The sequence below is a fragment of the Leptodactylus fuscus genome, chromosome 8, assembly GCF_031893055.1.
Source record: "Leptodactylus fuscus isolate aLepFus1 chromosome 8, aLepFus1.hap2, whole genome shotgun sequence".
NCBI classification, from domain to species: Eukaryota; Metazoa; Chordata; class Amphibia; order Anura; family Leptodactylidae; genus Leptodactylus; species Leptodactylus fuscus.
In genome coordinates this window covers 72,287,426-72,359,514 of record NC_134272.1, presented here as the reverse complement: position 1 = coordinate 72,359,514, position 72,089 = coordinate 72,287,426, and the positions used below count along the sequence as shown (strand labels likewise).

General features: G+C 44.6%; 5 protein-coding genes across 9 annotated transcripts in view; 3 read left to right on the top strand and 2 right to left on the bottom strand.

Moving 5' to 3' along the window:
- The window catches only part of CFAP210 (cilia and flagella associated protein 210), a 10,990-nt gene extending 9,483 nt beyond the window's left edge, over positions 1–1,507 (bottom strand). The window contains exon 1 of the mRNA XM_075285482.1: positions 1,438–1,507. Within this exon, the coding sequence (XP_075141583.1) occupies positions 1,438–1,507 (70 nt within the window). The remainder of the gene's footprint in view (positions 1–1,437) is intronic.
- Positions 1,508–1,831: 324 nt separating this feature from the next.
- PHOSPHO2 (phosphatase, orphan 2) lies at positions 1,832–8,211 on the top strand. The gene is made up of 2 exons (XM_075284170.1): positions 1,832–1,928; positions 3,806–8,211. The coding sequence occupies exon 2, from the start codon at positions 3,829–3,831 to the stop codon at positions 4,543–4,545; it is 717 nt and encodes a 238-aa protein (XP_075140271.1). The 5' UTR covers positions 1,832–1,928; positions 3,806–3,828; the 3' UTR covers positions 4,546–8,211.
- Positions 8,212–21,721: 13,510 nt separating this feature from the next.
- KLHL23 (kelch like family member 23) lies at positions 21,722–35,145 on the top strand. 5 transcript variants are annotated; one of them, XM_075284164.1, is made up of 4 exons: positions 21,722–21,863; positions 22,834–24,048; positions 27,478–27,630; positions 29,631–35,145. In XM_075284164.1, the coding sequence occupies exons 2-4, from the start codon at positions 22,836–22,838 to the stop codon at positions 29,939–29,941; spliced, it is 1,677 nt and encodes a 558-aa protein (XP_075140265.1). In that variant the 5' UTR covers positions 21,722–21,863; positions 22,834–22,835; the 3' UTR covers positions 29,942–35,145. The 5 variants fall into 5 exon arrangements, with proteins under 5 accessions (XP_075140265.1, XP_075140264.1, XP_075140266.1 ...); XM_075284163.1 differs by having other exon boundaries at positions 21,860–21,918; XM_075284165.1 differs by lacking the exon at positions 21,722–21,863 and adding an exon at positions 21,941–22,282.
- Positions 35,146–40,245: 5,100 nt separating this feature from the next.
- Positions 40,246–48,465, top strand: SSB (small RNA binding exonuclease protection factor La). The gene is made up of 12 exons (XM_075284168.1): positions 40,246–40,348; positions 42,457–42,530; positions 42,642–42,745; positions 42,833–43,007; positions 43,571–43,678; positions 43,785–43,885; positions 44,594–44,665; positions 44,932–44,974; positions 45,685–45,825; positions 46,154–46,340; positions 46,782–46,901; positions 48,007–48,465. The coding sequence occupies exons 2-12, from the start codon at positions 42,465–42,467 to the stop codon at positions 48,126–48,128; spliced, it is 1,239 nt and encodes a 412-aa protein (XP_075140269.1). The 5' UTR covers positions 40,246–40,348; positions 42,457–42,464; the 3' UTR covers positions 48,129–48,465.
- Positions 48,170–57,838, bottom strand: METTL5 (methyltransferase 5, N6-adenosine). Its single transcript, XM_075284169.1, has 7 exons — positions 57,614–57,838; positions 54,487–54,601; positions 53,966–54,150; positions 51,706–51,788; positions 51,535–51,586; positions 50,517–50,566; positions 48,170–48,285 (listed from the first exon to the last, which is right to left on the bottom strand). Exons 1-7 carry the CDS (start codon positions 57,711–57,713, stop codon positions 48,244–48,246), a joined length of 627 nt encoding a protein of 208 aa, XP_075140270.1. The 5' UTR covers positions 57,714–57,838; the 3' UTR covers positions 48,170–48,243.
- Positions 57,839–72,089: the final 14,251 nt, after the last annotated feature.

The window sequence follows — 72,089 nt, the reverse complement described above, 5'->3', positions numbered from 1 at the left end:
TGGGGATCTGAGCCCTAGAAGACAGACTGGTTTAGTAATCGCTGTAATAAGCAATGTACAGGTATGTCCACCATATGTGAAACGTATCACCTACAGCCTGACTACCTCTAAAGCACGTAAGGGGGACTTCAGGATAAATACGATGTAGACTGGTCAGGACCAGGTATGCTGTATGGAGTATTATTAAAGAGGACCTTTCATCAGATCGGGCACAGGCAGTTCTATATACTACTGGAAAGCCGATAGTTCACTGAATTCAGTGAACTATCAGCTTTCCCGATCTGTGCCCTGGGTAAAGCGCTATCGGTCCCGGTACCGTAGCTCTTTACAGTCAGAAGGGCGTTCCTGACAATCTGTCAGGAACGTCCTTCTCCACAGCAGTGCCTATCGGGGAGAAATGCCCCCTCTCCTCCTGATAATACTGATAGCACTGTGAGCAGAGGGGGAGGGGGCGTTCCTCCCCGCTCACACAGTACAGTGCTATAGTCGCTGCTGTGAAGAAGAATGTTCCTGACTGACTCTCAGAAACGCCCTTCTGACTGTAAAGTGCTACGGTACCGGGACCGATAGCGTTTTACCCGGGACACAGATGGGGAAAGGTGACAGTGCTTTGAATTCAGCGCACTGTCAGCTTTCCAGCAGTATATAACACTGCCTGTGCCCAATCTGATGAAAGGTCCTCTTTAAGGAAGACTCCACCAAGCTGATGCCCCACGTTGCAGAAAAGCAGCTTTTTTTTGTTGCAGATTTCGCACAACTACTAAGGGTGACTTGTCAGCTGCCTTACTGATCATGGTCCAGCAGATGCGCCTTGTTCAGAGGTTGGGGTGGTCCCCTTGCGAATGTCATTAAGGCTAATGCCCCATGTAGTGAGTCGCAGCCGAAAAATGCTGCGGAAAAGACATTTTTTTCCTGCAACGTTTTTCACAGAAAGTCCGCAGAGTTTTTCTCTGCGGACTTTCTGCTTCTATCTATTATACTTATACAGAAAGCACCGGCACTTCCATAGGTATCATTGACATGCAGTGATTTTCTACAATGTCTGGCTGGGATTAGCCATCCTCTTTGCAGCTACAGTAAACTGTGATGGTTTTTGCCGCCGTGTTTCCAGAACGTGGTTCCCTTGGCTGAGGGGGTGATCCGGCTTCTAAAAACGGACGTCCTGAATGTCGCAGCAGTTTAGGGGTCACAATGTGGTCACTTTAACGAATGAATGGCAGGGTGACATAGCCATCTTATATCTGTATCGCTACAAATGTTCGGTTTTTCGGAACCAGTCGTGTCGTTGTCACATGTTGCAATGCGCAGCTTTCTGCTACACCAAATGTCCCGCCATCTTGTCCTAACCTTACTTACTGTGACGTCATCCTGTCGCCTAAGATTTTTGCTGCTGCTTCCAGTTGCCCCTGTCTACACCTGCCGTCTGTTTCAGTTTACCTGTCCGCGATTTGCTGGAGCCCTTCCTCCGGCCATACTGCACCACAGGCCCGGATACCGCAGCCATCATCCTGCTCAGAAAACGCAGCCGCGTCCTTGTGTTACCTGGCAGCCAGCAGGGGCGTATGATACTGTGTTGCCTAGAAACGAAACCGGAAGTTCAGCCGCCTTTTCACTTCAACAAGAGGCGTGGCCTCCGTTTAGAAGCCGCCCAGTGCGCATGCGCAGCTGTTGTCACCGCTTAAATAATGAATCTTTGACATTATTCGCACAGGTTATTCGAAATACATCCATAACGGCTGCCCGAACAGAGTGTGGTGACCGAATGCTGCTGCCGGCATTGGTAGCGCTTGTCTCGGTATATAAGTGAGCTGGTGCTGACTGTTGCCCTCATCAAAGATGGCTACCGAATAGCCTTGACGTCATTGCAACCTTTTGACTGGGGACATCGCAGAAGTGAGCGGGTTTGTGGTGTCTTCTGCAAGTCTGGGGTAAGAGGAATCCTAGTAAATGCTATGTGCTGGCAGGGATGACTGCACTGCAGTAGGTATTGGGTAGGGGGCGCTATCAGTGCCATAGGTGATCAGTGGGCAGGGGGATTAATCCCTACTAATCCATATGTCTGCAGCCTGGGGCTTTCTAGTTCTTGTGAGACTACAACTCTCAACATGCGCGGCATCTGCACACGATTAGGGCGTGCCGGGGACTTGTAGTCTACCTAAGAGGTGGAGAGCCACAGGTGGCAGGCATGTTATATTATATTATACCCCCTCGGGCTAGGTCATCAATTCAAGATCCGTGGGGGTCGGACCCCTATGGATCATCTGGTTGAATCATAAGCATTGCTTCCATGTCATTGGTCATATGGCCTTAACCCATGAGTACTATAATGGTGACTATCATAATGATATGTATATGATAGACACCATGCCGCTCGTCCCAGCGATACTGAGCACAACTACTGCACAAATGGATGGCGCTGTGCTTGGTAAGTACTAAAGACGCCACTGTACTCTTGTGAACGCTGCAGTCTCTTCAAACAGCTGGTTGGGTGTGGACCCTCGGTTAATAATTCCTGGAAAACCCACATAGGCTCAGGCCCCACCTAGCGAGCCTCAACCAAAAAGCGCTGCGGGGGAAACACATCTGGGTTTTTTTTTTACAGTGCTTTTCACATAAACGGAATACGCCAGCGTTCCTGTAGTTATAATTGACATGATGCAATTTACAAAAATTGGAAATCATAGCATTTCCGCTGCAGGTATTTTTCTGCAATGTAGTGATTCTAAAACACTGTGGTTTTTCCCGTGCCGTTTCTCCCATATGGGGCCCTGGTGTTAAAGAGTGTTCCTTTCTCGCCACACCTGATTTATATTGGATGTGAGACTATGCCTGCACAAGCCCTTTAAAGGGATTCTATCATTAGAATCCCTTTTTCTACAAAGACCACGTTGGAATAGCCGTTAGAAAGATTATTCTTCTCCTATCTTTGTTATTCTGATCCGCGTCGCCATTCCTGAGAAATTTCTATTTTTTTCTGTGTGCAAATCAGTCTTCACAAAGCACTAGGGGCGTCCCATGTGCTCCCCGAATACTCTCCAGCAACGCCTCTGTCTTATTCTCCTGATGCCTCTCTGCTGCGTCATCAGCCGGCATAGCCAATTGTGCATGTCTGTTCAGCCATTTTCCTGTGGTCTCCGTTCAGCCACAGGAAAATGGCCAAACTGACATGCGGAGTCGGCTCTGCTGGCTGATGACACAGCAGAGAGCAGTTGGCAAAAGAACACAGAGGCGTCACTGGAGAGTCTTCAGGGAGCATGGGGACGGCCCTGTGCTTTCTGAGCGCAGGGGGAATGCCCCCCTGTGCTTTCTGAAGACTCCTTTGCATAAGGAAGAAATTGGAAATTTCTCAGGAATAGGTGTGGATCTGAATAACAAAGGTAGGAGAAGAATAGCCTTTCTATTCCAATGTGGTCTTTGTAGGAAAAAAAGAGATTCTAATGATAGAATCCCTTTAAGGCTTGCTTCACATTCACTTATTTGATCCATGAGTTATGGACCAGATGTCAGCCTTTTTCCTATACCGAACATAGAGTCAGGACCCAAGCTGGTCATCTATGATGCTAATAGTACCTACCTCCCCACGAGTCTACTGTTCTATACAGAAAACATGATTACAATACAGGACAGTAGAGCTTATGGGGTGGCAGGGACTATAATACTGGGAGTCTGGATTCCCAACTCAGTGTTCGGTCTGGGAAATATGGCCGTTTTCTCACAGACTGAAGTCGTGCTAATTTTTTTTTCCAGTCTACTCTGCCCCATGGATGAAACATATGACCAAATATCGAACCTTTTTAATCCCTAGGTGAAGACCACCATTCTACAAAGATGAAGATTCTCCTGGTATTTGACTTTGACCACACGATTGTCAATGATAACAGCGACACATGGATTGTGCAGTGTGCACCCGATAAAAAGCTCCCAAATGTGTTGGAAAACTCATATGAAAAAGGGAAATGGACAGAGTACATGGGTAGGATTTTCACCTATCTAGGAGAACAGGGAATTCGTGAGGATGACATGAAGAGAATCATGATCGCTATACCTTATACTCCCGGGATGACGGAGCTCCTTCATTTCATTGGCCAAAACAAAGATCGTTTCGACTGCATCATCATCTCCGATTCCAATACGATCTTCATTGACTGGATTCTCACCCATGCCAACGTGAGCAATGTATTTGATCAGGTGTTCACCAATCCTGCAGCCTTCGACCGCTTTGGGAACCTCACAGTGCAGAATTTCCACGTCCACCACTGTGCAACCTGCCCGAAGAACCTGTGCAAGAAAAAGGTGTTGGAAGAGTTTGTGGCCAAGCAGACATCAAATAGCGTGCGATACTCTAAAATAGTTTATGTTGGCGATGGAAGCAACGACCTCTGCCCCGTGACCTTCCTGAAGAAGGGCGATATCGCTATGCCCAGGGAAGGCTATACTTTGCAGAAGAGAATTGCCAAGGATATCGAGCTCATTGATTCTTCTATAAGCGTGTGGTCTACTGGAGCCGAGATATTGTCTCACCTGAAGCATCTGCTGGAAGAATAAGCATCTGCTAAAACATAGTTATCGGAACAGATCTCATCTACCATATAGTCTACAGCGAACATTAATATGGTAAACCGTCACCGGTGATCACAATCCTAAACGCACAATCAATATATCTACCATACATGTCATTAAATGTTTTCTAATGCTAATTTGCACTATAGTTGGGGTTTATCAGTATTGTGGATCTGATCCAGGGATTCTTCAGTTATTATGGACTGCATATGTTGTCATCAGGGTTCCTTAAGCTACCTGGCCAATGGACATTAACGTCACTCAACTTTTGCGCTGTTTTAAAGCTGCCCATGAATCTATTCCTTCTGACACCCCCCCCCCCCCCCCCTCCTAAGCATGCTCAGCATTTGTCAGGGTACGGTGGGCACATCCAGTACATATAACTTATTTGGAGGGTTCGGCTGACTTTTGCTCCTATGTATTAGGGCATCTTAACCCCAACAGCAGGTCATGTTTTCAGGATATCCCTGGTGTGCTGATTTATTTAAGGGATATCCTCAAATCATGACTAATTCTTGAAGATAGGTTTTAAAACAAAACCTTTTACCACAGCCAACAAGTCCTGTGTTTTATATAACTTAATATAACTTCTGGCACAGTTGGAATTTTTTCTCTAGCCCCCACCATTCCAGAGCAATTAATGCTGTTAGTTTTGGTGCCTGATATACTATACTGTCAGGAGGGTGGTGTCAGACTGGAGCAGACAAGTGGTGTGATTCTGAGCTCTGACACTGGCTGCCTCTAATTGTAGCTCTAAATCACACACCCCCTATCTGACACCACCCACCTGACATTGACAGAGCTTAAATAGCACATCAGGCACCAAAACTACCTGCAATTGTTGCTCAGTGGAGGCTAAAGAGAAAATTCTAACTGTGCTGGAATTAGTGGAGCAGCACCTGTTAACAGACGCTAAGAACTTGAATTGGTGGAGGTGGTGAAGGTCCTCATTGTATAGCTTATCCAAATTTCTAAGAGTTATGGCCTATTCTTAAGCCAGATCATCGATTTCAGACCTGTGAGAGTCGAACAGTCCTGAGCTCCTGCTGATCTCCTGTTCTTCTCAGTAATTTACATGCTGGTAGCCACGCTGCTCACTCGTTGTCCAAAGTGTAGCTGCTGGTTTAGGTACTGCAGCTGAGTTACTTTGTAGTCTACGGGATAGCACTGCAGTACCTAAACCCACCACTACACATAGTATAGCAAGTGAGCAGCGTGGATCTCTAAATGTGAATATTACTGAGAGCTGTGCCGTCCAGGGGCAGCTGATCTGCGGGGGTCATGGCTGTCAGACCCCTTCAAATGTAAAATTGATGACCTAGTCTAATATTACAAAGTTGGATAACTTCTATAAGAAAGAATATCATGGGTCGGACCAAGCCTGAAGAAGACATGACCATTTTTCCATGCGATTCGCTTTCTTATCTGACTTGACTTGAAGATGGGGATTTCTATAAAACTATTACAATATTGTAGCAGTGCACAGGATGAGTTGTGTTGCTTTGGCAGACAATGATCTCTTCCCTTACTCCATTATTAGACCATTGTTAATAATCACCAGCAGAATTGTGATTGCAGCTCCCGATTATCCTATAGGCTGTGCAGAATTAGTAATGCGTGTACTTGAAGGTTACTCAACCTTAGGTGCGGCTTGTATCTATATATGAGATGTAAAATGGCGGTCAGAGGTTGTCGTACACTGTAACCTTGTATTTCTGTGTTAATTGGATTTCTTTGCAGTTGACTATTCGATCCATTTGCTTCAGTTTGTTTTATCCTTTGACTTGTCGTATTCATTTTCATTGTGATTTGCATGTCCAGGAGATTTCTGAACCAAACTGATTTGGATATAACTTGAATACATGTAACCTAAGTCCAGTATCAGACTTCTGCCAAGAAAAATCATCATTTAAAAATTATTTGAGTTTTCGTCAGACGCTGAAATATGTGCAGGGTCTTGCTGGACAGTCTGTTCTCTGGCTGTATAAGCCTTTGTATATGGGGTCCTGTCAGTTTCTCTCCTGTTGCTACCACCAGTATGGCGGCAGCACATTTTCTGTTTAGTCTGAGGCAAGGGGCATGTACAATACAGGGTCGTCTTCCTCCTCCTGTCCATCATTACTAGTACTGGTAATTATCAGGTGTAACAGTAGATATAGTATAGGATATCCAGGAACATTGGACTGAAAATCCAGGCTATGGTGCAGATAAAAATATCCCTGCAGCATTGAAAAGAGAAATATAAAAACGATCAGGAAAGCTGCTCACGGTCTGTGACTAATATTCTGTTACCAGTAATATAAGCAGCTATTCAAGAGTATATAGACTCTTCTTGTACTCTCTGTGAGCTGTGTGAAGCTGCAGACTCATCGCTGTGCAGTGTACAGGCAGGGAAAGTTGTGTGCAGACATGGACGGGCTTTGAAGAGAGACCTGTCACAACAACTAAAATGTTTTATTATTGAGCCTGCTTATTTCTAAAGACAGAACTTCCCTAGTAACAAGGAGTGAACAGCAAATGAACAAGAATGGAGACACCTAGTGGCTGGAACTTTAGAAAGGTATTTGGCAGGAAGCACAAATTTGCTTTTAATGCCAAAAGCGTGCCATCAGTGTGCCTTTGCCAATAATTTGTAAGTTACTGTATGCTTGAGAATAAAGTTAACCAAGCTGTTCAATTTTGGCGGGGTTGGCTGAAGGCAAATGCTGGGTGAAAGAAACATCTGGTGCTTTAAATTTTAGCATTCCAGTATTCCCATAACAGATAAGCCACTGCCACAGGGCCTGGTAGCGGATATTACCCTGTCCCCGCTGTAAACATGTGCATGCTTGGAGTCGGGAGCCTGTTGACCAAGTGTCCAACTATTGTGTTGTGTGTTGTGCGGGCAGCTTAAAATATCTTGTCTTATCTGTAGTCCTGATATTAAACTGAATACTCAAAGCTGGGGCTACACCCTGGGGAAAATGTTACAGACGTCTAGAGGCCGGCAATAACCGATTATCGGGCTGGGCTCATTATTATAGATATTCTTTGTAGCCCTGGCCGTAACATAGATAGATGTAGAAAATCTGAACAAGATGCAAGCAGAAAAGTTTTGGTTTGCTAGGGATAAGTGACATGTAAGGTCGTACAGTGGGTCGAAATGCGTGTTTAGCATCGTAGAGCAGTTACGTGGAAGTTATAAGTCCTGCTGGGTGTGCTAGTCTGCCTCCCAGCTGTGATCTGTCCAAGCTCAGGTGTATATTGCATTCGGGAGAAGGATATGGAATAAAGTAGCATAGGAGGCTATATACAGTATTAGTTAAGGATAGCTATGACATTGAGGCATATAGTATGAAAATCTAAACCACAATGGTATTATGAATGTTTTATGATGTGTTATACAAGCCACTAGCAAGCTGTGCTTATAAAATACATTTACCCTATGGCTGATGGAGAAAGAGCATTCCACAGAACAGGGGCAGCACAAGAGGATGTCAGAGACAAGTCCATCAACTCCAGGGATCTCGGACACCTAGACTGTATTGCTGTTTCAGCAGCCTCCGGGTGCCGGAAGCCACTAGTATACATGTTAGGGAACATTCACACGGAGTAAAGTGGCGCTGATTCTGCCACGATAGGTCGCAGCAGAATCAGTGCAAGTAAAAAGACTCCAATTGACTTCAATAGGAGTCTTTTTATCCGCGGTGATTCTGCCGCGAGTGATCGTGGCAGAATCAGTGCCACTTTATTCCATGTGAATGCCCCCTAATAGGACCAGTGCTGCAATTCCTCAGAACCACCACTATCCAGTGGCTGGCGCTGCTGCACTCCATCCATAAGCAGATTCTGGCACCTGGACACTGCAAGAGCTCATCTGTGCGGGGTCCAGGAGTCAGACCCCAACCGATCACCTACTGATGACCTATCCTGTGACTGTCCTGGGAAGTGAGAGCTTTCTATACTTCTCTTCATCTGCATAAGGCCTGGTTCAGACATTGTAGCGTATGTATTGCCAAGGCGCCCTGATCGCCATAGGTTTTTGCACTTGAGATGCTTACCTTGTATTTCCGCCGTAATAGTGTTTGCACTGTTTTGTGTGGTGATAAATAATATATTTTTTTAATAATATATATATATATATATATATATATATATATATATATATTTATTTGTCTTACGGAATTCAGCTTGTCTTCTTACCTGTAATATCCTGCATAGAAATGTTAATTTAACCAGTATTAACTAATGAATCCTAACGGGTCTCTACCCATCAGATACCGCCATTGTGTGGGCAGAACCAATATTCAGGAGGCTGCAGCGCGCAGGTTGTCGTCTTTTATGACTGGATTTGGTTTCCTTCAATCTCGCAGCGACATAATGACTGTGTATGTAATAACTATACCGTAATAATTATATTTGGAAAAGATTCTATAAAATCTGATGTGGATTAATAACCATGCTATAATAAAGGGGTTTGTGGTGAAGCAATTACCATAGGTCTATGTGTGTGTTATTATAATATACAGCAATATACAATAATTCTCCTATTATATTGGTATAATCTAAGGATACAGTCACACTAGCATTCGGTGACCATTCAGGAACTCCATCTCCCATTCTGCTTATACTATGCGGAATGTAAGTGGAACTTTTCAGGTTGGAAACTCTCCGGACCCTATTATAGTCTATGGGGTTCTGAGTTTCCACGGGTAACTGCCTTTTAAGCAGATTGGTATCCGTTTTTTGGGTCCCCAAATGGATTCAATGAACGGAAACCGAATGCTGTTGTGAACCTAGCGTAAACCTGGTAGTCCAGAATTTCTGCTATTTGTTTCTAGCATAGACTCTTATTAGATGAAAAACCGAGAGGGCCGCCATATTCCATTCTGGATTTTTATTTTGGGCCGACTCGTCACTGTACATGGATAACTTTTGGCAGACCTTTAGAGGCTAAATTCACACGACCAAATTTCACCTGTGAAATACAATACAGTGATGTCACAGTACAGGGATAATACACCCAGTGATGTCACAGTACAGAGATAATGCACACAGTGATGTCACAGTACAGGGATAATACAGTGATGTCACAGTACAGGGATAATGCACACACTGATGTCACAGTACAGGGATAATGCACACAGTGATGTCACAGTACAGGGATAATACGCACAGTGATGTCACAGTACAGGGATAATACGCACAGTGATGTCACAGTATAGGGATAATATACACAGTGATGTCACAGTACAGGAATAATACAGTGATGTTGTAAGGGGCTTATGGAGTAACTGTGTCATTTGTCTGATCTTCTGCTGCCATCTACTGCCGAAAGGCTAAATTGCAGGGCAAAGCTTTTCACAAATGAACCCCCCTACAGCTCAGAGAAAAATGGTATGTTCCAGGGAGGAAAAGCGTGTGACTACAGGAAGCTGCAGGCAGAAGGAGACACATGTCTTGCTAGGAGGATCTGCTGCAGGCTGCTGTGCCCATTAAGGACTTTCCTTTGATAAACAAGGGCCCAGAGAGACTTCACTATTCCTGCCTTGTGTCCGCTTGTAATCAGAGGTACGTGTGAGTAGAGTGAGGGGCCATACAGCTCGGTCAAGCTTTAAAGCAGCTTTGTGTGCTAGAAGACAAAGCAGGCCCTTCCTGGAAGATTGATACGGTACACTGTGTTACTGACTTACGTTGAGAGGCCTTTCCTAGTCAATGCATGCAGGTTCAACTAAGGACACTAAAGGGGTAACTACCACAATTTGTTGTGTGCACTGTCATATTGAAGTTATACGTTTTGCTTAGCTACTGTATACTTTATTTCTTACCTTCTCTCCCGTTCTCATTCCCTTCCCCCCGCTTTCTTTATTAAACTGTTTTATATTGTTGCTCCATGCAGTTACTGCATATATCATCACCTGCTTCCCATTACAATGTATCCGTACAGAGATAATACTCAGTGATGTCACAGTACAGGGATAATACGCACAGCGATGTCACAGTACAGGGATAATACGCACAGCGATGTCACAGTACAGGGATAATACACGCACAGCGACGTCACAGTGCAGGGATAACACGCACAGCGACGTCACAGTGCAGGGATAACACGCACAGCGACGTCACAGTGCAGGGATAACACGCACAGCGACGTCACAGTGCAGGGATAACACGCACAGCGACGTCACAGTGCAGGGATAACACGCACAGCGACGTCACAGTGCAGGGATAACACGCACAGCGACGTCACAGTGCAGGGATAACACGCACAGCGACGTCACAGTGCAGGGATAACACGCACAGCGACGTCACAGTGCAGGGATAACACGCACAGCGACGTCACAGTGCAGGGATAACACGCACAGCGACGTCACAGTGCAGGGATAACACGCACAGCGACGTCACAGTGCAGGGATAACACGCACAGCGACGTCACAGTGCAGGGATAACACGCACAGCGACGTCACAGTGCAGGGATAACACGCACAGCGACGTCACAGTGCAGAGATAATACACGAGATAGTACACACAGTGATGTCACAGTACAGGGATAATACACACAGCGACGTCACAGTACAGAAATAATACACGAGATAATACACACAGCGATGTCACAGTACAGGGATAATACACAGAGTGATGTCACAGTACAGGGATAATACACACAGCGATGTCACAGTACAGGGATAATACACACAGCGATGTCACAATACAGAGATAATACACGAGATAATACACACAGTGATGTCACAGTACAGGGATAATACACACACAGTGATGTCACAGTACAGGGATAACACACACACAGTGATGTCACAGTACAGGGATAACACACACACAGTGATGTCACAGTACAGGGATAACACACACACAGTGATGTCACAGTACAGGGATAACACACACACAGTGATGTCACAGTACAGGGATAACACACACACAGTGATGTCACAGTACAGGGATAACACACACACAGTGATGTCACAGTACAGGGATAACACACACACAGTGATGTCACAGTACAGGGATAACACACACAGTGATGTCACAGTACAGGGATAACACACACAGTGATGTCACAGTACAGGGATAACACACACAGTGATGTCACAGTACAGGGATAACACACACAGTGATGTCACAGTACAGGGATAACACACACAGTGATGTCACAGTACAGGGATAACACACACAGTGATGTCACAGTACAGGGATAACACACACAGTGATGTCACAGTACAGGGATAACACACACAGTGATGTCACAGTACAGGGATAACACACACAGTGATGTCACAGTACAGGGATAACACACACAGTGATGTCACAGTACAGGGATAACACACACAGTGATGTCACAGTACAGGGATAACACACACAGTGATGTCACAGTACAGGGATAACACACACAGTGATGTCACAGTACAGGGATAACACACACAGTGATGTCACAGTACAGGGATAACACACACAGTGATGTCACAGTACAGGGATAACACACAGAGTGATGTCACAGTACAGGGATAACACACAGTGATGTCACAGTACAGAGATAATACACTCAGCGATGTCACAGTTCAAGGATAACACACACAGCGATGTCACAGTACAGGGATAACACACACAGCGATGTCACAGTACAGGGATAACACACACAGCGATGTCACAGTACAGGGATAACACACACAGCGATGTCACAGTACAGGATAATACACACAGCGATGTCACAGTACAGGGATAACACACACAGCGATGTCACAGTACAGGGATAACACACACAGCGATGTCACAGTACAGGGATAACACACACAGCGATGTCACAGTACAGAGATAATACACACAGCGATGTCACAGTACAGGATAATACACACAGCGATGTCACAGTACAGGGATAATACACACAGCGATGTCACAGTACAGAAATAATACACGAGATAATACACAGTGATGTCACAGTACAGGGATAATACACACAGTGATGTCACAGTACAGAGATAATACACGAGATAATACACAGCGATGTCACAGTACAGGGATAATACACACAGCGATGTCACAGTACAGAGATAATACACACAGCGATGTCACAGTACAGGGATAATACACACAGCGATGTCACAGTACAGGATAATACACACAGTGATGTCACATTACAGAGATAATACACACAGTGATGTTACAGTACAGGATAATACACACAGTGATGTCACAGTACAGGGATAATACACACAGTGATGTCACAGTACAGAGATAATACACACAGTGATGTCACAGTACAGGATAATACACACAGTGATGTCACAGTACAGGATAATACACAGTGATGTCACAGTACAGGATAATACACACAGTGATGTCACAGTACAGGGAAAATACACACAGTGATGTCACAGTACAGGGATAATACACACAGTGATGTCACAGTACAGAAATAATACACGAGATAATACACACAGTGATGTCACAGTACAGGGATAATACACACAGTGATGTCACAGTACAGAGATAATACACTCAGTGATGTCACAGTTCAAGGATAATACACACAGTGATGTCACAGTACAGGGATAATACACACAGTGATGTCACAGTACAGGGATAATACACACAGTGATGTCACAGTACAGGGATAACACACACAGTGATGTCACAGTACAGGGATAATACACACAGTGATGTCACAGTACAGGGATAATACACACAGCGACGTCACAGTACAGGGATAATACACACAGCGACGTCACAGTACAGGGATAATACACACAGCGACGTCACAGTACAGGGATAATATACACAGCGACGTCACAGTACAGGGATAATACACACAGTGATGTCACAGTACAGGGATAATACACACAGCGACGTCACAGTACAGGGATAATATACACAGCGACGTCACAGTACAAGGATAATACACACAGCGATGTCACAGTACAGGGATTATACACACAGCGATGTCACAGTACAGAGATAATACACACAGCGATGTCACAGTACAGGGATAATACACACAGCGATGTCACAGTACAGGGATAATACACACAGCGATGTCACAGTACAGGGATAATACACACAGCGATGTCACAGTACAGGGATAATACACACAGCGATGTCACAGTACAGGGATAATACACACAGCGATGTCACAGTACAGGATAATACACACAGTGATGTCACAGTACAGGATAATACACACAGTGATGTCACAGTACAGGGATAATACACACAGTGATGTCACAGTACAGAGATAATACACACAGTGATGTTACAGTACAGGATAATACACACAGTGATGTCACAGTACAGGGATAATACACACAGTGATGTCACAGTACAGAGATAATACACACAGTGATGTTACAGTACAGGATAATACACACAGTGATGTCACAGTACAGGATAATACACACAGTGATGTCACAGTACAGGGAAAATACACACAGTGATGTCACAGTACAGGGATAATACACACAGTGATGTCACAGTACAGAGATAATACACACAGTGATGTCACAGTACAGAAATAATACACGAGATAATACACACAGTGATGTCACAGTACAGGGATAATACACACAGTGATGTCACAGTACAGAGATAATACACGAGATAATACACACAGTGATGTCACAGTACAGGGATAATACACACAGTGATGTCACAGTACAGGGATAATACACATAGTGATGTCACAATACAGAGATAATACACGAGATAATACACACAGTGATGTCACAGTACAGGGATAATACACACAGTGATGTCACAGTACAGGGATAATACACACAGTGATGTCACAGTACAGGGATAACACACACAGTGATGTCACAGTACAGGGATAATACACACAGTGATGTCACAGTACAGGGATAATACACACAGTGATGTTACAGTACAGAGATAATACACACAGTGATGTCACAGTACAGAGATAATACACACAGTGATGTCACAGTACAGGGATAATACACAGAGTGATGTCACACAACAGAGATAATACACACAGTGATGTCACAGTACAGGGATAATACACACAGTGATGTCACAGTACAGGGATAATACACACAGTGATGTCACAGTACAGGGATAATACACACAGTGATGTCACAGTACAGGGATAATACACACAGTGATGTCACAGTACAGAGATAATACACAGAGTGATGTCACAGTACAGGGATAATACACACAGTGATGTTACAGTACAGGGATAATACACATAGTGATGTCACAATACAGAGATAATACACGAGATAATACACACAGTGATGTCACAGTACAGGGATAATACACACAGTGATGTCACAGTACAGGGATAACACACATAGTGATGTCACAGTACAGGATAATACACACAGTGATGTCACAGTACAGGGATAATACACACAGTGATGTCACAGTACAGGGATAATACACACAGTGATATCACAGTACAGAGATAATACACAGAGTGATGTCACAGTACAGGGATAATACACACAGTGATGTTACAGTACAGGGATAATACACATAGTGATGTCACAATACAGAGATAATACACACAGTGATGTCACAGTACAGGGATAATACACACAGTGATGTCACAGTACAGGGATAACACACACAGTGATGTCACAGTACAGGATAATACACACAGTGATGTCACAGTACAGGGATAATACACACAGTGATGTCACAGTACAGGGATAATACACATAGTGATATCACAGTACAGGGATAATACACACAGTGATGTCACAGTACAGAGATAATACACACAGTGATGTCACAGTACAGAGATAATACACACAGTGATGTCACAGTACAGAGATTATACACACAGTGATGTCACAGTACAGGGATAATACACACAGCGATGTTACAGTACAGAGATAATACACTCAGTGATGTCACAGTACAGAGATAATACACACAGTGATGTCACAATACAGAGATAATACACGAGATAATCCACACAGTGATGTCACAGTACAGAGATAATACACAGTGATGTCACAGTACAGAGATAATACACAGAGTGATGTCACAGTACAGGGATAATACACACAGTGATGTCACAGTACAGAGATAATACACTCAGTGATGTCACAGTTCAAGGATAATACACACAGTGATGTCACAGTACAGGGATAATACACACAGTGATGTCACAGTACAGGGATTATACACACAGTGATGTCACAGTACAGGGATAACACACACAGTGATGTCACAGTACAGGGATAATACACACAGTGACGTCACAGTACAGGGATAATACACACAGCGACGTCACAGTACAGGGATAATACACACAGCGACGTCACAGTACAGGGATAATACACACAGCGACGTCACAGTACAGGGATAATACACACAGCGACGTCACAGTACAGGGATAATACACACAGCGACGTCACAGTACAGGGATAATATACACAGCGACGTCACAGTACAGGGATAATACACACAGCGACGTCACAGTACAGGGATAATACACACAGCGACGTCACAGTACAGGGATAATACACACAGCGATGTCACAGTACAGGGATAATACACACAGCGATGTCACAGTACAGAGATAATACACACAGCGATGTCACAGTACAGGGATAATACACACAGTGATGTCACAGTACAGGATAATACACACAGTGATGTCACAGTACAGGGATAATACACACAGTGATGTTACAGTACAGGATAATACACACAGTGATGTCACAGTACAGGGATAATACACACAGTGATGTCACAGTACAGAGATAATACACACAGTGATGTTACAGTACAGGGATAATACACACAGTGATGTCACAGTACAGGGATAATACACACAGTGATTTCACAGTACAGGATAATACACAGTGATGTCACAGTACAGGATAATACACACAGTGAGGTCACAGTACAGGGAAAATACACACAGTGATGTCACAGTACAGGGATAATACACACAGTGATGTCACAGTACAGAAATAATACACGAGATAATACACACAGTGATGTCACAGTACAGGGATAATACACACAGTGATGTCACAGTACAGAGATAATACACTCAGTGATGTCACAGTTCAAGGATAATACACACAGTGATGTCACAGTACAGGGATAATACACACAGTGATGTCACAGTACAGGGATAATACACACAGTGATGTCACAGTACAGGGATAATACACACAGTGATGTCACAGTACAGGGATAATACACACAGTGATGTCACAGTACAGGGATAATACACACAGCGACGTCACAGTACAGGGATAATACACACAGCGACGTCACAGTACAGGGATAATACACACAGCGACGTCACAGTACAGGGATAATATACACAGCGACGTCACAGTACAGGGATAATACACACAGCGACGTCACAGTACAAGGATAATACACACAGCGATGTCACAGTACAGGGATTATACACACAGCGATGTCACAGTACAGAGATAATACACACAGCGATGTCACAGTACAGGGATAATACACACAGCGATGTCACAGTACAGGGATAATACACACAGCGATGTCACAGTACAGGATAATACACACAGTGATGTTACAGTACAGGATAATACACACAGTGATGTCACAGTACAGGGATAATACACACAGTGATGTCACAGTACAGAGATAATACACACAGTGATGTTACAGTACAGGATAATACACACAGTGATGTCACAGTACAGGATAATACACAGTGATGTCACAGTACAGGATAATACACACAGTGATGTCACAGTACAGGGAAAATACACACAGTGATGTCACAGTACAGGGATAATACACACAGTGATGTCACAGTACAGAAATAATACACGAGATAATACACACAGTGATGTCACAGTACAGGGATAATACACACAGTGATGTCACAGTACAGGGATAATACACACAGTGATGTCACAGTACAGAGATAATACACGAGATAATACACACAGTGATGTCACAGTACAGGGATAATACACACAGTGATGTCACAGTACAGGGATAATACACATAGTGATGTCACAATACAGAGATAATACACGAGATAATACACACAGTGATGTCACAGTACAGGGATAATACACACAGTGATGTCACAGTACAGGGATAACACACACAGTGATGTCACAGTACAGGGATAATACACACAGTGATGTCACAGTACAGGGATAATACACACAGTGATGTTACAGTACAGAGATAATACACACAGTGATGCCACAGTACAGAGATAATACACACAGTGATGTCACAGTACAGGGATAATACACAGAGTGATGTCACACAACAGAGATAATACACACAGTGATGTCACAGTACAGGGATAATACACACAGTGATGTCACAGTACAGGGATAATACACACAGTGATGTCACAGTACAGGGATAATACACACAGTGATGTCACAGTACAGAGATAATACACAGAGTGATGTCACAGTACAGGGATAATACACACAGTGATGTTACAGTACAGGGATAATACACATAGTGATGTCACAATACAGAGATAATACACGAGATAATACACACAGTGATGTCACAGTACAGGGATAATACACACAGTGATGTCACAGTACAGGGATAACACACACAGTGATGTCACAGTACAGGATAATACACACAGTGATGTCACAGTACAGGGATAATACACACAGTGATGTCACAGTACAGGGATAATACACACAGTGATGTCACAGTACAGGGATAATACACACAGTGATATCACAGTACAGGGATAATACACACAGTGATGTCACAGTACAGAGATAGTACACACAGTAATGTCACAGTACAGAGATAATACACACAGTGATGTCACAGTACAGAGATAATACACACAGTGATGTCACAGTACAGGGATAATACACACAGCGATGTTACAGTACAGAGATAATACACTCAGTGATGTCACAGTACAGAGATAATACACACAGTGATGTCACAATACAGAGATAATACACGAGATAATACACACAGTGATGTCACAGTACAGAGATAATACACAGTGATGTCACAGTACAGAGATAATACACAGAGTGATGTCACAGTACAGGGATAATACACACAGTGATGTCACAGTACAGAGATAATACACTCAGTGATGTCACAGTACAAGGATAATACACACAGTGATGTCACAGTACAGGGATAATACACACAGTGATGTCACAGTACAGGGATAATACACACAGTGATGTCACAGTACAGGGATAACACACACAGTGATGTCACAGTACAGGGATAATACACACAGTGATGTCACAGTACAAGGATAATACACACAGTGATGTCACAGTACAGGGATAATACACACGGTGATATCACAGTACAGGGATAATACACACAGTGATGTCACAGTACAGGGATAATACACACAGTGATGTCACAGTACAGGGATAATACACACAGTGATGTCACAGTACAGGGATAATACACACAGTGATGTCACAGTACAAGGATAATACACACAGTGATGTCACAGTACAGGGATAATACACACAGTGATGTCACAGTACAGGGATAATACACACAGTGATGTCACAGTACAGGGATAACACACACAGTGATGTCACAGTACAGGGATAATACACACAGTGATGTCACAGTACAAGGATAATACACACAGTGATGTCACAGTACAGGGATAATACACACGGTGATATCACAGTACAGGGATAATACACATAGTGATGTCACAGTACAGGGATAATACACGCAGTGATGTCACGGTACAAAGATAATACACACAGTGATGTCACAGTACAGGATAATACACACAGTGATGTCACAGTACAGAGATAATACACACAGTGATGTCACAATACAGAGATATTACACACAGTGATGTGATGTCACAGTACAGGGATAATACACACAGTGATGTCACAGTACAGGGATAATACACACAGTGATGTCACAGTACAGGATAATAACCCAGTGATGTCACAGTACAGGGATAATACGCACAGTGATGTCACAGTACAGAGATAATGCACACAATGATGTCACAGTACAGGGATAATACACAGAGTGATGTCACACAACAGAGATAATACACACAGTGATGTCACAGTACAGGGATAATACACACAGTGATGTCACAGTACAGAGATAATACACAGAGTGATGTCACAGTACAGGGATAATACACATAGTGATGTCACAGTACAGGATAATACACACAGTGATGTCACAGTACAGGGATAATACACACAGTGATGTCACAGTACAGAGATAATACACACAGTGATGTCACAGTACAGGGATAATACACACAGCGATGTTACAGTACAGAGATAATACACTCAGTGATGTCACAGTACAGAGATAATACACACAGTGATGTCACAATACAGAGATAATACACGAGATAATACACACAGTGATGTCACAGTACAGGAATAATACACACAGTGATGTCACAGTACTGGGATAACACACACAGTGATGTCACAGTACAGGATAATACACACAGTGATGTCACAGTACAGGGATAATACACACAGTGATGTCACAGTACAGAGATAATACACACAGTGATGTCACAGTACAGAGATAATACACACAGTGATGTCACAGTACAGAGATAATACACAGAGTGATGTCACAGTACAGAGATAATACACACAGTGATGTCACAGTACAGGGATAATACACACAGTGATGTCACAGTACAGAGATAATACACACAGTGATGTCACAGTACAGAGATAATACACTCAGTGATGTCACAGTACAAGGATAATACACACAGTGATGTCACAGTACAGGGATAATACACACGGTGATATCACAGTACAGGGATAATACACACAGTGATGTCACAGTACAGGGATAATACACACAGTGATGTCACAGTACAGAGATAATACACACAGTGATGTCACAGTACAGGATAATACACACAGTGATGTCACAGTACAGGGATAATACACACAGCGATGTCACAGTACAGGATAATACACACAGTGATGTCACAGTATAGGGATAATACACATAGTGATGTCACAATACAGAGATAATACACGAGATAATACACACAGTGATGTCACAGTACAGGGATAATACACACAGTGATGTCACAGTACAGGATAATACACACAGTGATGTCACAGTACAGGATAATACACACAGTGATGTCACAGTACAGGGATAATACACACAGTGATGTCACAGTACAGGGATAATACACACAGTGATGTTACAGTACAGAGATAATACACACAGTGATGTCACAGTACAGGATAATACACACAGTGATGTCACAGTACAGGGATAATACACACAGTGATGTCAAAGTACAGGGATAATACACACAGTGATGTCACAGTACAGGGATAATGCACACAGAGATGTCACAGTACAGGGATAATACACACAGTGATGTCACAGTACAGGATAATACACACAGTGATGTCACAGTACAGGGATAATACACACAGTGATGTCAAAGTACAGGGATAATACACACAGTGATGTCACAGTATAGGGATAATACACATAGTGATGTCACAATACAGAGATAATACACACAGTGATGTCACAGTACAGGGATAATACACACAGTGATGTCACAGTACAGGATAATACATACAGTGATGTCACAGTACAGGGATAATACACACAGTGATGTCACAGTACAGGGATAATACACACAGTGATGTTACAGTACAGAGATAATACACACAGTGATGTCACAGTACAGGATAATACACACAGTGATGTCACAGTACAGGATAATACACACAGTGATGTTACAGTACAGGGATAATACACACAGTGATGTTACAGTACAGGATAATACACACAGTGATGTTACAGTGCATGTACAATGAACACTATGATATCCTAGCAGAATTAGCCAGTTTCCCCCATGCAGCCCAACCCCCCCCCCCCCTGGCAGCGCACAATTCTGCAGGTAATGGACACACAATACACACGTAATATACATAGCATTAATAATATTGTATTGGTATATATGTTTGTGCACTATAACTCCCAATATATAAAGGTGCATGTTATTATTCCTGACATAGTAATAGGATAAGAAAATCAATATGTCATCATATGATGTGTAAGAGAGTCCCAGTGACCTTTGGGGGTGGGAAGAGGGATCCTGTGTATTATTGCAGGGGATGGGGAGCAGCTGGCATACCAAAATAGGATGTGACATTCCCTCCCCTTTGCAAAGCAACGTTACAATTCCAAATCCCTGTGTGCTGCTCATGCCAAAGATGGTCAACAAGGAGGCGCTGTATCCAATGGCATCAGCCTGGGAAACACTGCAACAGCCAAGCAGCTGAGAAGACATTAACACTTCGTAGCCCAGGCTGAGACCTCCGCAGGTAAACAAAGATCAGGCATGAAATACTACAATGACATATGATGAAGCACAGGCAGGTTGTGCGTTGCGTGCACGCAAATACATGTACCAATGCTTGTACTGCAGGGTGATCAGAGCTAAATCCATACATTCAAGAGACAATGGAAAGACAAAGGGTTACAAAATGCACAGAAGGGAATGGGATTTCACACTAGGATGTACACGGAGCAGGTCTGACATCTCCGCAGCGGTATCTAGTATCACTTGGCACATATGCTCTGTAGATAGGAAGTTATAGAGCGGATATATTATTTCTGGGATTTGCATGCTCGTGTAGCCAGTGGCTCCGTGCCATAATGTTATTGTATGAGGGAGGTGACTTTATCCCGAGGCTGACAGATCGCAGCTAATCCCGCTAGTGGATAAGAGGAGGCATTGATGGTAAGAGCTTTGCAGTCATGTCTTACAACCCTGGCTTTATTTACAGCAACATAACCGCAGAAGCCTGCACCTACGGCCGTGGCGTCCCACACAATAGCATTTCATTGTGGTCTTTATTATTATTATGACGTGCGGTAATCTGCGGGAGGGGGGGGAGAGATTATTTTGGGATATAGTTGGGTAAATACACGACGCTATTGACTGATGTTTTATACTGATTGCAGATTTCACCGGTGAAAACTATTAGGAAGCAAATAGGTAAAACCCCATGAGGCTGAATCCGAATATTCTGTAGACTAGAAAAACAAGTGATCAAGTAACGTGCGGTAATGTATCCAGAATACATTGTATCATATGTACTCTAAAATAGTGCCATGCTACTGTGTAACCTTGTAATGTATACAGCAACGCACAATGGGGCTTCTTCCCTGGGCTTTCAGTAATGTATCCTGGTATAAGGTATCATAGGGTCACGTTTTGGGCGTATTGGTATTCATTGTCCAGTCCATGTATGATAAGCGTTAATATATTTCTATCTTGTTATATTACAGCCATGTCACAGAAGGAGCTTGAAGATTACTGCCTTTTATACAATGACACTACGTACCAGGTAGGCTTCCTCGAATCCTTTAGGACATTTTATAAAGAAGGACTATTCACCGACGTCGCCATGGTGAGCTCCTCCGGTAAGATTTTTCGGTGCCATAAAGTTGCCCTGGCGGCCTGTAGCCATTACTTCAAGGTGATGTTCACAGCGGATATGAAGGAAAAGTCCAACAATCAGATCGAGCTGCTAGGTATTGATGACGCCATCTTAGATGAGCTGCTGAACTATACGTACAGTGCACAGATCAAGATCACCGCTAAGAATGTCCAATGTCTTCTCCAAGCCGCGGACCAGATGCACTTCGTGTCAGTCAAAGAGGCATGTGAACAGTTCCTGGTCAGACATCTGGATGTTGACAACTGTTTGGGAATGCATTCGTTTGCTGAATTTCACGCGTGTCCATCTTTGGAGAAGGAATCTAGAAGAATCATGGTTTCTAGGTTTCAAGAAGTTTGGACTGAAGATGAGTTTGTGGATCTCAGTTTGGAGAAGTTGATGTATGTCTTGACTCAGAAGAACCTCAATGTGTGGACAGTGGACGATCTTCTCCAAGCTCTGGTTAGATGGGTCACACATGATTCCAGTAATCGCATAGAACATATTTATGAACTATTGGAATGTATTAAAGTTGATATAAATGACGAATATCTCAGGACCTCGGTGGAGTTGCACAAGAAGCACTTACTCAACGAAAATAAGATACAATCTTTGCTCTACTATTCTTTACGGACTCAAACGGAAGAAATTCCCAAAAGATCGACAGCCAACATGTTTGTAGTTGGGGGCTACTACTGGCACCCCTTGGCTGAAGTGCATATTTGGGATCCTGAAAGCAACAACTGGATTCAGGGAGCGGACATGCCTGACCACACCAGAGAGAGCTACAGTGCTACCAGTTTAGGACCTAACATCTATATCACTGGTGGCTACAGGACCGATAATATAGAGGCACTGAGCACTGTGTGGATTTATAACACAGAGAAGGATGAATGGACAGAAGGATGTCCTATGCTTAATGCAAGGTACTATCACTGCTCCGTCACCCTGGGCGGCTGCGTCTATGCCTTAGGTGGTTACAGGAAAGGAGCTCCTGCCGATGAAGCAGAATTGTATGATCCATTAAAGAAGGCCTGGTTTCCCATTGCAAACATGATTAAAGGTATGTAGATGCGGAAAAAGTATATTATGTTATCCAGAGCATTTATACACCATAACTCACAATTATGCATGTACCAATATTAAGTTAAAGGGATTCTACCATTAAAACACTTTTTTCTCGTTGACACGTAGGAATAGCCTTAAGAAAGGCTATTCTTCTCCTACCTTTAGAAGTCTTCTCCGCGCTACCGTTCCGTAGAAATTCCGGGTTTTGTCAGTATGCAAATGAGTTCTCTCGCAGCACTGGGGGCGGGCCCCAGTGCTCAAACAGCACTGGGGGCATCCCCAGTGCTGCGAGAGAACTCTCCAGTGACGCCTCTATCTTCTTCAGGAACGTCCTCTTCACGTGTGTTCTTCCAGCGCAGGCGGTCAAACTTGTAGGCCTCAGCAGAGCCCGAGTAAATAAGTAAGTAATCGCCCATTTTCTTGTGACCTGTGGGCATGTGCGGGATTTAAACCAAACGGCGGCGCGGAGAAAACATCTAAAGTTAGGAGACTAGCCTTTCTAAAGGCTATTCCTACGTGCCAACGAGAAATAAATGTGTTTTAATGGTAGAATCCCTTTAAAGAGGAACTTCCACCAACTCCAACTCTTTGTATCCTGCAATAGAGGCCGCTCCACTGATTCTGGCGCAGTTAGAATTTCTTTCTCTATCCTTGACCGTTCCCAAACTATTATTTCTGTTGTTCTGTTTTCGGCACAATTATAATCTCTGCTGTCAGGCGAGACCTTCCACCTTCTCCACCAATTCCAGCTTTTTGCATTGTTCAATAAGCTCTGTTCAACTGATTCAGGTGCAGTTGGAATTTTTTCTCTAGCTGTTACTTTTCCTGAGCAACCAGTGCACCTGATATGCTAATTAGGCTCTCTGCTGTCAGGTGGGCAGTCCTAAAATGGAGCAGATAATCTGGGACTGCCCACCTGACGGTAGAGAGCTCATTAGCATATCAGGTGGTGAAAGTAACTGCACTGGTTGCTCAGGAATGGTAACGGCTAGAGGAAAAAAATCAGTGGAGCGGAGCAGGTCCTATTGAAGGATGCAAAGAATTGGGGATGGTGGAGGTGTTAAAGGGGATCTTTCATGTCCTCATCGATGCGCAGTATTATATGCCGCTATAAAGCTGACAGTGTGCTGAATTCAGTGCACTGTCTGCTTTCCCGGTATGTGCCTTGGTATACTGATATCTCCCCACTGTCAGATGGGTGGGCCTTACAGCATAGCGTCATCGCTGAGCAGTGAGGAACGCCACCCCTGACAGTACAAGTCTATGGAATAATACTGTCATGGGTGGTGGTGTTCCTCACAGACCAGAAATGACACTAGGCTGTTAGGCCTGCCCATCTGACAGTGGGGAGATAACAGTGTATAGGGGCCCATACCAGGAAAGCCCTTGAGTTCAGATGCAGTCGTCTTTCTAGTAGTATATAAGGACGTGAAAGGTCCTCATTACTACCGCAATGATTTAAAGCATATATAGCTAACATATCCATAGACTTCTAAGAGTGTCCAATGGGAGCATATATATTTTTTACTGTGTTGTTCAGACTATGCTTTCCAATAAAAAAAAAAAAAAGTATTCTGCAAAAAAACCAAAGTATGCGGTATTCTATGGGTTTTTTTTTTCTTTTCAAAGGTAATGTGTCCATATATCTGGTGCATAGGTCAGTATATACACCCAGTATATACACCTTATGGTGTTAACATCACCTAATATCTCTCAATTTTCAATACAACATATTACAAAAGGCAAAACAAAGCAGGGAATGGCACTGGAATATATTGTGTGAAACCCCCTCCCCCCATTTTTGCCTACTCTACCCTGCAAAGCTGCTCTTATATTATCCAGGGAAACATCGCGTCACTATAACATTTCCTCCATGTTACAGCTAAAGCAGCACCACAGTGGAAGGACTCATCAAACATCTTCCTATAGCTCATCTTCCTAAATGAGAATGGGATACTGGGATTATTTTATATCCTCTTTGAATTTTTAGGCATTACAAGGAGTAAAGCCGACCATACACATTAGGTTTTAGACTTCTGAAGTGGCAGGTTATGATCGCTTGGTCATATCTAAACCTACAAATGAATGTCCCATACAGTCAACCCTCAACTTAGGCTGGTCTCAACCAGCCAAAATCGCACTATATCCTCTGCTGCAAATGCCTTCATGTGATCCTATAGTCTATGGCAGGGGTAGGGAACCTTCGGCTCTCCAGCTGCTGTGAAACTACAACTCCCATCATGCTCCATTCACTTCTATTGGAGTTCCAAAAACAGCAGAGCAAGTATGAATGCTGGGAGTTGTAGTTTTGCAACAGCTGGAGAGCCGTATGTTCCCTACCCCAGGACTAACGCCTCTGAATAGGGGAGTGGGTTTGGTTTGAATATAAATGAAATTTAAGCCCCCTTTTCCACTTTCCAATATTCCTGCCAGACTGCTCTGTCCGCCGGTTCCTGAGCTGGTGTGACAGCGATGACGTGCGATTTTATTAGGTTACCAGGAACTCTCCGCTGCCTCCTTTCGACCAACTTCAATTCTGTCCAGACCCCCCCACGAATTCTGCACGGACCCCACACACACAATTCTGTCCAGACCCCCACTCCCCCGTAAGTTTTACCCTAATGTTTCAGGGCGGTATGGATCACAGAGAGGGACCCTTCTGCGAATCTGGTGGGAATTTGACACGATTAAACCCTTTTGGGACACTGGGTTCTACTGTGAATACGGATCACCTACGGCACTTTCTTATGACTGCCCGATCGATCATCCCTAGGCATCGGGTGCACTAGAGGTACTCCCACTTTTGTGGAGTTGCTCCAGGATCTCTCCCAGGAAGCTTCCCCAGCTCCTCCAGGAGGTAGACACTCTTGCAGCCTTGGATATTGTTCAGGGAATCTAACGAATTTGCTCTTCTCTTGATGACCTCTCTGTGGAGCCCCTTGTTGGGGTACCATTAGTCCTTAGGCCTTCTTTCTGTCTTCCCTTATCCCCCTCTAGTGTTTCTTCCTCTCGTGTCCTGTCATGGTTTGTTACCCCCTTGTCCAGTGTCTGCTCATGACTCCTGATAACATGTAGGTTGGCCGGTTCTGGCCCTTATGCACATTATCCCTCTCTGGTGCAATGGCTATTGGCGCCTATCACCGATCCAGCCTAACGCTCACATCACATCTTTATAGGACCAAACATCCTCTCTATACCATGTCTCACTGTTATCCTATATGTTGTATTGTTTGTTATTGTCTTCAAGAAAATAGATTTCAATTAGTTTTGATTCAATATAAGAAAATGTAATATAATTTCTATGTAAAGAATTGTGTCATTTGCGGTTTATCCATTTTTGTACATTATTGTGTCATTCATCAGCTTTTTATCACTTGTGTATTGGTCGGAGGGAATTATAGATTTGACTCTATTCTTTTGATAGGTGTTGGGAACGCAACTGCGTGTGTGCTGCGGGATGTCATCTATGTCAGCGGAGGACACTTTGGATATAGAGGGAGCTGCACTTATGATAAAATCCAGAGCTTTCGCTCTGAATTAAATGAATGGAGCATCTTATCCGTGTGTCCACATCCAGGTATGTGCAACGCTTAAAGGGATTCTACCATTAAAAACTTTTTTTTTTTCTCTTTGACATGTCGGAATAGCCTTAAAGGGGTATTCCCACGTCGCATACTCGCCAGTCTTCGCTGCTGTAATTTCTTCTTTCTTCCAGCTTTGTTGCGTCATTGGTGGGCGGGGTTACATATGCAAAGCCAGTGGCTAGAAGTCGTCGCTTCTATGCCGCTGGCCCTGCGTGTGCTCTCCTGATGCAGCTAGGCATCGGACATATAGCCTTCACAATGCAATACAAACCCGGCATCCGCTGTAATAGAGAGGCGGATGCCGGGGAGTGTAGATGGCGGCACAGGTGCCTGCAACATCGCTACGCTCCTGCCCTGCATGAAGCCAGCAGCGGCAGGAGCGATGCTGCTGTTCCGCTCCTCCGGAACCCCCCCCCTCTCCGGAATAGCAGCATCGCTCCTGCCGCTGGCTTCATGCAGGGCAGGAGCGTAGCGATGTTGAAGGCACCTGTGCTGGCGTCTACACTACCCGGCATCCGCCTCTCTATTACAGCGGATACCGGGTCTGTATTGGTGGCCCCTCCCCCCCCAAGTGTAAACTAACCCCCCCACCCTCCAGGCTCCCTCCCGTGCACTTAGCCCCTCCTCCCTCCCCCTTGAGTGTAGGAAGATAAATCACTTGACTTTTGACCAGATAAGTCAAGGGATGTGCCAACAGAGAAATGAATAAAGTAAGATAGTGGACAAACAAAGCAGTTTTGCTGAAGCATTGTATTTAGGAAAAGTCTTACATCCACATTAACAAGCAGTATAGATAGGATCCTTGTGATGGGACAACCCCTTTAAGAAAGGCTATTCTTCTCCTACCTTTAGTTGTCTTCTTTGCCCTGCCGTTCGGTTAAAAATCAATTTTTTGTCATTATGCAAATAAGTTCTCTCGCAGCACTGGGGGTGTCCCCAATGCTGGGAGAGAACTCTCCAGCGCTGCCTCCATCTTCTTCTGGAACGTCCTGTTCATGCGTCTTCTTCCGGCGCTGGGGTCACACTTGTGCGCCTGCGCAGTCGGCTCTGCCATCGGGCCGCAGGCAGAGCCGAATGCACATGCCAGCGGCCATTTTTTGTGTGGCCGCTTATGCGAGCATGCGCAGTATGCTCTGTACACCATAGAACTACAGGAGCGTACTGCGCATGCTCGCACAAGCGGCCACAAAAAAATGGCCGCCAGCATGTGCATTCGGCTTTGCCTGCGGCCCGATGGCGGAGCCAACTGCATACAAATGTGACCCCAGCGCCGGAAGAAGACGCATGAAGAGGACGTCCTAGAAGAAGATGGAAGCGGCGCTGTGGAGAGTTCTCTCGCAGCATTGGGGACACCCCCAGTGCTGTTTGAGAGCTGGGGCCCGCCCCCAGTGCTGCAAGAGAACTCATTTGCATACCGACGAAAAATGAATTTTTAACCGAACGGCGGCGTGAAGAAGACATGTAAAGATAGTAGAAGAATAGCCTTTCTTAAGGCTATTCTAACGTGTCAACTAGAAAAAAAAGATTTTAATGTTTTTTTTTAATCCCTTTAAATGCTGGAATTGCGACATTGCAAAATACACCGAGGAGTTCTATGTATAATCCATGGACAAAATATGTCCGATAATCCAGATTTTATGGGTACAGGACACAAATTGGCATCTATGTGCGGTCCATGTTTTTCACGGACCTACATTTGGATGTATGAACCAAGCTGCAAAAACGGAGAGGAATGGAACCTGCGCAATATTTTGTGGCTTATTTCTACAGCCCAGACACTGATCTTTGATGACTACAGACATATGTATGGGACCATTGGAATGAATAGACCTATATGCTATCCTGTTGTCACAGATTCGTAAAAATGGATAGCATATAGCTCAAAACTAGGGTCGTGTGCATTAAGCCTTACTTGATTATAGTAAATGGGTTTGATAGGTTATCAATACAAATGTCTTGGGTAACAGTCACGTCTGTCTTTCTCCTTCCTCAGAGTATGGTCTATGTTCCGTTGCACTACACAATAAGCTGTATCTGGTCGGAGGACAGACTACAATTACTGACTGCTTTGATTTTGAAACCAGCAAATGGGTAGAGCTGGCGCCAACTATGGAGCGGAGGATGGAGTGTGGGGCGATTGTCATGAACGGATTTCTATACATCACTGGCGGCTACTCCTGGTCTAAAGGAACCTACCTGAAGAGCGTAGAGAAGTACAATCCTGATTCTAACAGATGGGAGCTGGTGGCAAATCTTCCCAGTCCTATGCGATCACATGGATGCGTCTGTGTATATACTGTATAGAATCATGTAATGTGTGCTATATATAGTAAATTATTCAATGTGAAGTCTAAGACATCAGCTCAGGTCCATGGGATTATACCGGTCCCAATTTATTAGTCAATTGGCATTGGTCAAATACACAAACTGGCCTTATGTGATGTTGGTGCCAGTCTGGCCTGCTGCTAAATGCAACCTAGATCTACTCAAGGAATATTTTTGGCCATACTTAAAAGGGTTTTCCATAATTCACTCCATCTTAGCTTGGTGACATACATGAAATCATGTGTGAAACCAATCCGATAGCTAACCTGCTGGGAATGACAGTAGCAGTAAAGTGGATAGAATTGAATGCAGATTCTGCGATAGTTTTCTATACAATGGATGAAAATCACTGTAGCCTCAGGGGTTAAACTCATGGTGAAAAACACCATGGGCATGTCTGTTGCAGGATATCTGGATGTAGATATCCCACAAGTGAATGTAGTCTCATAAAGTGATGGAATATTGCTAAAACAGGGGGGTAACTACCGTGGTAGCCGCAGTAGTGACTACTACAGGGCCCGGGACATTAGGGGGCCTGGCAAGCCCCTGATGTTTTGTTTTTGTTTTTTTAATAGGCCATTACCTGCTGGAGTAACTCCACCAGGTAACGGGCCCTATTTATTTACCAATCCTCGCTCCTGCTCATGGCTGCCAGCACTTCTCCTTCTGCGAGGGCGGCTGCGAGCAGGAAGAGATCGGTAAGTAAGGCAAACCCTACAAACACCTCTATCATTATATTCAGGGGTCTTTGCAGATCCCCGAGTATAATGATTAGAGGCCCAGGGGAGGTGAGGAAACACAAAAAGCACTGTTACTTACCTCTCCTGGGCTCAGGAAGTCTTCGGGCCTACTTGGTGACGTCTCAGACATCACGTGAGCCGGGGTTTGCCTTGGAGCCCGGCCATTCCTAGTTACGCCACTGTGCTAAAATATATCAACACTTTATGATCCATGGGCATCTAAGCCTGAAAATGAACAGGCTAAAGCACTGGTTTAGCCCTGTATCCCCTTCTACGTTTTCCTTGAGGAGCTTTGTTTTTGACTCTGCAGGAAATTGCAGCCGGTCCCACTCACTTGAATAGAGCTGTGATCCAGTTCCCTGCACAGCAGGTGTTGCATGTTAAAGAAGTGAAGGGGACACAGTGTTACACAATGATTGTCTTGTAGGTTGGACCCTCACTGATCATGATATCCTAGCGATATGCCATAACTTTATAAAATGGGAATACCCCTTATTTATTGCATGATGAAAAGTTTTGCAGCCTCATTATATACAGTAGTTTATTTTAAAGGGGTTTTCAAGAATGAGATGTTTTTTTCATACTGATCATCAGTATGTGATCTGTCGGGGACGCACACCCTGACCCTGCACAAATCTCTGGGTGCCGGAAGCTGCAAGTGAACAAGGAACGCGTGCAGCACCACTCCTATGCAAATAATAGGAGCGATGCTGCAATTCCCTAGAAGCACAACTATGCAGTGGATGTAGCTGCTGCAATGTTCCTATTCCTTAAATAGGACTACATGCGCACCTTGTCCTCCAGCAGCTTCCAGCACCCAGAGGCTGATCCAAGTTGGTCTGGGGAAATGGACTCTGACGATCACATACTTATGACAAAAAACCCTTTAATTTCCTAATCTTTTTCAAGATCTCTTTTTGCTATCGGTACTTTCAGAGGTTAAAAATCCCTGACTGCTACAGGTGTATGTGTATTATTGGAGACCACGCCGTGAGCTGGACTAGCTTAGCAAACAGCATGGAGATCTTGGAAGTGGCAAGGAACTGAAACACAATGTGCATTACAAAGTTGCTTGTATGTTTCATCATGTAATGTCATATGTCAGAGGTTAACACTGGAGTACAATGTGTGGTGTGCAGAATTTTTGTGTAATTCAGACCTTGAAGCGAGTGCAGTCCAATGACTTATCCCGATGTCATTTGTCAGCAAGGACAATAATAAGCCGCAGGCTGCCACCATACACCACGTTATAGAACCAAATGTTCAATGTTGTAGTTATATGTACAGAAACCTGCTCAGGACAAAATCACTATATACTGTATATGGATATTCAGGGAGATAAAACAGGTAGATTCTGCAAGGACAAGTAAAATGGCCTAATATAGGTAGTGGGGGCAACCACTCCAAACAGCCCCACATATAATACATATGAATCTACAATTGGATACGCCCATGGCCACATATGTACAATGGCTAGAAGATATTGATTTAAATAACCCTTGTTTAGTGCCACTGAAAATTCACAAATTTTCTACACAATTTTCTGCATTTATGCCTCAATTGCCACTTTTTAAGACAAATTGAAATGATTTTCTGCCATCAAATTGGCGCAATAATGACTGAAATCTGTGCCAGCTCCACCATGATCTAGATTTCAGTTTCTGGCTCATGGACCACCCAAGAATGCGTCAAAGGGGCACAACGCTCTTACGAATTTTAAACTCATGCTGGTCTGGATGATTATTAAGACTGATGTACTAACTAGAGATGAGCGAGTACTGTTTGGATCAGCCGATCCGAACAGCACACTCGCATAGAAATGAATGGACGTAGCCGGCACGTGGGGGGTTAGGCAGCCGCCCGCCGTCAAAGTGGAAGTACCAGGTGCTTCCATTCATTTCTATGGAGCGTGCTGTTCGGATCGGCTGATCCGAACAGTACTCGCTCATCTCTAGTACTAACCCATACTTGCTAACATTTGTGGGCAAGAGATAGAGGAGTCCCAGTATCAAAATTTTTGAATGGTGACGTTCCCATGATGGGGTCTTTATTTTCTGCAGCTGGCATTTTCGCCGTGACAGGATGCTGATGCAGTGCATAGCCATTTGGTCGGGCATCCCGCTCCTGATTAGGTCTGGATGAATGGACCTAATCAGGAGGGAGCCTCATACCGCAGCTGAATGAGTCACGGAATCTGCAGCAAGATCGAGCAGGACGCTTCTTTTTGTTCCACATCCTGTTGCAATCTCTGCCTCCCATTGAAAAGAATGAGAGGTGGAATCCAGGATGAATCTGCTCCGGATTCGGGGGCCAAATCTGCTGCAAATTTCCATGTGAGAACGAAGGATTATGAAGATAATCTTATTTCCCTTAGTCCTAACAGCGGCACAATATGGGGTATTTCTGCCCCTGTGTGCTGGTAGGACAGGCGGATTTTTAATTAGCCAATTAATTAATCATGGCTTGCCCTATAAGAGGGCCCAAGAACCTCTCCCCTGCGTGTATATACAAAAGTAACCTAATTATACATAGGTAGCATAGTATACTTATTACAATGACAAAATTCTTCCGGGCGGGAAGTCTTGTGCCGCTGTTAGGACTAAGGGAAACAAGATTATCTTCATAATCCTTCGTTCCCTGTCGTCCTACAGCGGCACAATATGGGGAGTTAGCAAATAATCCCCTAGGGTGGGTCCTCACCACCAACTGCATTTAAACCGTGACCAAAAGCAGTAGCTTCTGAAGTCCGAGTGTGGGACACAAGGGTTGCCTCTGAGGCGAGCCTTAGTTGTTGTCTGGACGAGATGTAGTCCACTACCAATATGCAGCAGCAAATTTGACTTAGAGACAAGGCTTTTGTCTCTGCCCAGGAGGTGGAAACCAACCTCTTGGAATGCGCCCTTGAATAAGAGAACTTAATTGTCTCCCTGACCCAGCGCCTTTCTCTCAGGAGGAAAGAAAAGGGAAAGAGAAAAAAGGGGGAGAATAAGGGTTAACAGACACCTTCTTCCAACCCCGCAGGAGGCCACAGGCCTCCTCACCACCTGTCCGGTCACACAGGACAGAAAAAAACACGCAGGAGGGAGGTTCTTGGGCCCTCTTATAGGGCAAGCCATGATTAATGAATTGGCTAATTAAAAATCCGCCTGTCCTACCAGCACACAGGGGCAGAAATACCCCATATTGTGCCGCTGTAGGACAACAGGGAACAGACCGTTTGTGATGTTACAGACACATAAAGTGCCCATGCAAGATATACAGCAACCAGGATCACGATGGATGCAAGAATATAGCTGCGTCATGTACACGTTTAGCTTCACTTTCTCCCATGATCATACAGATCAGCTCTGAGCAAGGAGGAAGAGGAATGCAATTATGAAAACCTCGCTCTGCCCGATCGTTAAGTGAAAACAGTGCCAAAAATAATATGTTTATGTCTAACTATTAGTGTAGATTTACTCCAACCCTTGTGAAAGTTAATGTGTTTCCAAATTTTAGTTCTTTATTAAAGTGATTGTAAAAGTCTTCATGGACTTCTATTATAGGCCAAGGCCCCGGGGAGCAAATCAAGGCTTTATAGAAATTTGGAATGACAGAGCCAACCCCTTTAGGGTAAGTTCACACGAAGTTTTTTGGACCGGAACCTGAGGTGGAGGCCGCTTCAGGTTCCGGTCCAAAATACGGGCAGCTGTGACTGGATACCGGTGCAGTGCATCGTGCACTCCGCTCCGGATTAGGCCCAAATCAATGGGCCTAGTCAGGAGGAGGGAGCGTCTTCAGGCGGATGTCACCAGGCGAATCTGCCTTAAAGAATGAGCATGTCGCTTCTTTTTCCGGGAGCTACAACAAATGGCTCCCCGAAAAAAAGAACTGACCAGTTCCCATTGATTTCAATGGGAACTGTCTTTTTGGTCAGGATTTTGAGGCGGATACGGCCTCAAAATCCTGACCAAAAAACCCCCGTGTGAACTTACCCTTAAGGTTACACAAGTATTCCATTTTTTTCCAAAAGTTTCCATTTTCCATGAGCCCTAGAGTCCCACACTGGAGTGTATAAGCACGATTTGGTATATTAATAACTTCTTTCTATGTGAAATTCTTAAATGTTTGGTAATGTTTCTATTTTTATTCCTGTTTGTGTTTTAAGGCTATTGAAAATTTGAACAAAATGTTAGAAATTCTCTGATATTTCCAAGTTCATGAAGTTTAATATATGAATAGATTGTCATATGACCAGATTATAAGAGATTATAAGAAATACTGATAGTAAAAACACAAAAATTGTCGTTTAGTGAAAATGATTCGTTGTACGAGTAGCTGTGTATCCTGGATTTATATGTATATATGGTCAGAATTTTTTTATGTTGCTCTTTGTGGCTATGGATGAGGATCTAATGAAGATGAAATATGAGTATGTTGAGTATGTTGTTAATAAATAAATGAATTTACTGTCATTTCTCACTACTTCTAACTATGTTTTAAAGGGGGCTGCAAATTGCAGCACTTGTAAAGAGGTTCAGCTCTGTTCACACTGTGTTAGCAGGACATTCTTTTACAATAGGACAGGGCCATTGAAAATGCTGAGTGCACCAGGCCATAGGGAGCACATCATGAGCAGCAGCCACAAATGCTTGTGCAATAGTAGTGTTAGGGCCCGTGCACACGATGTAATGCAGCGCTGATTCTGGCACGTAAACTGGTGTCAAGTCAGCGCTTCAAAACAGAATCCCATTGACTTCAATATGTAGTACGTGTAAGACGGATCCCATTGAAGTCAAAGGGATTCTGTTTTGAAGCGCTGACTCTGACACGAGTTTACATGTCAGAATGAGCGCCGCGTTACTCCGTGGGAATGGAATCTTAGGCTGCAGACACACAGTGTGAACACGCTGTTGAATCCTGCCAGGGAATCCCACAATCCTCTGTGAAACAACACCCGAAATCAGGTGGTTTCTAATGTGACTCACCTGCAGGTTTCTCTGTGTGCACCCGGTTTGCGGTGCAAAAGTTAAAGCTGCATTTACACAGTGTTTTTTTTTACTGCAAAATTGCATGCAGATTATAATTGCAGTAATGAGTAGCTTATGTTACTATGTTGAACCCTGGAAACTCTACAGTGTTTCGGACAAAGTTAGGCTAAGGCTGCACCCTGTGGAAAGTTACGTTACATTTTTTTTTAAAAGTCCAAACTAGTAGTGGCTGAGAAGGATTGGGAAATATATAGGAAGTTCTTAGGGTCCATTTACACGGAGGAAAATGGCACTTTATTTGGCGTTGAATTTTCTATGCTGAAAAAAAAAGCGCCTCCCATTGATTTCAATGGGTTCGCTAGTTTTTTTTCCACTAGCAGAAAAAAAAGCTAGCCGCACCTATTAAAGTCAATGGGAGGCTTTTTTTTCAACGTGGAAAATTCAGCACCAAATAAAGTGCCATTTTCCTCCATGTGAATGGAACCTTATACTTCTCCCTTCTGCTAAACCTACTACTGGCTTTGGCTCCAAAAAACACAGCAAAATCTGCAACAAAAAAAGCAGCTTTTCTGCAAGGTGACAATAGGTGCTTTCACATTACTGGCCATGAGGTTCTGCTGTTATAGCGGTGACACCTGGTGTAGCTGGATGCGGTTATAGCTGCATGCAGTGCCCAGTCTCCAATACTTTCACTTCATTTCAACTGGACATCATCACTGGCCATGGTGTTGCTGTTGCTGCAGAGTTGTAAAGATGTCCAGCTAAATCTAATATTACAGAGAAGTGAAGGCAGCTGTAGCCTCATCCAGGTATATGCAGTTTTCTGGCATAGAATGATGATATTGAGGCTCTTTTTTGCATCAAATGTATGCCGCAAATCCCAACCTGCGCCTTGCCCGCCACACTGTGCCAATGTGGACAGACTGAGATTTGGGGGGCTTCAGCCTGACCTATTTATTATTACACATAAGTTTCTGCCATGAGTTAGGCTAAGGCCCCACATTGTAGAAAAGCTCATTTTTTAAGTTGCGGATAGAATGAACAGAAGGTAGAAGTATAGGAGCCTCCTATGTATTTCCTATTCCTTTGGTAGCCACATCTGGGTTTGGCTAAAACAAAAAAAAAAAAAAAAGCAGCTTTTCCACATTTTGTGGGGCTTGGGCCCTAGAATGGAAGTCTATGCCATTTCCTCCCTAGCACCGCCTCTGCAGCTGGATATCATTACTGGCCATGTAGCTTTGATGTTACTGCACAGCCATTAAAGGGGTTGTCCAGGGAGTTTAGATTAAGTTATCTGATGCAATGGACTATCAATGGTAGATCTGGGGGCTCTGGCCTGGTTCTGACCACCAGGTCATGTGATTGGAACTATAATTTTGACACACGAGTCGCTCCGCCTCCTCCTCTGATCTCACAGGTAAGTAAGGGCTAGTTCACACGTGGGCAAAGGGGAGGTTTTTGACAGCGGAATTCGCTTCAAAAACCTCTCCTTTAACATGGTGGTCTATGTAGACCACTAGCTTTTTTTTTCCTCCTAGCGTTTTCCGCCTGAAGAAGCGACATGACCTTTCTTCAGGCGGAAAACGCCTGAAGAATTGCATAGAAGTGAATGGGAGGCGAAAACCGCGCGGTAAAAAACCGCGCGGTTTTTTTGCACACAAAACCGCGCGGTTTTCTGCAAAAAACCGCGCGGTTTTCGCCTGCAGTTTCTATAGCACATATAGGAAAAAAAAACCCTAGCGAAAACCGCTAGCGAAAACCGCGTCAAAAACCTCGTCAAAAACCGCGTGGAATGCAAAAAACAGCGTCAAAAAAACTCCTCGAGGTTTTTTACCTCGCACAAATAAGCTAGGCGGTTTTCACGTGTGAACTGACTAACTGTGCTATGAGAGGCTGGCTCATCATCTAGAGTAATCAAGTAAGTCAATCCAGAGAGTGTTAATTTACTCATTTCCGCAGGGGTCTTGGCTAGTTCCAACTATGGGTTACATGATTGGTACCAGCACCCATCTCCCAGGTGGCTTCTCCTGTTCTCCATTTTCACCACCGGTCACCTGTGCTATTGGGGCTGACTTTACTATAGCTTGCCAGCCCCAAAAGCAAAGGTAACTACCTGCAGAAACGGGAGAAGAGGCAGAGGGCCAAGTGCTGTTTTCCATCACATAACCTTGCCGTTGGGATTAGCATGAAAAAAAAAAAAACAACCCTGGAGGAGGTAAGTATAATTAAACAGTGCTAAAAATGTACTGCTGGAGCAGAATTCATTGAGTAATTGTATGTAAATATATGCAAATATCTCTGCTTTTACTCTATGCATTACAAAGCTTAAGAGCTGCACCCAAAAAACTGCTGCATAAAGTGTGAATAGAAAACCTGCACTATGGGACAATTTGCACTGCAGGTGTTTTAACAGCATATACAGATTTGTCGTAGGGCCCTTGCACACAGCCGAGTCTCATCCATGTGGTTTATAGTACCTGGACTTAGCCATGTGCGCAGAGGTCACTGTATCACGGTCACTTTTGATGCGAGTTCCTGATTGCTATTGTACTAAATGGACATAAAGCTGTAACTTCATTACTGTAGCGATCAGGAGCCCACATCATAAGTGACTCCTGTGCGCGTGATTCGGTCTGAGTACTATGGCCCACACGGACAGGTCTTCCTGTGTAATCTTAGGGCCCTTGCACACAACCAACTTTGGAGACAACTCCAGTCTTTTGACCAAAGAGTGGTGTCGCCTTGCAATTCCTTTGCTTATGCACCGCATAATAAAACACTGGAAAAAAAACTCTGTATATACACATTGCTTTCTTTTCTCATGGTTTTTTTTTAATAGAATTGTTGCTTTGTTTTTCTATGCATTGTTCTTTGCCTTTTAAATCTGTAGAGAAACTGTTTGCAATTCCACTGCTGATAATGAACATGCTGAGGCTTTGTTCTCCCTGAATGTGAATGAGATTAACTCAAATCTCATTCACTTTACTTCTATGGTAAAATGCCGTATTTCCACTATGTGGTTCTCTAGCCTTAGGGTGCATTCACACTACGTAACGCCAGCGTGTATCACAGCCGTACACGCCGGCGTTACAGCAGGGCTGCCGAACACTTCCCATTCATTTCTATGGGAGCCGGCATACGAGCGCTCCCCATAGAAATGAAAGGGCTGCTTCTTTCACTGCGAGCAGTCCCATTGAAGTGAATGGGAAGTGCCGGCGTATACGGCAAGTTCTGCTCATTCCGAGCCGTACACGCAGTGCTTCCCATTCACTTCAATGGAACTGCTCGCAGTGAAAGAAGCAGCCCATTCATTTCTATGGGGAGCGCTCGTATGCCGGCTCCCATAGAAATGAATGGAGCTGCTTTATACGCTGCTGATTCTGAACGTGTTTTACGTTCAGAATAAGCTTCAGTATACGTAGTGTGAATGAGCCCTAAGGCTGCTTTCACATGGAGTTAACACTTCACTCATTCTGACACGTCAACACGTTAAGAGTGAGCGGCGTAAAACACAATCCCATTGGCTTCAATGGGTTTGGTCGTACGTGCGCTACCCATTGAAGTCAATGGGAGGCTTTTTTACCTATTGCTTTCAATGTGACTTGCACGTATCACATTGAAAGCAATAGGTAAAAAAGCCTCTCATTGATTTCAATGGGGAGCACGCGTATGCCGCACCCATAAAAATCAATGGGATCTGTTTTAACGCCGCTCACTCTGAACGGGTTTACGTTCAGAATGAGCGGAGCATTTATTCTGTGAAGGCTCCCTAAGTCTGCAAATTAGGGTTTTCAATTGCAGACACATTATAGTCAGTGCGGCCTTTTACACTATTGGATATTTTATCCGTGATGTGCTGGGCCTCTGCACTAAATAGAGCAGGTCCGTAAAGGCCGTGAATTCATGGCACTGCATGGACTCACCCATAGAATTCCATGGGCGCTTGCAGCAGGACACGGACGTCTGCGGTGTCTATGTTGCTGACTGTCAACTTGCGGACTGTAAAATCAATGAGGTCATATAAGACCAGCCTAAGTCCGCAATTGAGGGTTTTCATTTGCGGACACATTATATTCAATGCGGCCTCTTACACCACCGGATATTTTATCCGTGGTGTGCCGTGACCGAGGTGCGCACAGGCTGTGAATTCACGGCACTGCACGGACTCGTCCATAGAACTCTATGAGCGCGTGCAGCAGGACACGGGCGTCTGAAGTAAAATGGTAGCTTTGCTGATCAGCAACTTGCGGACCATAAAACCAATATGGTTGTGTAAGAGCAGCCTTGGGTCCCTGCTGCAGAGAGAGGCGCTCCTTGCATGACCTTTCTCCTGCATGTTTTGTGCGGAAACCACACGGACCCCATTATAGTCTATCGGTCCGTGGGTTTTTGCAGGTGCTTTTCTATGGCTATAGGTTTCCATTCCGCGGTCCGCCTCTCCGACAAACAAGATGAACTGATACGTCGCTAGTACCGAACTGCACAGGAGACTACACATGACACGAAGTCGCTGTATACTACGGCCAGCAGCAGGTGGCGCCAGGCGGGTGTGCTTACTACTGCATGCCGGGAGGGGGCGGTGCTGAGCCAGCTCTGCCTTTAAAACAGCGCGTCATTCAGAGGCTGAGACCGAACAGTGTGTGACTTGTAGACCGGGAGGACGGCGGCGTGCTCCGGTAAGTAGGCAAGCCATGTGCCGGCCGGAGGTCCCCTCAGAGGTGACTGTGCAGGCCTGGATACTGGAGGGGGGCCGGAGCGTGTCTAGGCCCCGGCAGCTCGTGTAGTCGTCCCCGCGTGGGCCTGCGCCGTGTACTCCGTGCTCTACTTCTACATAAGCCTGTACCGGGCACAGAGCTCAGGCGGGGAGAGGGTTAATCCCCGATCGCCTATACTTAGTTCTGTGGTCCGGCTGCCCGGGACACTTGGACGTTTCCGCACCCCCCCCTTCCTTTCTTACACGTGGTTGCTCCCAGGCATGATGTGCGCTGCAACCTGTAACCCTCCAGCTGCTGGGAAACTACAACTCCCAGAGTGCCCCCCGCAGGAGACACGTGGAGGTGCATTCTGGGAGTTGTAGTTTCTCTGCAGCTTGTGGAGATTCAGTAGATGACCATTGGAGAATGGAGATTTATTTGCATCAGCTGAAACTATACTGCAAGGGAGGATCATAGGAAGACGTGGAGGCCAAACCCAGGAAATGGGAAGATAATGCTTAAAGGGATATTCTGGGGATCCCCTTATTACAGGGGAACTGTCTGATCATTGGGACCCCCACCATGAATGCAACACCAGATTGTGCATTTGCACTGCGGTTCCATTCATTTCTATGGGACTTCTTTATGGTAACGATGATCTTACCTTTACTACTAGTAGAAACTTTACTCTGCAGCTACAAATGGGGGGGGGGGGGATTCACCCTGCACCAGAAAACTGGCATAGGTGGGTTAGAAAATGTGGAATTATATGGGATTGCCACCCCCAAAGTGCAGTGGTTGGATATCTATCACCGATATCAGGGGTCCTGCACATCCCACCTGTCCCCCTGGTGCTTCAGTGTCCTCTGCCGCTGGCTGTTCCAGTGTAAATCCTTGCCACAAGGAACACGGGGCATCATAGTGCCATGGACAGGTGAGGATGGAGATGGGATTTGCATCCATCGGACACTAATTTGCTGGGGATTTGCGATCAATGTCTAATAGAGATCGAATGTCATCCATAATTCTCAGACCAGAGACTGAGCAGGGATCCAGACTCCAAGGGTCATAGTCGTCCATAATGTTAGGAGTCCCTGCAGGACTAGTGTCTGTCTGGTATTGTTAGTAGTACACAGTCATGTGACTAGGCTCTGAGGCCGAGTGACACCTGAGATCTGTGAAAAAGTAGTAGTTTTTTTTTGTTTTGTTTTTCTGTTTTGCCACGGCTCAAACCAGGGGTCGGCAACCTTTGGCACTCCAGCTGTTGTAAAACTACAACTCCCAGCATGCATACTTGCTCTGCTTGTCTTGGAACTCCTATGGAAGTGAATGGAGCATGCTGGGAGTTGTAGTGGCACAGCAGCTGTAGTGCTGAAGGTTGCTGACCCCCGGCTCAGACTATTGGGACCGTTTTCATGGCCCAGTATCAGGGTGAATAAGGCCTAACTATGTTGTCCGTTGCACCTGCTGATATTTGGCGGGTCGCAGCGAATTTTGGCTCATTAGCTTTGCTTTAACTGTCAGTACAGAAATATAACTAGTATACTGCCCGATGTTGTATATTTAGGGCAAGAGAAGATGACCAGTCTGTCCCTTATAGTATACACATAGGTGATACATTCGCTTTGTGGGTGTAGCTTCCCCCCGTTGCTATGTGGAACCTTTCCGAAGCCTGGCACATTCATTCTGCATGATGAGACATTGCTTAGAACTGTTCCGCTCATCGCACTGAATCATCCTCCATAAAGCAACTTCCAGGGATCTGACACCATTTGTCACCCAAAGCCTGTGGATTAGTGATCCCAGCCATTCTCCTGTGTTTACAGTGGTACAGCCCCATCATTAATTCAGCGTCTGTGGCTACAGGCGCTCCTGTATTTGCCTATGTACCTGTACCATGCCCGGAGGAGTGTGTGTATATAGCGTCTATGTATACATCCTGCACTTCTGTATACAGCACATGTCGCTGAGATTGCCTCTTCTACTAAATCACCATATAGCATAAGCCTGAGCCCGTATACATGTAGGCTATGCAGTTGAGATTTTATAAACCTAACTTTTTATTCTAAACACGTTCACTTTTATTTTAGGCTTTGAAATGGCGGAAAATGGGAACAACGAACAAGTACAAGACTTGGATACAAAGATCTGTCAGCAGATTGAGGTAAGTTTTCTTGCAGATTCTGGCGGTGTTACCTTTGCATGATATCTGGCGGTGTTACTCGAAGTCTACACTGCTTTCCATTAATTCCTGTCCTTGGTATTTTCTTTCTAGTACTACTTTGGTGACCATAACCTTCCAAGAGACAAGTTCTTAAAGGAACAGATCGGCCTTGATGATGGCTGGGTGCCCCTACAGACTATGATTAAGTTTAACAGGTATGACCCTAAAACTTCTACTGTCCGATGCTGGAATGTGTGGTGCGGTTAGCAATATACGGTATTCATTTTATTCTGTCTTTATAGGTTGAACAAACTGACGACAGATTTTACCAAAATTCTTGAAGCACTTAAAAAATCCAAGACTGGTCTGCTAGAGATCGATGAGGAGAAATCTAAAATTAGACGGTCGCCTGACAAGCCCTTACCCGAAGTCACAGAAGAGTATAAGAATACAATAAAGAGCAAATCGGTTTACATTGTAAGTCGCGTCGACGTGAGCCTCAAGTCAATCCAGCTACTCGCACAACCATAACTTAGATTTGCCGTACAGATGGGATAATAGATCTTCTCCATAGACGTTAATCAGCATTAATAAAACTTGGCTCCCAAAGGGATCTTTGGAATTGTTGAGGGTGCATCTGGTGAGGGCTTCATTAGAGATGAGCGAGTACTATTCGAACGCACGCACCCATAGGAATGAATGGAAGCAGCCGGCACGCAGACTTTGCCGGCCGCTTGACCTCCTGCGTGCCGGCTGCGTCCATTCATTCCTATGGGTGCGTGCTATTCGAAACAGGAGTTTCGAATAGTACTCGCTCATCTCTAGTCCTCACTGGTTAGGCCTATATTTATCTGTTAATGGCCCATCAAATAATAAGACTTGTCCTATAGCTGCCCGTGTTTTCATAGATCCCTTTGACTTATCCACAAAATCTGGTGCCACATGGATTCAAAGCAGGCAGTTTCATCTGTATTTCATGGCCGTCTTGTAGCTTGCCAAGATATCTGACGTAACACTAACCTAACTTTTAACTCTTGCAGAAAGGATTTCAGCCCGATACAACCCTGGATGATATCAAAGAATGGCTAGAGGGCAAAGGTCCCATTGAGAATATTCAGATGAGACGGACGCTTCAGAAGGCATTTAAGGTCCGTATCTCCCACTAATCTAGCTCTTTCCTATAAATTAGTTTTATTCTTGGTCTGAGGATGCGCCATAGTAAATCAGTAAGCTGGACGCTTTATATCTTCACAGGGTTCCATATTTATTGTATTTGAAACTGAAGAGGCTGCAAAAAAGTTCTTGGAAAACAGAGATCTCAAATTCAAAGATTCTGACATGATCGTATTGTCAAAGTAAGTGCGTCGGGCTTAATTCTTTCCAAAGGCCTGGTAATATGTATGGATCAGGCTATGTTGTGCTGCAGGTTCACATGTGGCTAGCCCTGGTTTCATCCTTTGCATAACAGAGAGAAATCCTGCAATGTGTTTAAAACGGAAAGCACAAGACTTTGGATATTTTTACATGCCATGCACTGTGTTTGCAGGGGGTTAACTGCTGGTGATTCTCCTGCTGCAAACTTGCAATATGTGACCTTAGCCTAAGGCCGGAAACATTGCGGGAAAAATCGCGGCGTTTTACAATACTTGCAAAGTCCATAGGAGTCATGCGAATGCCATCCCCACTTTGTGGAAAAAATGGCAGCACGGACATGCTGCGATTTCCAAAACTGGCGTGGTTTTGGAAATGGCAGCATGTCAATCATATCTACAGAAACGCCGGCGGCTTTCCGTAGATATAATTGTAACAGAAAGTCCGCGGAGGAAAACTCTGTGAACTTTCTGTTCAAAGCGCTGCAGGAAGAATGGTGATGCATTCACGCAACGGTTGTTCCTGCAGCGCTTAAGCGCTGTTTCCGGCCCGTGGGGCCTTAGCCTTAAGTAGAAAATAAGGAATATATAGTATTGTAATGTTAGGAATGTGACAATCAAGGCTACAGGGCTTTCTTTGAGATTTTTGAATCTGACGAGTAATTTTCTGAATATTTTTACCGTCTTCCACAGAGAAGAATATTTTGCCAAGAAGAATGAAGAAAGAAAAACCAAACAGTCTGAAGCCAAAGCAAAGTCTAAGCAGTAAGTAAATGTCAGGTTGTCCTGCAGCGCTCTGTAAATGTACGATTGCTCATGTCAGACTCTGCAACTGGGAAATGAATCAATCTAAACAATGGTGGCCTGTGTGTATACATGTGTAATGTGCAGTGTAATGGGCACAGGGGTTGTGATATGTTTCCCATATAGTCTTAATATGGTAAAGAGCCTGTATATAAAGCTGCATAGACGTGTGCAGGATTAGCCAGACTCTACATCCAGATGTGAAATTTTCCCTTTTTCTCCCTTAGGGAAAAGGCTGATGCCCAGAAGCAAGCAGAAGAAGCTGAAATGGTATGTAGTTTGGATTTGTTTAATAATTTTATACATGTGACCTCTTATAAATGCTATGTATAAAGGTTACACAATATGCAGAGCTCGGTACTAACCCGCTACTCCAATAGACATGCAAAACCTTCCTTTGTCCTCATATAAGATAAGATAATCCTTTAATTGTCCCACATTAGGGAAATTTCAGATACCCATACTATAAGATTGTAGGTCTGATGCCCCATTAATTTGTTAAAGGAGTTGTGGTACCGGGGTGAAGGCTGTCATGTCTGTCAGTCACAGAGTGAGGCAAGCCTGCTATACCACACCGCACTATACAAAGATTGAAGAGCGCTGTAACCCTTTTTTAGCTGATTGGTGACGGCGCTCTCCACTTATCTGATATCAATGGCCTATCCTTAAGATAGACCATTAAGATCCTGGAATATCCCTTTTAAAGAGGACCTTTCATGTACAGGTATAACAGACTAATGTTTGGGTTCTTGAAACGTGGCAACACCTGTAGTTCTAGAGGCCAAAATGTGCAGAAGTCTGAAAGAGTTAAAGGATATGCTCCAGCCCCAAATGGCTTGAAATACGCGATATCTGCACGGATATTTCAGCATTGTCTAACTGAGCTGGTCTACTATGGGAAGCTTATCAGGCTGAAATGATGGGCTAGGAAAGTACAGTCACTTTTTGCATACGTTTACCTGTTATCTTTTGGTTTCCAGAAATCCTTAGATGAACAGACTGGCTGCCTGCTAAAATTCTCAGGTGAACTGGACAACATGACTTCCAGAGAAGATATTCACGCCTTATTTCAGACTCACGGGGAAATAAAGTGGATTGATTTTAGCAGGGGAGCAAAGGAGGTAAATACTCTTCACTTATGGAGCAAGGAAGGGGGGAGGGGGTCCCTATGTATTGTCTGAATGGAAGAGTTGTCATGTGATACTGCTGCTCCATTCACTGTATGTGACTACACTTGGCTAGTGAATAAAGTAGCGGTGGGCACAGAGTACCGGCTGCATTATTCAAGTGGGGGAACAGAACTCCCCTTATGTGCTCCTGGGGTCCAATAAGTGTTCACGGTACAAGTGCTGAACGCAACTTGTCTGCCTAGCAGTCTGCTTTAGTCTCCAACAGTGAAAAACTTATACATACTAAGGATTTAACACCAAAACTTTGTTTTGTTCCAAGGGAATTATATTATTTAAAAGCAATGCAAAAGAAGCGCTGGAGAAGGCCAAAGCTGCAAATAATGACAATCTACAGCTGAAGGACAAGGATGTGAACTGGGAACTTCTCGAGGGTGATGTGGAGAAAACTGCATTAAAGAAGATCATAGATGATCAACAAGAATCTTATAATAAATGGAAGGGAAAAGGTGAGTGACTGTAACACTTGTATATTTGGCCAATATGTAACACTCATTGGGGAGATTTGGCCTAGGTTCACTTGTTGGAATTTAAGGCGTCTTCTGCCTCCCGATTTCTCGCCAAATTCTAGCATCTAGTTTGCCCTCTATACTGCCGTGGCAGTTTCTTGGTATGTTGCATACTGTTCAGAGTCCATATGACTATAAAGAAACATTGGGGGGCTTTTCCTTGTGCATAAGACCTTACTTACATCTATGGACTGTTGAGTATCCCCAGGTATTTGCTAGTGGTCATGTGTAAAACCTCATACACAAAATGCTGTAAAAATCCAGAGGAAGGTTTCTGAAAGAGATGTGCTTGGCTAAACTGGATTCTGTGCCCCAGCCATGTCTGTATGTGAGCGGTGTCTTCAGTTAATGTGAGCGGCTTCTTTAAAATCTTATTTGCAGGAGGGAAGAAAGCTAAAGGGAAAGGAAGGGGCGGAAGAGGTAATGACTCCTCCAGAAAGAAGATACAATTCCAGGGGAAAAAGAAGAAATTTGACAGCAGTGATGAAGAGGATATGGAAGGTAAGATTACATTTGTATACATCACATATAACTTTTTTTTTTTTTTTTTTTTAAATCTAAGGTAATCGACTAAAAGTAGAAAACTGCATTTTATTTTTTTCCTTTCATTATGGGGTTGCATTACATACACACACACAGGGGCAGTTTTTGGTTGCCTGGGTGTGCTCCTCTGTAATCCACTTGGTTGAGGGTATTCTTCCAAAGCTTGATGTGTTGTACCCAGTTTGCTGTTCGCAGTAGTTTCCGTGAACTGTGTGCTCTTGAATATACTCCTTGGATCCATGTGGTTTATAGGGCCACCCCACAAATAAAGATTCTTTGAAACCAAGCCCTTTTAAACAAGGGCAAAAACTTATTTGCAGTGGAGAACTTGTAGAATTCAGCTAGAACCATCCAATGGAAGTGTTGCTTTAAGGGAGTATCCAGATAACTTAAACCTACTTCCTGAGTATTTACTCAACCTGGTCCTAAGGGTTCTGGGTTGATTGTGACACTGGGTCACATCATCAGAATCAGCCCCTGCCTCTTCAGTTTTTACAGGTAAGTTGCATGTGCTTTTACAATATTGTGTAAGCCTCCATAGTACAGGTAACTGTGAAAACTGGAGAGGGGATGAGCGCTGGTTCTGATAATGTAACACAGGGTGAAATCTGAATGGAAAATTGAATAAATTCTCAGATGAAGTACTCTGAAATTAAACTTACTGGAGGTGGACACTCATCTCCACCCCATTGCGTATGAAGAGGATCTGTGGTGTATTGAGGTGTCCATGTCTGAAGCTGCTGCATTGTCTTTGCTTGTTTGGAGATGCTGAGCAAGAACTAAGAACGAGACGTCATTGCTTCACAAGCAGATAATACTCTGCAATATAAGAAAGCAGCTGGCTCACCATTATCTCTGTCCATGCATGTGTCCACCTGGGCACGTTTACTGTAATGCTATTCATAAATCCAGCAGGTGGCACTGTTCTCATGTACCTGGAATATCTGGTGATTTAATCATTTGGCTGTAAATACAATGTCTTGTTTTGGTTATATACAGTATAAAATGAAAGTCAATTCTCGCTTCCAACGTCTTCATTCTAACGACTTTTGACCCGTTTCAGAGTCTGAAAAGGCCGATGTTAAAAATGGGACAGAAGCACCAACAAGTCCAAAGAAGAGGCAGCTGGAGGATAAGACCACAGATGAACCAGAGCCAAAACAGCAGAAGACTGAAGCTCAGTGAAGCTGCTGCAGCGTTTTAGATGCTCCTGAAGTCTTTTTTTTTTTTTTTCTTTTTAGAAAAATAATAAAAATTCAAAAATATTGAATGCCTATTTTAAGTCTTCAGATGGTGAAGGTCAGACAAATGAGAATCGAATGAAGTCCACTTCAATGTCAACCTGCAAGGAGAATTTTTTTATTTTATTAGATGGAACAGAGTGGCACTTGGAACGTTTTATATTTATGTTTTTTGTTAATACTAAAGAATTTCTTTCAGATCAAGTGTAATGAGGACTTGTTACTCGCAAATGTACTTTAAACATGTATATCAGAATATTCAATAAAAAAAGTTGCTAAATGGCTGCATTTTGGGGTTTTTGTGAATTAGATAAAAAAAAAAACCTGCACTTGATGCCACCTTAGAATATAGGAACCAACCTGTGGCAACACAAACAGTAAGAAGCTATAGGAACATTACTTATGGTATTTGAAGGGGATATCCTGCATCTTATGATTGTCAGTGTAGTAACACGGAATCACTTTCCAGTAACTGTCATAAATATTCTAGATTAGATGGATTGTGTAGCAGGCGCCAGCATGCAACTGGCTGTAATGCATTGTAATAGCTGCATTTTTACAATCCGTGTCCCTATGATGTTACTAGTTTTAAGTATTGGAACTGATTTGCAGTAATAAAAATGCTGAATTGTAGAGAGAAAAACCATTTGGATGGAATGGAAATGCCTTGATCTATACGCCAATCCCTAACTGGTGTAGATTTTTATTGTGGCACATACAATCTCCTGTGGTGTGCCAAAGTCTAGTGGCCTGTGAGTATCACCAGCAGCCAACATATAGGTTAGTAGCAGGTGCAAGCCGCTGTCTGTGACTGAACAGTATACAGAAGTCATCCTTGTGGCGGCTGTGTTTCCACGGCCCCATTCATTGACTGGACAGGAATATGACCTGTCCTGAGTTTTGCAGCATTGACTATCGGCCCGAATTGATGAAAACCAAGGTTGTGTAAATGGGCTGATTGAAATGAAAAGATCAGTGTACTATCAGAGGAGAAACCTGGATAGCACACAGTTGTGTGCACAAGCCCTTAAAGAGATCCCATCATTAAGTCTTTTTTTTTGTCCCTAACATGTAGAAATAGCCTTAAGAAAGGCTATTCATTTCCTACCTTTAAATGTCTTCTCTAGGCCACCGTTCGGTATATAATCCAGTTTTCGTCAGTATGCAAATGAGTTCTCTCCGCAGCACTGGGGGTGGCCCCCAGCGCTCAAACAGCACTGAGGGCGTCCCCAATGCTGCAAGAGAACTGTCCAGCGCCACCTCCATCTTCAGATACAGGTCTACTGACGGTGGCTTCAAACTTCTAGGCCTCGGGCAAAGCTGACTGCACATGCCTACCGGCTACAAGAAAATGGCTGCTTACAATACTGTGCAAGCGGCCACTTTCTTGTGGCCGGTGGGCATGCGCAGTCCGCTTTGCCCAAGGCCTAGAAGTTTGAAGAAGCCACCACCGGAAAAAGACCCTTTCCTGAAGAAGATGGAGGCGGCGCTGGACAGTTCTCTTGCAGTGCTGTGAGAGAACTCATTTGCATACTGAAGAAAATCAGATTATATACACCGAACGGCGGCCCGGAGAAGACATCTAAAGGTAGGAGACTAATAGCCTTTCTTAAGGCTATTACTACGTGTTAGGGACAAAAAAAAAATAAAAAAAAATTAATGATAGAATCCCTTTAAGGTCATCTGAATTCAACCAAGTTTTTCCCTCAATGCCTCTATTGGTCAGAGATGGCCTTTTGTTATGGTATGCTCACATGGTGGAATTTGCATTCCATGTGTGAACACTTCTGTGCAGCTAGCTGCGACAGGATGTCGGTGCACTGCGTGCTGCTCTGGATTAGGGCTGAAGAATGGACCTAATTGGAATGGACACCATGGCTGAGTCAACCACGGAATTCGCAACAAGATAGGGCAGCTCGCTTCTTTTTTGTAGGGGAAAAAAGATTGGCTCCCATTGAAGTAAATGGGAGGTGGATTCAGTGTCAAAATCCGCTCCAAAAAACTGAGCAGAGCAATAGCTCAGTGGTTAGCATTGTTGCCTTGCAGCATGGAGTCCTTGTTCAAATCAATGCAAGAGCAACATCTTGTATGTTTTCTCCATGTTTATGCATTCAGGGATTGCAGAATATGTTGACACTACATAAACTCATTGAAGAAAACAAGTACATTGCTGTTGCTCTAAGGAGCTCATTTACCTATAGAAAAAACTGATATCTCAGCAACAGAGGCGCAAGGTGAAAACCAAATCTGATTCACGTGCCTATAGCCATGGAGAGAAGTTCTAATGATTTGACTCCCTTTAATAATACTGGTGCAACTGTTGCTAACTTACCGATTTCTTCTTGTGGAACTTGTATGATGCGGGTAGATCATAGCGGAGCTCTGGAAAACAAATAAGACCATGTTTAAGACGTTATTTATGATGTTTTGCTTTACAAAGTAAAGTACTAAGACACTATTATTGCAGCCCACAAATGACATGAACATCTACAATAAGCATACATGGCAAATAATCACAGTTATATAGTGTGATATTGTGAAGGAACTGCTGTATTACGGTGATGTCAAAATCATCCCTTCCCCAAAACATGACTGTCTTTTGTTCGGATCCTTTGACTAGGTGCCATGGCAAATACATTGCAGAGGGGGGCAGAGGCATCCTCTTGACCCTGTCTAATTAGTGAAACACTGTAGTCACCAATAGTCCTGGGATCTAAGGTATTAAATGACCAGGATAGGAGTCATTTTTGATCTCTGCCCAGCCTTCTGACTTGGGCACAGCTCTTACACCCACTCAACCGCTGTAACCTACGACTTGTGTTAATAACATTGTTTCCACAATGCAGTAGTACTTTGCAGAATATGCACTGGTTAACATAAAAACTTAATTTACAGTTCAGCAATTTTGTATTGAGAATATGTAATAAAACATGAGCAATAACCAGATTGTCCTTAGCGCTAGAGATACAATAACGCTTGTGGGAAAACAACAATGGAGTCCAAACCAGTGTACAATCCCATGACAGGGAGAGGACAAGTAATAGTGTGGGAAGCAGGTAAACGTCTTCTGGGTCTATACCTGTTGACTGCTCACAAATCAAAGTTCAAGGAGGACAGGAAGGCTATCCATGTATACCATTGAGTTAAAGGGGTTATCCAGGAAGTAAAAAAGTTTACCCGTACATTTCCTGTCCTGGATAAGCTTTATTACTAACCTACGGCCCAATAGCCCTTTTCATTACCACTGTGGTGGGCAGAACTCTCATTCCTTTACCTCTGCAAATGAAGCTCTAAACTTTAGGTGACTTTCTCATGACCCATGCCTTTTCAATAATTCGGGATATGCTTACCAGCTACTACTTCCATCTTCACCTTCCAATCTGCAGCCTTCTTCTGGACATGCTAGAAAAGTAGGGACATTACAATGTTAAGCCATTATTTTAGACATGTTGGCAGTTCTAGGTATTTCCTGTCTCATCTTATAATGTACAGGGATTGCCTTACAAATAAAATATACATACTTCTCTTGTAGATGTTTTATGTAGTGAATACACGGATGTTCTCGCCATCTGCAGAGCGTTTTTCAGAAACGTCATGTCCATGCCTAAGGAAAGCAATTTCGTATCAACATAACTGAAGATAGATTGGTAAGTCTTCCAGCAATGAATAAAAGAAACTCCCATGGCAGCAAATCATAAAGTAGAAAATGCATTTGGCATCTGAAATCCCCCGCCCTCCTTCAGCAGCCCAAATATTTAATACAACATACTGTATACAGTGTATAGCATTCGGCAAATCAACGCTGGTTCTGCAGCAGGCTCGTCCTTGCTAGTCGGGAGAGCTGGCAGCTTGCGGTTATGCGGGAGATTACTGTTTCTCATAGGAATGCATTGACTAGCATTGATTGGCCAGTGTACAGCATTCGGCCAATCAACCCTGGTTCTGCCGGAGGCTCGTCTGTGAGGAGGCGGAGTCTAAGATCGGATCACAATGGAAACTGCTGTGGTCCGATCTTAGACTCCGCCTCCTCACAGACGAGCCTCCAGCAGAACCAGCATTGATTGGCTGAATGCTGTACACTGGCCAATCAATGCTGGTCAATTCATTCCTATGAGTAAAAGTAAGTTCCCTCATAACAGCAAGCAAGCTGCCAGTTCTCCTGACTGGCAAAGACAAGCCTGCGGCAAATCAACGCTGTTCTGCAGCAGGCTCTTCCTTGCTAGTCGGGAGAGATGGCAGCTTGCGGTTACAAGGGAGCTTAATTTTTTATCAGCGCAACTGCAAGCGCTGTGCAGTTAAAGCGCATGGACCTCATAGACTATAATGGGGTCCGTGCGCTTTAACTGCACAGCGCTCCTCCTAAACACTCTCCTCCTGCTACTCGTGGACTTGGTGACTCTCCTTTAGTCGAATAGTGGGTTCCCCTGAAACGAGCATTTTTTCCCATAGACGGTAATGGGATTCAATATTCGATCGAGTAGTCGAATATTGAGGCTCTACTCGAAACGAATCTCGAATCTCGAATATCTCACTACTTTCTCATCTCTAGTCACTAACTTTTCAGACAGCTTAGTCTCATTACATAAAGCATACAATTCTATACCAAAATGTAATGCAATGTAATTAGAATGTTGCTGCTTTCTGCCTGGAAAACCTCTATAAGGCCGGGGCCCCACAGACCGAAAACACTGCGATTTGCCCGCAGCGGAGATGCTGCGGGAAAAATCGCGGCATTGTACAGTGCATGCAAAGTGGATGGGGATTCATGCGAATCCCATCCTCACTTTGCATAAAAGATCACAGCGCGGACATGCTGCGATTTGCAAAGCCATTGCGGCTTTGCAAATTGCAGCATGTCAATTATATCTACAGAAACGCCGGCGGCTTTCCCATAGATTTGTTAAGAGAAAGTCCGCGGAGGAAAACTCTGTGAACTTTCTCTTAAAAGCTCTGCAGAAAGAACAGCAATGCAATCATGCAGCGGTTCTTCCCGCAGCACTTTAGCAAACTTCCAAACACTTTAGTGCTGCGGATACGGCCCGTGGGGCCTTAGCCTAAAGTTCCTGCCACTAGGTGTTTCCCTTCTAAGTAATTTGCAATTCACTCCCTTTTACAGAAACTTCGTGTACATAGATGCAAGACTGGAGTAAAATGACTACAAACAGCTTTCTCTATGCAAAGGATTGAATATTCTGAAAATCTCACGTTTTACAATGTAAGAAAAGTCTTCTATGTACTTTTATCTACTTCTGGTTGCTTGTGTGGTTACAGATAGGATATTAGGCTATTTTGCTATTGTACAGTTACTTCTGGCAGAATTACATGTAAAAACAATAATAGCGGTAGTAATAGATAGGAGTAGTCTGCCCCCTCTTATTGTACACATCCCTGTCTCAGAGACAAATATAAAATGTATTACAGCCATAATGTGATTATTAACAACAGTACAACTGACAGAACATCATGTAAGAAGGGTTATACATAGAGATGAGCGAACACTGTTCGGATCAGTCGATCCGAACAGCACGCTCCCATAGAAATGAATGGAAGCACCTGTGACGCCAGCCGGCCGCCGGCAAAGTCAGCGTCACAGGTGTTTCCATTCATTTCTACGGGAGCGTGCTGTTCGGATCGACTGATCCGAACAGTGTTCGCTCATCTCTAGTTATACAGTCATAGAACAGACTGAACCAGCAATACCCTGCACAGATTTCAACTATTCATAACAACTAGAGTATACTTTACAAGTATTACTGCAAATGCAATATACAGTAATGCTACCTTTATTATGTTTTGTACCAAAAGGAGGATTCATTATGACAGTGTCCACAGATTTCTCTAAGGCGGTACACGGCAGTGAGCAGACGTCGCACTGAACCAAGTCAACGTTTGGAAGTTCAAATTCTTCAGCATTTGTCCTAAATATGTCCAGTGCATCTTCATCTATATCAAATCCTATGCATAACCTGCCGGACAAAGGAAAAATAGAGAAGTAAAGCAAAATAACCCAGTACACAATACTTATCGATAATCGGTAGATCAACAAAAAAATTGCATATGTGACAGTAATCTAGGAATGGCTGCAGCTACTCATGTACAATCTTGGGGGAAAGTCAGAAGAAATGTCAGGAAATATTTCACTAGAGTAGATGAGTCTTGAAACAAATTTCCAGCAGATGTAATTGGGAAATCTATAAAATGCACGCCAGGGACAAACACAGGTTAAGAGACAAGCGAAATGATATTAGAACAGACTAGAGGAACGTGATTACTCTGAAATGAACACAAAAGCTTGTACTTACCCAGCACCCAACATAGCTGCCCCGATGCTGAGCACTCCACACCCACAGCCCAGATCTGCAATTACTTTATCTTCAATATCACCAAATGTGTTGTGGATAGTATATAGCATACAGGCTAGAAAAATGAAATACACATATTCATTGTAATTGTCGTCTGTCAATCTTGGTTTTCAAAGTCATATCATTAGTAGCAGAATCTCAATACTGATGGTTCCTAGTTCGGCTAGACCAGGGGTCAGCAAACTTCGGCACTTCAGCTGATACAAAACTACAACTCCCAACATGCTCCATTCATTTTCATGGGAGGTCCAAGAACAGCAAAACAAGTGTGCATGCTGGGAGTTGTAGTTTGACAACAGGTGGTGTGTCAAAGATTGCCTAACCCTGGGATAGACCATGAAGGGCAGATTGGTCCGTGTCAAACTCTGGACATCTGCCCAAAATAATTATCTGAAAGAGACACGACTAGAGATGAGCGAGTACTGTTCGGATCAGCCGATCCAAACAACACGCTCGCATAGAAATGAATGGACGTAGCCAGCACGCGGAGGGTTAAGCGGCCGGCCGACGTCAAAGCGGAAGTACCAGGTGCTTCCATTCATTTCTATGGCGCGTGCTGTTCGGATCGGCTGATCCCAACAGTACTCGCTCATCTCTAGACACGACTCTTGACAGAGTTACTTCATTATTTATATCGGTCTGACTACCTTCATGCAATCTACATTCATGTGAATGGGGATGAGCTGCAATACCAAATAAAGCCCCTATGCATATTCAATGAAGAAGCCGAAATACTCACCCAAATGCTGCAGTTACTTCAAATAGCTATGGGGATCCTGGGTATCACACCCACCAATCTGATATTTATGCCCTGATCTAAGAATAGATCATCAATATGTAACTCCTGGAAAATCCCGGTTTCTCGTATCCCTAGGATAAGCCATCAATATTGTGGAGGTGCAATAACCCCCAAAGATCATCTATACCAAGACAGCGCAGCTCTCGGCAAGGTTTAAATATTGTGAGCCACGTTGCACACTGGCCGTATAAACTGTAGTGGCAATTGTAGGTAATGCAGTGCTTCTCCATTGAAGTCTATGGGACAGTACTGCTGTACCTACACGCACAGATACAGTTTGTACACAGACTGATAAGCTTGGCTTGCAGTATGTAAATATTACCAAAAACTGCAATGCCTTGGTACAGAAAGATCTGCAAGAGCCCGACACCCTAAGGCCAGGCCATCAATACTTGGAAATCGGATAACCCCTTTAGGCTAAAGCCCCACGTTGTGGAAATGCAGCTTTTTTTCTTGCAGATTTTGTTGCGGTTTTTTGAGCCAAAGCCAGGAGTGGATTTATCAGAAGGTAGAAGTATGAGAAGCTCTCTATAGATTTCCAATTCCTTTTGTAGCCATTCTTGGCTTTGGCTCAAAAAACTGCAACAAAAAAAGGCTGCATTTCCCCAACGTGGGGCCACAGCCTTAAGGTATCTGTGCGTTGCATTTTTTTAATTTTTTTTATGGGTATCTGTCTCCATTGGAGTTCTGCTCTGAAAAAAAAAAAAAAAAGCATGCTCAATACAATATAGTTTTTTTTCAACTGGCAGGACACCAATCTCATCCATGACTTGCCCGTGAGCAGAGTACCATGTGACTCTAATGGGCTTTATACCCTGTGGGCAATAAGGAGCGTAGTACCGCATACAGGGAGGCAATAAGGAGCGTCGTACTGCATACAGGGAGGCAATAAGGAGCGCTGTAGTACCGCATACAGGGAGGCAATAAGGAGCGTCGTATCGCATACAGGGAGGCAATAAGGAGCGTCGTACCGCATACAGGGAGGCAATAAGGAGCGTCGTACCGCATACAGGGAGGCAATAAGGAGCGTCGTACCGCATACAGGGAGGCAATAAGGAGCGTCGTACCGCATACAGGGAGGCAATAAGGAGCGTCGTACCGCATACGGGGAGGCAATAAGGAGCGTTGTACCACATACGGGGAGGCAATAAGGAGCGCTGTACCGCATACAGGGAGGCAATAAGGAGCGTTGTACCACATACGGGGAGGCAATAAGGAGCGCTGTGCCGCATACAGGGAGGCAATAAGGAGCGTTGTACCACATACGGGGAGGCAATAAGGAGCGCTGTACCGCATACAGGGAGGCAATAAGGAGCGTAGTACCGCATACAGGGAGGCAATAAGGAGCGTCGTACCGCATACAGGGAGGCAATAAGGAGCGTCGTACCGCATACAGGGAGGCAATAAGGAGCGTCGTACCGCATACAGGGAGGCAATAAGGAGCGTCGTACCGCATACAGGGAGGCAATAAGGAGCGTCGTATCGCATACAGGGAGGCAATAAGGAGCGTCGTATCGCATACAGGGAGGCAATAAGGAGCGTAGTACCGCATCCAGGGAGGCAATAAGGAGCGTCGTACCGCATACAGGGAGGCAATAAGGAGCGTAGTACCGCATACAGGGAGGCAATAAGGAGCGTAGTACCGCATACAGGGAGGCAATAAGGAGCGTCGTATCGCATACAGGGAGGCAATAAGGAGCGTCGTATCGCATACAGGGAGGCAATAAGGAGCGTAGTACCGCATCCAGGGAGGAAATAAGGAGCGTCGTATCGCATACAGGGAGGCAATAAGGAGCGTCGTATCGCATACAGGGAGGCAATAAGGAGCGTCGTATCGCATACAGGGAGGCAATAAGGATCGTCGTACCGCATACAGGGAGGCAATAAGGAGCGTCGTACCGCATACAGGGAGGCAATAAGGAGCGACAGAACCCCTGCTGTATACCGGTCGATGAATGAGAATCTATATTTCTAGTTACTAGGTGTTCCAGGACCTTTCCTGATGTTTCCAGTAACTTGTCACTGCCAAAACACCGAAAACTGTAACAAGGGGTTTTAGCGCCAATGTACATGACCAATGTATGACTAATGTGGGCTCCGGCTGCTGGGACCTCCAGGATTCAGGGACTGAGGGGGGTCCTGTCCCCTTTATTTAATGGAGGGATAGATTGTATAGAAACAAGTGGGTACAATAGTACACAATACTGATACAAGGTAACAGCACCGCAGCTATGAGCAGGACTCACCTACCAGGGACAGACCACTCACCTGCAATGTGAGGTCTGGTGGGATACTGCTCTAGCAGCAGCTTGGGGCTCTCAAAGACATCCACTTGCTGCAGGCGGCTCTCCAACTCCTTCAGCTTCATTCCTTAAAGGAGATAGGAAAATACCAAGGAAAGCCCCGTGTATAAGAGTCTCACCCGTCACACGTGCTGTAATATCCCCGAGGAGGAGCCGAGAACACAGTCAGTACACACGGGTCACCTGTCAGCGGTGCGAGACTGAGCCACACAAGGTAAAGGCTACATACTAGGCGCCGAGAGGACCTGCTGACGTCACAAGGTCACATGACCGGATAGGCGTGTCTGTAATTGTAAGCAGGACCTACCACTGTATCCTGTGTAGTGGAGCAACATGGAGACCTGCGAGGTGCAGGGTGTAGTGAGGGGGAAGATACAGCAGGTGGCCTGCAGGGAGTAGTGTAGAGGGGGAGAGATGGGAGATTTGGGGGAGAGATGCGGGGTGCAGGGTGTACTGTGGGGGAGAGATGCGGGGTGCATGGTGTACTGTGGGGGAGAGATGCGGGGTGCATGGTGAACTGTGGGGGAGAGATGTGGGGTGCAGGGTGTACTGTGGGGGAGAGATGCGGGGTGCATGGTGAACTGTGGGGGAGAGATGCGGGGTGCATGGTGAACTGTGGGGGAGAGATGCGGGGTGCATGGTGTACTGTGGGGGAGAGATGTGGGGTGCAGGGTGTACTGTGGGGGAGAGATGTGGGGTGCATGGTGTACTGTGGGGGAGATGCGGGGTGCATGGTGTACTGTGGGGGAGAGATGCGGGGTGCATGGTGAACTGTGGGGGAGAGATGCGGGGTGCATGGTGTACTGTGGGGGAGAGATGCGGGGTGCATGGTGAACTGTGGGGGAGAGATGCGGGGTGCAGGGTGAACTGTGGGGGAGAGATGCGGGGTGCAGGGTGAACTGTGGGGGAGAGATGCGGGGTGCAGGGTGTACTGTGGGGGAGAGATGCGGGGTGCATGGTGTACTGTGAGGGAGAGATGCGGGGTGCATGGTGTACTGTGGGGGAGAGATGCGGGGTGCATGGTGTACTGTGGGGGAGAGATGCGGGGTGCATGGTGTACTGTGGGGGAGAGATGCGGGGTGCATGGTGTACTGTGGGGGAGAGATGCGGGGTGCATGGTGTACTGTGGGGGAGAGATGCGGGGTGCATGGTGTACTGTGGGGGAGAGATGCGGGGTGCATGGTGTACTGTGGGGGAGAGATGCGGGGTGCATGGTGTACTGTGGGGGAGAGATGCGGGGTGCATGGTGTACTGTGGGGGAGAGATGCGGGGTGCATGGTGTACTGTGGGGGAGAGATGCGGGGTGCATGGTGTACTGTGGGGGAGAGATGCGGGGTGCATGGTGTACTGTGGGGGAGAGATGCGGGGTGCATGGTGTACTGTGGGGGAGAGATGCGGGGTGCATGGTGTACTGTGGGGGAGAGATGCGGGGTACACGATTGACTGTGGGGGAGAGATGTGGGGTGCATGGTGAACTGTGGGAGCCTCCGCCTCAGGTTCCGGTCCAAAATACCCCATGTGAACCCAGCCTAAGGTTTGCATAAGAGGCACAAAGAAACTCCTCCATTGGCGGTGCAGAGGTGATTGACAATGTACTTTAGGTTAAAGCCCCACATAAGGGGCCACAGCCAAAAAGCCCTGCAGGAAAAACCTCTGTGGAAACACATTGCGATCTTCCCACAGCGCCTTTCACATACAATGTGCAGTTTTCCTCTGCGGACTTTCTACTTTAGTTATACTTATAGGGAGTCTGCAAGCGTTTCCATGTGCTGCAATGTACAAAAACTCCCTAGGTATTTTTCTGATATTTGTGGATGGGATTCGCTAGACTCCTGTCCACTTTGCAGGGCCTGTAAAATGCTGCGGTTTTTGCTGTGGTGTTTCTGCCATGTTGGGCTTCAGCTTTAAAAGACACATGGGGAGCTGTGGGAAACTTGTTTCGGGGGCTCTGAGCTGTGGAGTGCTTAACCCTATGGGGGTGCACTAGAGAGATGTAGAATGCATGTGAGGGGGTGCACAGGAAATATATGGATATTGGTGAAATGCTAGCATTGCGGGAGTAGGCTTATAGGAGCTATCTGGTGACCACAAGCTAACCCCTCCCCGTGGGCATCATGCACAGGTGTGATAAGAGTTTTGGTGTTTTGCACACCAGTCTGAATGGAATGGCTGCTCTCCATCCATTTCAGTGATTTCAGACCACTGGAGAAAGCCAAAGTATAAAACAATGCTTGTTGGGACTAGGCAAGCCCTTTAAGGTTCATGGGGGATAGTAACAGTGTGGGGGTAAACTGGAGGGACATGGAGGACAGTGCAGTGCTTGTTAGTAATGTGGGGGTACACTGGAGGGACATGGGGGATAGTGTGGTGCTTGTTAGTAATGTGGGGGTACACTGGAGGGACATGGAGGACAGTGCAGTGCTTGTTAGTAATGTGGGGGTACACTGGAGGGACATGGGGGATAGTGTGGTGCTTGTTAGTAATGTGGGGTACACTGGAGGGACATGGGGGATAGTGTGGTGCTTGTTAGTAATGTGGGGTACACTGGAGGGACATGGGGGATAGCGGGATGCTTGTTAGTAATGTGGGGTACACTGGAGGGACATGGAGGATAGTAGGATGATTGTTAGTAATGTGGGGTACACTGGAGGGACATGGGGGATAGTGTGGTGCTTGTTAGTAATTTGAGGTACACTGGAGGGATATGAGGGATAGCGGGATGCTTGTTAGTAATGTGGGGTACACCGGAGGGACATGGAGGATAGTAGGATGATTGTTAGTAATGTAGGGTACACTGGAGGGATATGGGGGGGATAGTGGGATATCCTACTACCTGGATGTAGTTATAGCTGCACTCATTAGTATCGGGTCTCCATTATACAATACTGTGAAGACCCAGTGGCTATGATGGCCGCCATCTTTAAAGGTTCAGCATGTACTATTACGGATGTCGGGAAGGGGTACAATTATTTAAAGGGAACCTATCATTCAAACGCATTTTTTTATGACTAAAATGTAGGAATAGCCTTAAAGGGATCCTAGCATTTAAACACTTTTTTTTTTCTAGCTGACCTGTCGGAATAGCCTTAAGAAAGGCTATTCGTCTCCTACCTTTGTCTGTCTGCAGCCCGTCGTTCGGTAGATATACCAGTTTTTACCGGTATGCAAATGAGTTCTTTCGCAGCACTGGGGGCGGGCCCCAGCGCTCAGACAGCACTGGGGGCATCCCCAATGCTGCCAGAGAACCCTCTTCAGTGATGCCTCCATCTTCAACAGCAACCGCTTTTTCTGCGTCTTCTCTGGGGTCACACTTCGGCGCCTGCGCAGTCTGTCTGTCATTGGGACGCAGGCAAGAGCCGAGTGCACAGGCCGGCCGGCGGCCATTTTTTTGGAGGCCGCTACGTGCGCATGCGCAGTACGCTCCTGTTCTCCATACAACTACAGGAGTGTAATGTGCATGCGCGCGTAGCGGTCTCCAAAAAAATGGCCGCTGTCCGGCCTGTGCACTCGGCTCTTGCCTGGGTCCCGATGGCAGAGCAGACTGCGCAGGCGCCGGAGTGTGACCCCAGCTGGAAGAAGACGTAGAAGAGATGGTTGCTGTTGAAGATTAAGGAGTCGCTAGAGAGAGTTCTCTGGCAGCATTGGGGACGCCCCCAGTGCTGTGAAAGAACTCATTTGCATACCAGTAAAAACCTGTTTTTTTAAAAAAGTGTTTAAATGATAGGATCCCTTTAAGAAAGGCTATTCGTCTCCTACGTTTCGTTGTCTTCTCCGGGCAGCCGTTTGCCTGAAATCCTGTTTTTTGTCGGTATGCAAATGAGTTCTCTTGCAGCACTGGGGGCGGCCTTAATGCTACGAGAGAACTCTCTGCAGCGCTGCCTCCATCTTCGTCAGCAACAGCCTCTTCACCTTCTTTCGGCGCACGGTAGGTCAAAATTCAACGCATGCGCAAGTCGGCTCTGCCAGTGGGCCTCGGGCAGAGACAACTTCACATGGGGGTGGCCCTTTTTTGTGGCCGCTTACACGAGCAGGCGCAATAAGAACTCCATAGAGCTACAGGAGTGTACTGCACCTGCTCACGTAAGCTGCCACAAAAAAATGGCCGCTGGCAAAGCCGACTTGCGCATGGGTTGAATTTTGACCCACTGTGCGCCGAAAGAAGATGAAGAGGCCATTGCTGACGAAGATGGAGGCAGTGCTGCAGAAAGTTCTCTCGCAGCATTAGGGCCGCCCCCAGTGCTGTCTGAGTGCTGGGGCCCGCTCCCAGTGCTGTGAGAGCTTATTTGCATACCGACAAAAAACAGGATTTCAGGCGAATGGCGGCGCAGAGAAGACAACGAAATGTAGGAGATGAAGAGGCTGACGAAGATGAAGGCGACGCTGGAGAGAGTTCTCTCGCAGCATTGGGGACGCCCCCGGTGCTGTTTGAGTGCTGGGGCCCACTCCCAGTGCTGCGTGAGAACTAATTTGAATATAGACAAAAACCGGGATTTCAGGGGAACGGCGGCGCGGAGAAGACAACGAAACGTAGGAGAAGAATAGCTTTTCTTAAGGCTATTCCAAAGTGTTAGTCATAAAAAAAAATGCATTTGAATGATAGAATCCCTTTTAGAGATGAGCGAGTACTGCTCGGATCAGCCGATCCGAACAACACGCGCCATAGAAATGAATGGATGCACCTGGTACTTCCACTTTGACGGCGGCCGGCCGCTTAACCCCCCGCGTGCCGGCTATGTCCATTCATTTCTATGCGAGCGTGCTGTTTGGATCGGCTGATCCCAACAGTACTCGCTCATCTCTAATCCCTTTAAAAAGTGACCTCTGAGTTTGTTCATGTTTTGCTGTTATTCTGTTGTTTTTACTTTATGTATTTTTTTGCCCCAAAAATAAAATTTAATAAAAATAAGTGTAAATAGTGTTTTCTGAGTGTCATAACTTTAATAGTAAGAAATCCACCAATTAGCTATAACTTACCCCACCTGTTGTGTCATCAAAGCGACTCTGACCCATCAAGGCACAACAAGATCTCTGCATACAGTGGTGGAAGACCTAGAACATGATGCAGTAAGGTTACGTTCACACTACTGTTATGCACGTCCGTTACTGTCATCTGTCATAAAGGGGCTCTATCACTGGGAAAAGTTATTTTTAACTAATCACATCCTTGCATAGCCTTTAGAAAATCTATTCCACACTTACCTTTAGTATGTAAATTGCCTTAGTGGTCTCTAAATAAGTCCGTTTTTATTCATATGCTAATTAGACTGGTGCCGCGTTACGGGAGCGTTTGCACCGCGGTATTTACGGTCGCGTGTATGCGGCGTTAACCCGATCGTAAAATTTCACCTGCGACTCGATTTACACACTTCTACAATCACCACAGATGAAGTTGCGGGTAGCAGCTAGTATATATATATATATATATGTCCAGGAATGCGTTTTTCCTATATTCTTATTGATGTCATATACAGTACATATACAATGTCTCTTTTGGCCGGTTATTGATCCTCCCTATAGACTCTCCACTCTAGCTGCCTGAGACCTAACAAGTAGTTCCGGAGGAGAAAATGCGCAGAAGAAGTGTGCTCTGCTGCCCCCTGCTGCTCAATATCATGTATGGAAATAGTGACATGTATTCAGATGGTAGAACGTAAAATATAGTAACAGGGTACATTATTGGACAAATCCCAGAGGAGATTGTGTAACGTAATAGAAGAAATCATACTCACCTGAACTCAGATGTTCACCGCTGCTGACCGTTTGGATACGTGCCTTTCCTTCGCTTTTTGGCCGCAGGAAAGGACCTGGTTATGTCACATCACTTTCCTGTGGACTTCATTTTCAGCCACTCAGTGGCCTCAGCGGTCACATCTGGCACAGGACTTCCAGAAGTGAGGTCACAACATGCCCATACGAATGCAGCGGGGACCTCTGCAGGAAGAAAACACCAGTGCAGCACAGGAGACACCGAAGCACTGGGGACAGATGAGTATGTTTGTTTTGTTTTTTTCTCACCTCACCCAGCATAATAAAAAAAATACCCTGGACAACCCCTTTAAGTGTAATGTTCACTACATAGTTCTTTTATGCTAATGATGATGACTCATCTGTCACTTCATCTAGTATTGCTGAGTCATTGCACCTAGAATAGCATTAACAATCTGCACACATTCCTAAACTACTAAGTAATATTGCAAATTATATCAGATGTTATTGGATATAAATAGTTCTGACTTAAAAATTTGCTTTGCCTCTGGAATTTCCCGCCTCGTGAAATAAAATCTATATATGGGCCCTTATCTCACCATGTCAGCCTGAATTTTTTTACTATATACCGTATATTAAATGGGTGTTCTCATCTTAGTCCATAGGATATTCCATAAATATCTGATAGATGAGGTGCCATCTCCTGAGTTGTCATGGGCTAAAAGGGAATCTATCACCTGTATTATACATTGCAAAGCCCACCTCTGGTAATAGGGGGCTCTTAAGAGGGAAGGTGTCACTATGTAAATAACTGTTTATTCATTTTAGGATTTCATGACATGAAATGACAGATTACAGGAAATATTAAAGGGGTATTCCCACGTCGCATACTCACCAGTCTTCGCTGCTGTAAAATCTTCTTTCTTCCTGGTTTCTTGCGTCATTGGTGGGCAGGATTTAGCTCCGCCCCCAAATTACAGTGTAGCTCCACCCATCACATACCGTGATCCTATGGGACGACTGAAGGACCTGTGATGTCATCAAAGGTCCTATAACACTTGGATTTAGCTTGTTCTATATAGAGTCGGCTAAATCCTAGTGAGCAGGGGGACCAGGTCCTTTAGCCCACTAGGATTTAGACTGTTCTATATAAGAAAGCAGCACTCATTTCCCCCCTCCTTTATCTAAGAGCAGGAAGCTAGGTCACAGGACAAAGACACAGGATTAGCTAGAAACACAGGCTCTCTCCCGTGCACTTAGCCCCTCCTCCCTCCCCCCTGAGAGCAGGCAGCTACATTACTTGACTTTTGAACAGATAAGTCAAGGGCTGTGTCAACAATGAATTGAATAAATTAAGATAGTGGACAAACAAAGCAGTTTTGCTGAAGCAGTGTATTTAGGAAAAGTCTTACATCCACATTAACAAGCAGTATAGATAGGATCCTTGTGATGGGACAACCCCTTTAAAGATTAGGAAATCATTTTTAATGTTTTTCACTGTTGGCCACTAGAGGGATTATTGTTTGTGTATTGTATTAAAAGGGTTAGCTTAGACTGCATGTGTATTGGATATTAAAGAGAACCTGTCAGGTCGATTTGGGACACTAAGCCAAACACAGGTCCTTATAGACTGGGGTTTAGTGTCCTAAATCATCCACTTTTAAATCCATCCATGGCCGCAATTAAAAAAATAACCCTTTATAAAGTGGCGTAACTAGGAATGGCGGGGCCCCATGGCAAACTTTTGACACCCCCTCCATTCCTGCATGCACTATTACGCCGCATAGTAGCATAGTGTACTAAGTTGGTACACAGGAGGTCAGGTGTAGCAGGAGGGAGAAGCAGATGCATAGTCAGGAGTGCTGGGTCATGCACAGGAGGTCTCGGAGTAGTCAAGCAGGAGTAGTTAGGAAACAAGCCAGGGTCATATGCAAGAGGTCAGGAGGTAGCCAAATCAGGAGATCAAGAAGAGATAGTATAAAAAGCAATCCGAGGTCATTCACAAGAGGTCAGGAGGTAGCCAAATCAGGAGATCGAGAAGCAGGCCAAGGTCATGCACAGGAACAACAGGAGGGCACACAGGAGGCTCAGGGAACAGGAGGAGCAAGAAACCGCAGGAGGAGCTGTCAGTAGAACACACTGAATAACCAGCGGCAATCCGGAGCCAGAATGAGGCCTAAATAGCCTCTGGCCTGCCGCTGACCCCGGAAAAACCGGTCCCGACACTAGAAGGAGGCCGAATTCCAACGCAGGGAGTATAGCGGTTAGATACAGAGTATAAAGCATTTTATTTTTATTGCAGGAAAAAATGGCTTTATTACAGGGAGATTTGTGACACCAAATCCCTGGTCCATAACGGGCTGTGGGTGGTTTAGTGTCCCAAATCGCCCTGACAAATTCCTTTTAAAGACCTTTCCATGGGAGAGGTCATCAGTATCTGATCAGTGAGAGTTCGACATCTGGACTCGACATCAATCAGCTCATCCAGCTGCCTAACTGGCATAGATTTCCTGCAACATTTATTACAGATATTTGGCATAGATGATAATTCTGGCTGGATTGATGGCACCCTCACCAGACCCCCTTTTTGGAAAGATGGTGGCAAAGGTGGCACAGAACTGAAAAAGTTGCAGTTATTTTTGCGTATAACACAGATTTGGGCCAAAAAATTAGAGTTTTTATACCTTGTATGCCAGAAAACTGGCATATAAAACATGATAAATCAGTCCCATGGAATATGAGACACCTACTTTCATAGATATGGCTTACTACTAATAAAAGAGTTGATCCTGTCTCCTAAATCGGAGCATTTTATTATGCTCCCGCATATCTAGTTGGTATATTATGATGGTGTCATAATCATTGAGTAGCAGAAGAAGATTTCACATCAGGGGTTGTGAAATCTATACTGTATTCAGGACTGTGCTGACCTGGTTGCTTCAGCAATCTAAGGCTACTTTTACATCAGTGCTGGAGTCTCCATTGGTGACTCTGTTGCAGTGTCCGTATGAAAATTAGCAGAGGAAAATGTATCTGCACAAGGAGTTTTTCCTCTGTCGGTTTCAGTTTTACAATGATTATAGTCATTAGAATGATTATAGTCAAAGGGTCCGTCAGACATCGTGTGTTGCCATTATTTTAGCAGTCCGCCTCTCCATCGTTCTGGTCCTCCGACAGACTTTTGTCATTGCGGGGTGTGTACGTGATGTGCATGTAGTTGAGCTGTGTACGTGCATGATGTGCATGCATTTGAGCTATGCGTCCAGCACTGATACAAGCACACACAGCTCAATCTGCTAGAAAAAGTCTGTGTGGTATATTGTCACTAGGGTTGAGCGATCGTGTTCGGAAAAGATCGGATTCCGATCGGTAATCGAGAAAATTTCACGATTGCGATCGGAATTCCGAACACGATCTTTTTAGGTGGGATCGAGATCGGTGATTATTTCCCACAATGCTTTGCTACTGGCCAAGCATTGTGGGAAAAGCTAACAATGTTAGCCTTCACACTGAGTATACGCTCCGCTCATTCTGCGTGGAGTGTATACTTAGTGTGAAGGCTCCTCTGCGGTTCCAAGCATCCGGCACACAGCCTTAACCCCCTGTGCGCCGGCTGCGTCCATTCATTCTAATGGGAGACTAGCTAACATCTCTATTAGCTACTTTCCTGCAGAGATGGCTGGTCCGGTGCCCGGTGTTCTCATTCTTCTTCGCCTCGCTGCCCCCGCCTCCCAAGCCCCGCCTTCTTCCTAGCTTTTTAGACATGACGTTTCCTCTCCGAGTACCCGCCCACACTCTCCTAAGCCACAAGCCCCGCCTTCTTCCTAGCTCTTTAACACTAACCTGGGAGGCGGAGGCAGCGAGGCGAAGAAGAACGAGAACACCGGGCACCGGACCAGCCATCTCTGCAGGTAAGTGGACACCAGGGGGGACTAAGTAGTCAGAGGATTAAAAAAAAAAAAATCCTCTGGATACTTAGTGATTAAAAAAAATCACTACACAGTGGATTCTAACAATTAAAGCGTTCAATTGTTAGATTCCACACTGTATAGTGAATAGGATTGTTTTTAAAATCCGATCTCCGATTAATAAAAAAATCCCATTGACTTGGGATCGGAATTGGGATCGAGATCGGGTTAGAATGAAAAATGATCGGAAATCGGATTTCAAAATCGATCCTGAAAAGTCAAGATTGGCTCAACCCTAATTGTCACAGTATGCACCCTCTAGTGGCCAATGATTTGCTCATCTCTAGCTCTAACGGTATGAGTATTTGATGCTGCAGACCCAACCTGAATACTAGATGGGATACTTAACATATTGTATAACAGTATTTTTTTACACTCATAAAAGTATTTTTATTCATATTGAAGTATTTTTTAATGCTAATCCTTTACCACTTGAATTTCACAATAACACTATTAGGAAGCCATTAAAGTGCATTTTATCTGGGTGGTGGGGATTTAAAACATAACATAAGGGTGACAGGTGACCTGGTGTAGATTATGTGCATTAGCACAACATGGGTGAACTAAATTTAGAAGTTTAGATTGTAAGCCCTAACAGGGGCAAGAACTGATATCAGTGAAGATAATCTGTACAGTGCTGCAGAATGGAATTCATTTGTTAGAATTCCACAATAAGTTTTAACTTATTAAACCCTATAAAAAAGGTTGACCTGTTACCTAGATGTCCCTATAGTATTGGTAGCTTGCGATCCAAAGGTAAAGAGGTTGCTGGAAAGCATGGGGTAGAAAGAACAGCTATGTTATGAATAAAATAAAATTACTGGATAAAGACAACTGCCTGCAGCTTCACCTCGACTGCCCCTTTCTATGAGTGTCCCCTCAATATCTTGGAAATGGATAGAGGATATTGTCTTCAATAGAATAGGTCCGCCCATGTTGCTGATGTAGTTTGCACTCTGCCATGACTTGAAGGTCTCGAGTGATGGTAATTTCCCTGAACCTAGACACATTGTGGTGCATTAGCACTGCATGGATGAACTGTATGTAAGTTTAGATTGTGAGACCTAATGGGGCAAGGACTGATGTGATGGATGACAATCTTTACATTGCCACAGAATGCTCTCTGCGCATTACTACACCACAGGCAAATTATATTTATATGAATGAATACATTTTAATTTAGCAATCCATACCAATAAAAGCTGACCTGTTTCCTAGATGTTTTATAGTATTGGCAGCTTGCTATCTAAGGGTGAAAAGGTTACTATAAAAGATAGTGAAGAAAGAACAATCATAATGTAAATACAATAAAAAATACTGCATGAAGACAACTGTCTGCAGATTTAGCTTGACTGCCCATTGAGGAGCTAATGCAGTCTTGACTCAATTTGAATGGATAGAGGACTGGTGATTTCCTTGAACCTAGGCTCGGAGTGGACTCTGTGCATTAGTACACATGGGCGATCTGTAGTTATAAGTTTACATTGTGAACCCTAATGGGGCAGATAATGATGTGAGTGTTACCAATCTGTACACTGCTGCAAAATATGTTAGTGAAATAAATAAATAATGGCTGGTCTGTATGCAAGTCAACAAGGGTTGGACCTTGACTGTAATTGACTTACGATGTAATTGTAGTAGACATTTTGGATATATTATCTCTTTTGTTTTTAAATTCCCTATCAATATGTCATTGAAGTGTGGGAGGAAACCCACACAAGCATGGGGAGAACCTGCAACCTCCTTGCAGATGTTGTCCTTGGCAGGATTTGAACCCAGAACTCCAGCACTGCAAGGCTAACCACTGAGCCAACGAGCTTCCTAATTTTAGATGTATTCTCAAACAAAACTCAGCTTAAATCACAATTTATTGTGTCTGAGCATTCTGTACACACTTAAAGGGATCCTATCATTGGATACCCTTTTTTTCTGACTAACACATAGGAATAGCCTAAAGAAAGGCTATTCGTCTCCTACCTTTAGATGTCTTCTCTGTGCCACTATCCGGTAGAAATCCTGTTTTTTTTCAGTATGCAAATGAGTTCTCTTGCAGCCCTGGGGCCCATCAAACAACATTAGGGGCGTCCCCAATGCTACGAGAGAAACCTCCATTGACGCCTCCATCTTCTTCTGGAACGCCCTTTCCCTATGTCTTCTTCCGTCCTGGGTTTCAATCTTCTAGGCCTTGAGCAGTGCCAACTGCGCATACCCATCCACAAGAAAATGGCCACTTACACAGTCAGCTGGTGTAAGCGTCCATTTTCTTGTGGCCTGGGCATGCGCAGTCAGCTCTGCCCGAGGCCTAGAAGATTGAAACCCAGGACGGAAGAAGACACAGGAAAAAGATAGAGGCATTGCTGGAGAGTTCTCTCGCAGCATTGCGAATGCCTCCAGTGCTGTTAAAGCACTAGGGACCACCCCCAGTGCTGCGAGAGAACTAATTTGCATACAGAAGAAAACCGGGATTTCTACCGAATGGCAGCACGGAGAAGACATCTAAAGGTAGGAGATAAATAGCCTTTTTTAAGGCTATTCCTACATTTTATAAAGAAAAAAAAGGGTATCCAAGGATGCCTTTAATGTATCTTAAAGTAACACTACATTCATTCTATGATATTAAAGAAAATGCTGTAAAATGTATGTGACATTGTGTCTTAAACTGTTGTTCAATTTCTCCATAATACGGGCAAATATAAGAAACTTTATAATACTTCAGCCACCATTACTATACTATATCAGCCACTAGAGAAGAGCGAATAGTATTCGATCGAGTAGATATTCGATAGAATACTATAGTATTCTAAATATTCATACTCGGTCGAATACCACGCGTAAAAAATCGATTCCCCTTCCACCTTCCCTGGTGCTTTTTTTTTTACACCAATAACTATGCAGGGGAGGTGGGACAGGAACTAGGACAATGTAGGCACTGAAAAAAATACGTATACAGTGTATATTTATAATGTGAATTTTTATTGCGTTTACCGCGTGGTATTCGACCAAGTACGAGTATTTCGAACATCGAAGTATTTGATTGTATACCTACTCGATTGAATACTATTCGCTCATCTCGATCAGCCACCAACTGCTCAATTCATTGCTCAGACTGGACGCAGTTTATAGAAATTTATGGAGAGGGGAGGGGAATGAGGAACAGAAATGAGCAGCTCAAAGACACAGACATCCCATATCTCATCTCTTATCTCAAGGTGAACAGATTCTTAAAGGGGCTCTATCAGCAAAATCATGCTGCTAGAGCCCCACATATGCGTGCATAGGCTATTCAGGCACCGTAAAAGTTATATTAACCCCCCCCCCCCCCCCGTTTTAAAATAATAATCTAAAAAAGAATGTGCTCTACTTACGGATCGTGCACACTGGGCGGGCATTCAGGGTGCGCCGTCTTCTTCATCCCCGCCTCTTCTTCCTCCGATGTCCTCCGGTCCCGTCTTCCTCCGGCGCTTGCTCGCGGACATTGATAAAAAAAAATAGCCTGGGCGCATGCGCAGTAGCCGTAGTAGAAGCCGCGTGCTACTGCGCATGCACCCAAGCTATTTTTTTTTATAAGTGTCCGCGAGCAAGCGCCGGAGGAGGACGGGACCCGCAGACATCGGAGGAAGAAGAGGCGGGGAAGAAGATGAAGACACACCCTGAATGCCCGCCCAGCGTGCACGTTCGGTAAGTAGAGCACATTCTTTTTTAGGTTATTATTTTAAAACGGGGGGGGGGGGGGGTAGTTTAATATAACTTTTACGGTGCCTGAATAGCCTTTTTAAAGGCTATGCACGCATATGTGGGGCTCTAGCAGCATGATTTTGCTGATAGAGCCCCTTTAAAGGGGTTACCATCCACAAATTGAATTTTAGAGTGATGACCTATCCACAGAATAGGTCATCAGTATGTGATCTGTGAGGGTTCGACACCCCACACGGTTAATCAGTGCTGGAAGCTCCTATTGGACTTGCGGCATGTGAAGTGTTGCAGCTATACAAATAATAGGAGCATGCACCTGCAGGCTGCTAGGACAGATGATCCGGCATCAATACATTTTTTTTTTACCCTCGATTCCAGTTAACCCCCCCCCCCCCCCAGAAAAAGTGTTCTTTAATAATGAATACAATAAAAGACCATTGGAATGTATTTCTCTGCAATTTGCTTGATGTGAAAAAAAGGAGAAAAAACGGAATCCTCCCTTCTTTTTTGATGGGAAACCGCGCAGCTGCCTGCTCTATTTTCTTTGTCAAAAATAACAGTGATCCAACATAAAAGAGCTAAATTGATAGATATGAAAGACCACTGAAATGAATGGGCTTTTTAACAACACGATTTACATTTTTCTGATCCTCTGACAGATCAGAATAATGGAAAACTTTAGCGCTGAAGTGAATTCAGTCTTACGTACAATGCGATTGTCGCATCTCTCAACTTGGTGGTTATTATAGTAAACCGAAGAGTCTTTCTTAAAGGGATTCTACCATTAAAAAACTTTTTTTTCTAGGTAACACATCGGAATAGCCTTCAGAAAGGCTATTCTCTCCTATCTTTGGAAGTGATCTCCGCCGTGCCGTTCGTTCAAAATACCAGTTTGTACCGGTATGCTAATTAGTTCTCTCGCAGAGATGGGGGCGTCCCCCAGCGCAGGAGATGCGATGGGGGCGTCCCCATTGCTGCTCGAAAACTGACTCCAGCGCCACCTCTGTCTTCTTCTGCATCCGCCCCTTCCTTCTTTGGCCATGACGTAGGACGCCTGCGCAGTAGGCTCTGTTC

Excerpts from the sequence above, each read along its gene's own strand:
- PHOSPHO2 (XM_075284170.1), top strand. The coding sequence starts at position 3,829 with ATGAAGATTCTCCTGGTATTTGACTTTGACCACACGATTGTCAATGAT.
- METTL5 (XM_075284169.1), bottom strand. The coding sequence starts at position 57,713 with ATGAAGCTGAAGGAGTTGGAGAGCCGCCTGCAGCAAGTGGATGTCTTT. Across the intron at positions 51,789-53,965 it reads TGGTACAAAACATAATAAAG|GCATGGACATGACGTTTCTG; the intron begins GTAGCATTACTG and ends TGCTTTCCTTAG. Across the intron at positions 50,567-51,534 it reads GAAGATGGAAGTAGTAGCTG|AGCTCCGCTATGATCTACCC; the intron begins GTAAGCATATCC and ends TTTGTTTTCCAG.
- KLHL23 (XM_075284163.1), top strand. The coding sequence starts at position 21,894 with ATGACATATGATGAAGCACAGGCAG. Across the intron at positions 21,919-22,833 it reads ATATGATGAAGCACAGGCAG|CCATGTCACAGAAGGAGCTT; the intron begins GTTGTGCGTTGC and ends GTTATATTACAG. Across the intron at positions 27,631-29,630 it reads ATCCGTGTGTCCACATCCAG|AGTATGGTCTATGTTCCGTT; the intron begins GTATGTGCAACG and ends CTCCTTCCTCAG.
- SSB (XM_075284168.1), top strand. The coding sequence starts at position 42,465 with ATGGCGGAAAATGGGAACAACGAACAAGTACAAGACTTGGATACAAAG. Across the intron at positions 43,008-43,570 it reads AGAGCAAATCGGTTTACATT|AAAGGATTTCAGCCCGATAC; the intron begins GTAAGTCGCGTC and ends TAACTCTTGCAG. Across the intron at positions 44,975-45,684 it reads AAGCAGAAGAAGCTGAAATG|AAATCCTTAGATGAACAGAC; the intron begins GTATGTAGTTTG and ends TTTGGTTTCCAG.